General features: G+C 41.7%; 1 protein-coding gene and 1 pseudogene across 1 annotated transcript; both read right to left on the reverse strand.

Annotated features, from left to right (window-relative positions):
* Nucleotides 1–16,606: 16,606 nt before the first annotated feature.
* Nucleotides 16,607–23,162, reverse strand: LOC117503607 (annotated as a pseudogene).
* Nucleotides 23,163–38,261: 15,099 nt separating this feature from the next.
* LOC117523994 (la-related protein 6-like) lies at nt 38,262–60,689 on the reverse strand. Its single transcript, XM_034185701.1, has 3 exons — nt 59,926–60,689; nt 51,741–51,939; nt 38,262–39,846 (listed from the first exon to the last, which is right to left on the reverse strand). Exons 1-3 carry the CDS (start codon nt 60,648–60,650, stop codon nt 38,740–38,742), a joined length of 2,031 nt encoding a protein of 676 aa, XP_034041592.1. The 5' UTR covers nt 60,651–60,689; the 3' UTR covers nt 38,262–38,739.
* Nucleotides 60,690–61,668: the final 979 nt, after the last annotated feature.

Below are 61,668 nucleotides of genomic sequence, written 5' to 3' on the forward strand. Positions count from 1 at the left end.
TGTAGGAGGAAGCCGGAGCACCTGAAGGGAACCCACGCAAACAGTGGGAGAACATGCAAACTCCACACAGAAAAGCCAGTACATTGCAGTTCCCACACTGATTGCTGACTTACTCTTCGGTTGGCCATGTCTGCTTGTTTCCTGTTGATGTCTGCGTCTTCCCTGTCATGTGGTGTTTGTCACCCCATACCTTCCCATTGCTTCAATGATTGTGGTTTGCAGTTGTGGGCAGCCTTCCAGTCACCTCGTGTGGTGTGGCAAGCTCGTTTCGGAGTTCTTTGAGGAAGAGCCATTGAGCATTGGTGATATAGGCCTTCAGGGTGGCAGTGCCAAGGATGTTGTACCACAGCACCATGGGCCACCTCTGTGTTTGTGGCTTGCAGGTGTAGGTCTCAACCATCTGGTCCATGGTGTCAACACCTCCTTTGGTCTTGTTATAGAATGTAATCACTTCTATTTTTTTCTTTCCGCTGTTTTCATCCACCATCCCTGGACTTGGAAGCCTTCATCAGAGGAGGGATGCCTGGCTTGTTCTGTTGTAAAGTGAGAGCCTTTTCCAGGAGATGCTGCACAAGAGGCAGACTGGTGAAAGTTGTGTGTGGTGATGTTGTGACCTGTGTTTCTGAATCTGCTGCACAACTGCTGGACAATTCCCCCCCAAGTTCTTATGAACGTCTTCCCCTGGTTGTCTATGTAAACCATCCCTTCCATTGCATAGGGGATGTCTACATCACAAACAAATATGTTGGTAAAAAATAAAAGTATGTTGGTAAAAAATGTGCTATGTGTCGGACGCAGCCCGGAGAACCGACCAGCGTTTGAAGGACCCAGTATAAAATAAGCAGAGCACGGTACAAAGGATAACAAAATTTAATTACATAACAGTGATGTGAAAAATACAACAAATGAGTGCGCGGTCTGGCGTGGTGGAATTGCGGTGTGCTCCCAGCAGCACTAACGGTCCGGAGCCAGAAACTGTTCGGACCCAAGGACCCCGCCGACACCCCCCAGGTGGCCGCGACAAACCGAGTCTGTGAAAGAAGAAATCATCATGTGAGTCCACACTCCACACACAGAGAGACCACTCAAAGGTGTACATAAACAGCAAACACTTCCTGGCTTAATCACTAATCAGCTTCCCTCCCTGCAGGCATGGAACACCCAGTTCACATAACTCAGCTGCAGTGGAAGCTGATTAAACGACTAACATAACAGCTCAATATAATAAGGTGTGAGGGACACCACATTTGCTGACTGTAATAATGTTAGTCACAAAACCTAACGTACCTCAGGAAGTGTGCTGACGAGCGTGAGACCTCACCCCCTCCTCTTTCACAGACCATGCATCAAACCTGGACGTTCTCTGCATCCACTGATGATGAGATGGCTCTCGCGACGACGATCTCACCCGTCTGGTCACAAGGTCGAGTCTCTGGCAAATACACACTGTGTACTCCAGACTTAAATGCCACCATGCTCCAATCCGTGTAGATGCACCACAGCTGTGAGTCCTGACGAGCTGCACATGATCAGCCTCAGGTGATCAGGGTGAGGTCCTGATAACTCAGCCACACAGCCACTTAGTCCTAAACACGTGCCACCTGGAAGGAAAAACAAAAGACAGGACAGAAGACAGAAACAAAAGGCAGCCAGGCCCCCCCAGCCATACAACAAAATGTAGATAATGCATGTATGCGGTCTTGCTGTCTGAAATAATATTCTTGATCGATGATGCTTCTGACATAGTGTGTGTGTGTGTGTGTGTGTGTGTGTGTGTGTGTGTGTGTGTGTGTGTGTGTGTGTGTGTGTGTGTGTGTGTGTGTGTGTGTGTGTGTGTGTGTGTGTGTGTGGTCCACAGTAAATACAGTTGTGCTCAGTAGTTTTCATACTCTGGCTGAATTTTAGTTTTTTTTTATTTTGGCTATTTTTCAGAGAATATGAATAATCAAATTTCTTTTTTTTTTTCACTCATGGTTGGTGGTTGTCTGAAGCCATTTATTGTCAAACAACTGTGTTTACTCTTTTTAAATCATAATGGCAACAGAAACTACCCAAATGATCCTGATCAAAAGTTTAGATACCCCAGTTCTTAATACTGTGTATTGCCCCCTTTAACATAAATGACATCTTGGAGTCTTCTGTGGTAGTTGTGAATGAGGCTCTGTATTTTCTCTGATGGTAAAGCTGCCCATTCTTATTGGCAAAAAGCCTTCAGTTCCTGTAAATTCCTGGGCTGTCTTGCATGGACTGCTTGTTTGAGATCTCTCCAGAGTGGCTCAATGATATTGAGGTCAGGAGATTGAGATGGCCACTCCAGAACCTTCACTTATTTCTGCTGTAGCCAATGACAGATCGACTTGACCTTGTGTTTTCGATTGTTGTCATGTTGGAACATCCCAGTACGTCTCATGTGCAGCTTCCGAGCTGATGAGTACAAATTTTCCTCCAGTATTTTCTGATAACATGCTGCATTCATCCTGCCATCAATTTTGACCAAGTTTCCTGTGCCTTTGTATTTCACACATCCCCTAAACAGCTCCAGATCCACCTCCATGCTTCACAGTAGGAAGGGTGTACCTTTCATCATAGGCCTTGTTGATTCCTCTTCAAATGTAACGTTTATGGTTGTGGCCAAAAAGTTTAATTTTGGTCTCATCACTCCAAATTACTTACCATGCCTTCCATTTTTCTTCAAGTGCCTTCTTATTGTGCATCTTGAAACAGCCACTTTTTTTCAGAGACTGAGACTGACCCAGAGACTCGCTTATCTAGGATCCTGCAACATGAAGCATATGAGTGTCAATAATTCCCCCTGGACGGGATGCCAGTTCATTACTTCCCCAGCCAAGGGGGTACCCATTTATAGCTGGGTGAACTGAGATAATGCAGGTGAGGTGTCTTGGTCATGGACACAAATGAGTAGCATGAGTGGGAGTTGAACCCAGGTCTACATATTGGTACTCCAAGTCCTGTTCCACTGCCATGCCTGTGGTGGTGGTTAAATTCATTTTATTTGTTTTGTTGATTTTTGAGACAGTGGTAGTCTGAGATTAGTCCAGGGTGTATACAACTTTTCTCCTACTGCACACTGGGATAGGCTCTGCCCCTGTGACCCTAAATAGGATTAAGTGGCTTCAGAATGTGAGCAAAAGAATATTTTAAATGGCAATTATATTATTGATCAACAGATTTTTATTCTTCATCTGCTTAACAATTTACTATCTGCTCATCTTTGTAATTTTAACTTTTATTTTGATTTTAAAAACCACTTTGAACATTTATTATCGTTAGCACATATTGTTAGAATATGTTATCTGACTAAATCCCTGAATTCATCCAATGAATCCATTAAATTCTTTGGAATCCGGTATTTAGGTTTTGTTTTTGGGTTGTTTTTTTGTTTTTTTTCCAGAGATTGATGCCTCACATGGTCGGAGAAACATAAGTTGTAACATATAAACATAAATCTGTAATAGTACATGAACATATGCAATATGTTTCTGAAAGTGTTTGTTTTCGGAGTAGTTTTCACTCTATACTCCGAGCCTTGTGGCTTTGTGGCTCTACAGACCCACTAGTCGGGAGGGGTGTAGTCCTTTTTATTAAAGCTATTTCATAATGTTTTACTAATTATGCCTGGGAGAAATCAAGCTTTTTTTAAAATTGATATATCAATGGCAACTGGCCAAATGCATATAATTGCCCAAACTGCATTTGGTTTTTGCTATTATCCCCATTTGCTTATAATGTAAGACCTCCCTTAAGAGTACATGCACAGCATTTCATCTATTGAAGATAATGAGTTAATTTGAGGGTACTTATCCCAAACACTCATTATTCACACCCTTAGAAAAAAGTAGTCATTGGGAGTTGAGCTCAAATATTGTCCATCAAAGACTGACAGCATCATGACTTCCTGATTTTGAATTGCTAATCACAAAAAAAGAGAACAAAAGTATATTCATCCCTCTGTTACGCAATCCCACTTAATCCTACTGAGTTCTGAAATTTGTGGTACGGGTTCTGACCTCCTGCACACACTGCTGGCTAACAGTCTGCCATTGTATTATGCATACTCCTACAGGAGATTACATTTCAAATGAAAAGTAGATAAACAGAATCATGACTGAAGTGAATAAAAGTTTGGTCTTCCTTCGCTTATGTAATCACTTAGTCCCATTGCAGATATAAAATTGTAGTATTGCTTCTGAACCTCTGTGTGCAGTATTTGCTAAAAACATTTTGCCCTCTTGTGCATACTCCTACAGATTATATTTTGAACAAAAAGTGGATAAACAGAATCTTGTACCCACATGAGCTGTCAACTGTAAGCATCCCACTATGTGTGTGATTACACTTGGATGGTTGCTGAGAAGCAATCCACCTGATAACAGAAAACAAATTTCAGCACTCATTAAGCCGAGTGATACTGGAAAGCCATATGGATGGAGGCGGCCTCCAGTAACACAGATCTCCAATGGCTGGTGGACCTGAAAGCACACCACAGCAACCTCCCAGAACAATATCCAACAAGGCATCCCAAGCTTGAATAGCTGGGTACGACTGGGATCTGACATGATCGAGGCCTACCAACTGCAGAAGATAACGGCACTCCATAAGCACCTGGCAGCACCAATCAGTCTGCTGCCAACATTTGGGTGCAACTCTGTGTGGATAACAAAGAGTTGGACAATACTGATCATGAAGGATCCTCACAAGAGTACACCACCTTCAAGCTACCATTAACCTACCTTATCACTCACTGTAAGGTCCATGAGTTAATACATGAACACAACTCAGAAGGGCACCAGAGAGAAAAAAGAAAAACATTAAACTAGACAGGTCAATCTCAGCATTTCCTGGATTCGACAAGAATGTCTCTAATTTGGGGGGGGGATAGAGGTTTTAATTCTGTTACCTCCCTGCAAATGTAGAAATGACAGTTCCTGTTTGCACTCACTATATGGAAAAGAAGGCAGGGGAGGAAAAAAAAACTATGTATATGTATGATAATACATATGTATATTATACATTTTTCAATAAAAAAAAAATTGACCACAAAAAAAAAGTCTATAATTCAGTATTCTATACGTGGATACTAGAGTGCTTGGTTTCAGCTTCCTGAGGAACTCTGTGACTGTGGCCAGCACAGCAAGAGGCAAACTCCAGGCTCATCACACTTCACAAGAGACTGAGACAGCCTCATATTCCTTTTCATCACAGATTACAACAAAAATCTGCCCTATACTCATAAACCAGCCCTCATGAGATGCAAAAAAAAAAAAATAGGGCTGATAAATCATGCACTTGTCCCATCAGTTTTACTGCCCTGGAAACTGTGGCAATAACATCAGGGCGATATGAAAAAGACAGTGAAAAACCAGGCTTTGTATCGCTTTTCATCCAATCAGAAGCCCTATTTCTCAGCCCCCACCAATGATACACCCTCATTTTGTGTTACCCTGGTGACAAGTGCAGGATCCTGATACAGGATCCAGATCATTTCATTCAACCAACATGTCTAATCAAGGTGAGAGAGTTTTAGCTTCCCCAGTAGTACATGAGCCAAACATGGAAAACGAGTCTAGAATTGTTTATGGTGGCATTTTCTTATTAATGCTCAGCATCAGTGCTGGATCATTCAATCATCCTAAGACAAAGAAGATGTGGATGGATGCCAATGTCAGTTTTTACTATTAAGGTCATTTTCAATGCCTCAAAGGTCAAAAGCCCCATTTTTAAATTTTGCTAAACATTTTTGCAGGCTAAAATTGATACTTACCTTCACAAAACACTTAAAAAAAACAGATTATGAATGTTTTAAATCAAAACTGTGTTATGTTTGGAGCCTTAGACTCTATAGCAGACCTGGGCAAACTGCGGCCCGGGGGCCACATGCGGCCCTTTGCATGTCTCTGTCTGGCCCTCATGAGGTCTGTGATTATTATTACATATATTAAAAATGTCAAGCTTGTGTGTTGCAAATCATTAGAGAGGTTTATTTAGGTATATTTAAATATTTACATATTATTACAATAATAAAAATTACCTATAAAAGCTATTAAATAGGTAATTTTTTGTAAAATTTGTAATGGGAGACAGCCGAGTTATCGATGGCGTGGCCCTCGGACATAATTCAGGCCCCTTGTAAAAATTAATTGCCCACCCCTGCTCTATAGGAAGCCTATTTATGCTGCCACCTAGTCATGTGATGACATGTATGTTCTTGGTATTTCAGGTTATTTGCAGCTGCTTCTATTCAAATCAATAAAATGACAAGGGTGCCCAGATTTATGCCTAATTTTGCTAAAATAATTATTGCATACTTTCTGATCCATACAACAAATAATTTATAAAGGAAAATCATATATATGCACACACCCTCACACACACATACAACCCCAATTCCAATGAAGTTGGGATGTTGTGAAAAATGTAAATAAAAACAGAATACAATGATTTGCAAATCCTCTTCAACCTATAATCAGTTGAATACAGCACAAAGACAAGATATTTAAGGTTCAAACTGATAAACTTTATTGTTTTGTGCAAATATTTGCTCATTTTCAGGTGAAGCCATAGATTCAGAGCTTACATATGAATGACTGGCAGATGTTACACTCCAACGGATATGTTATGTCAGTGAAAAGTATGCAGTGAATGTGTGTTTCAAATTTCAGGCAAATCGGATGATCCGTGGCGGAGATACAGGCTTTTTAGATGTGTGGAAAAGTCTATTTTCCCACTTTATATTGTGACATATACAGTACAGAAATTTTAAAAGCTAAAAAAAAAAGAAGAAAAAACAGCAAATATCACTGAGAAACTAATCCTACAACATTTTCCATCAAATTGTGATTCCAAATGTTTTGCATGTCATTGTAATCCCAAAATTAACAATGTTATTCCCGCTGAAAGCCAAATTCATCAATGAAGCCAAAATATTTTTTTTTCATTTTTAATGTGAATGGCTCCCATTCTTTTAAATGGTTGCAGGTCTTTGTACAACCCCAATTCCAATGAAGTTGGGACATTGTGTAAAATGTAAATAAAAACAGAATACAATGATTTGCAAATCCTCTTCAACCTACAGTGAGGAAAATAAGTATTTGAACACCCTGCGATTTTGCAAGTTCTCCCACTTAGAAATCATGGAGGGGTCAGAAATTTTCATCTTAGGTGAATGTCCACTGTGAGAGACATAATCCGGAAATCACAATGTATGATTTTTTTAATAATTTATTTGTATGTTACTGCTGTAAATAAGTATTTGAACACCTACCAACCAGCAAGAATTCTGGCTCACACAGACCTGTTAGTTTTTCTTTAAGAAGCCCTCTTATTCTGCACTCTTTACCTGTATTAATTGCACCTGTTTGAACTTGTTACCTGTATAAAAGACACCTGTTCACACACTCAATCAATCACACTCCAACCTGTCCACCATAGCCAAGACCAAAGAGCTTTCTAAGGACACTAGGGACAAATCTGTAGACCTGCACAAGGCTGGGATGGACTACAGGACAACAGGCAAGCAGCTTGGTAGAAGACAACAACTGTTATGATTATTTATTAGAAAGTGGAAGAAACACAAGATGACTGTCAATCTCCCTCGGTCTGGGATTCCATGCAAGATCTCACTTTGTGGGGTAAGGATGATTCTGCGAAAGCTCAGAATTACACAGGAGGACCTGGTCAATGACCTGAAGAGAGCTGGGACCACAGTCACAAAGATTACATTAGTAACACATGATGCTGTCATGGTTTAAAATCCTGCAGGGCAGCAAGGTCCCCCTGCTCAAGCCAGCACATGTCCAGGCCCGTTGGAAGTTCACCAGTGACCATCTGGATGATCCAGAGGAGGCATGGGAGAAGGTCATGTGGTCAGATGAGGCCAGAATAGAGCTTTTTGGAATCAACTCCACTTACCATGTTTAGAGGATGAGAACAACCCCAAGAAAACCATCCCAACTGTGAAGCATGGGGGTGGTGGAACATCATACTCTGGGGGTGCTCTTCTGAAAAGGGGACAGAACGACTGCACCATATTGAAGGGAGGATGGATGGGGTCATGTATTGTGAGATTTTGGCAAACAACCTCCTTCCCTCAGTAAGAGAATTGAAGATGGGTCATGGCTGGGTCCAAACACACAGCCAGGGAAACTAAGGAGGGGCTCCATAAGAAGCACTTCAAGGTCCTGGAGTGGCCTGGCCAGTCTCCAGACCTGAACTCAATAGAAAATCTTTGGAGGGAGCTGAAACTCCAAACCTGAAAGATCTAGAGATCTGTATGAAGGAGTGGACCAAAATCCCTGCTGCAGTGTGTGCAAACCTGGTGAAAAACTACAGGAAACGTTTGAACTCTGTAATTGCAAACAAGGCTACTGTACCAAATATTAACATTGATTTTCATAGGTGTTCAAATACTTATTTGCAACAGTAACATACAAATAAATTATAAAAAAATCATACATTGTGATTTCCGGATATTTTTTTTAAATTATGTGTCTCACAGTGGACATGCACCTAAGAGACCCCTCCATGATTTCTAAGTTGGAGAACTTGCAAAACCGCAGGGTGTTCAAATACTTATTTTCCTCACTGTATATTCAACTGAATACACCACAAAGACAAGATATTTAATGTTCAAACTGATAAACTTTATTGTTTTGTGCAAATATTTGCTCATTTTGAAATGGATGCCTGCAACACATTTCAAAAAAGCTGGGACAGTGGTATGTTTACCACTGTTATCACCTTTCCTTCTAACAACACTCAGTGTTTGGGAACTGAGGATACTAATTGTTGAAGCTTTGAAGGTGGAATTCTTGCTTGATGTACGACTTCAGTTGTTCAACAGTCTGGGGTCTCCGTTGTCGTATTTTGCGATTCATAATGCACCACACAATGGGCGACAGGTCTGGACTGCAGGCAGACCAGTCTAGTACCTGCACTCTTTTACTACGAAGCCATGCTGTTGTAACGTGCAGAATGTGGCTTGGCATTGTCTTGCTGAAATAAGCAGGGACGTCCCTGAAAAAGACGTTGCTTGGATGGCAACATGTGTTGCTCCAAAACCTGGATGTACCTTTCAGCATCGATGGTGCCATCACAGATGTGTAAATTGCCCATGCCATGGGCACTAACACCCCCCCATACCATCACAGATGCTGGCTTTTGAATTTTGCGCTGGTAACAATTTGGATGGTCTTTTTCCTCTTTTGTCCAGAGGACACAACGTCCATGATTTCCAAAAACAATTTGAAACGTGGACTCATCAGACCACAGCACACTTTTCCACTTTATGTCTGTCCATTTCAAATGAACTCGGACCCAGAGAAGGCAACAGCGTTTCTGGATGTTGTTGATGTATAGCTTTCACTTTGCATGGAGTTTTAACTTGCACTTGTAGATGTAATGACAAACTGTGTAATTAATGCTTTTCTGAAGTGTTCCTGAGCCCATGCGGTAAGATCCTTTACACAATGATGTTGGTTTTTAATGCAGTGCTGCCTGAGGGATCGAAGGTCATGGGCATTCAATGTTGGTTTTTTGGCCTTGCCGCTTACGTGTAGAAAGTCTCCATGTTCTCTGAATCCTCTGATTATATTATGGGCTGTAGATGATGGAATCCCTAAATTCCTTGCAATTGAACATTGAGAAACATTGTTCTTAAACTGTTGGACTATTTTTTCATGCAGTTGTTCACAAAGTGGTGATCCTCACCCCATCTTTGCTTGTGAATGGCTGAGCCTTTTGGAGATGCTCATTGTATACCCAATCATGACACTCACCTGTTTACAAGTGTTCTTTGGGCATTCATCAACTTCCCAGTCTTTTGTTGCCCCGTCCCAACTTTTTTGAAATGTGTTGCAGGCATCCATTTCAAAATGAGCAAATATTTGCACAAAAACAACTACATTTATCAGTTAGAACATTAAATATCTTGTCTTTGTGCTGTACTTAATTGAATATAGGTAGAAGAGGATTTGTAAATCATTGTATTCTGTTTTTATTTACATTTTTCATTGGAATTGGGGTTGTATACACACACACACACACACACACACACACACACACACACACACACACACACACACACACACACACACACACACACACACCACACACACACACACACACACACACACACACACACACACACACGGCTGAATTCCAAACCTGCAGCATTCCCTACATCTATTTCAGTGTCATAGGACATTCCAGGTTGGCACACTGACAAATAGTCCAGTCAATTCTTTCAATTTAAGGCTCCAACCCACCACTTAAAAAAAAAAAAGTCTCATGTGGGATTCTCCTCTGATATAGCCCAAGTATAACATATTAAAAATAAAGAATAGAAGGGGTGGAAGGGCCCAAATATGCTAATTTATGTTAATTAGATAAAGGAACCAGTCAAACAACTGGAAATCTTGTATTGGACATCAAAATGAGGACTGAAATGTTATCCAAATTCACCTGGAGTGTTGTTAGAAGTACTGGAAACTGGAATTGGGTGCCCTTTTGGATATTAGGTAATTATGCTGCTCAATGATTCTGAATTCAGGAAACATGCAGAAATCTTTCTGACTGGCCCAGATACTGAATGTGATTGAATTATCGAAGCTGCGAAGAAGGCAGTGGTGTCCGTGTACGATGGAGGAAAAAAAAAAAAAGACAGCCTCAACAAAATTAGATGCCAATGATTTAAAGAAAAGATTGCCATTGTGTTCGAGAGATTCAGGTACAGGTTTGGCCACCACTTCAGGTGCACCAAAGTACCACTCACTATGTCTTCTTTCAAATATGTGAATGTAAAGGAGGAAACCTAAATGTCACTGAATATGGGTAGAAGGAAAAGAATGGCAAGTTCATCCCAGTATGAACAGAATTGCCAGCGCCTGAATACCTACTAGAAATTATTCACACTAACTGTAAAACCGGCTGCAGCTGATGATACTTTAAAATTGACTTGTTGCTGGCATGGCCTAGAGTGTACATTTGCTTGGAGACTGGAAAGGTTCTAGCTGCTCTAATGCAATGGATCCAGAAGTTGATGAATGAACAATCAGAGCTTCCAAAGTGTTTCAGTGACTTGTGCCGGGTGTTGTCTTAACTGGTATGAGGCGTACTTTTTAAGCCATATTTGCATAATTACAGCCTCTTTAGGTTTTTTACATGTGTTATTTGAACACCTATGGCACTTCTCATACGTATTTATTTGAAATTCTAAGTATTACGGTAAAATAGATGTTCTTTTCAATAATTGTGATACTTATTTAGCGCTTAATCATGATTACTTAATTACCGAATTACCCAAAAGGGCATCAGATTTCAGTTTCTAGTATTTCTAACAATACGACAGGTGAATATGGACAGCATTTCAGTCCTTTTCATGGCACACAAGATTTCCAGTTCGATTGGTTCTTTTAATGTTCCTAAATTAGCATATTTTGGGCCCTTTCGTCCCTTCTTTAGATCTTTATTTTTAATATGTTATTCCTGGGTATAGCAGAGGCGAATCCCAAATTAGGGCCCGAGTAGGCAACGTCCTACGAGGACCCTATTGTAATTGCGCTGTTTATTATTATTATTATTATTATAATTATTATTTTTTTTATTATTATTATTATTCTCACTCTTGAAATCGAAATTTCGGACTCTTCCCATGCTCAAAAACTCACCAAACTTTCCAGAGTCGTCCGGCCGGATCCGAAATTCGATATTTTAGGGGCGTCGCACATGGTCGCAGAAAAATCGCGAAATAGCGCCCCCTACAAATTTTCAAAAACCCCTCTGCATTGGGCTTTTTTCGTCGTAGCCTCATGAAATTCAGTACACATATTTACCATGCCAGGACGCACGAAAAAGTCTCTTACTGTCATGGTGAAATATGGACAGGAAGTCGGCCATTTTGATTTTAAGTTTCGATTTTGAGCAAATTTTTGCCATTTTTGGCCATTTCCACTACTTACATTTGAACGAACTCGTCCTAGGGATTTCATCCGATCGACTTCAAATTTGGTCAAAATCATCACAACACAATGGTGATCAAAAGTTATCAAAAGATTCTAATTAAGTCAAAAGGCGTGGCTGCTAGGGGTCGTCAAACTTTGCGAGCTTTTCGGAGCACGCCATTTCACTTCGAACGGCTGTCACGGCCACATACTTCATCGTAGATCCTTCAAACTTGCTGGACATGATGAGGGCTCCGCCCTGAACGTCTACATATCTTAAGTTCCCACCTGCGCCATAGCGCCCCCCGGTGGTGGCGGGAAATGTCCTATTTTTACTTTAAGAGGTCCTGATGTCAAATACTTAACCCAATCAACTTCATTCCACTTTTAAAACATGCAGAACAAATTGGTGAACATAGGCGATAAACGCTGTGAAGTTACGAGTAACGGCGTCCGTGTGGCGGCGTACCGAATATTGCCCATTCGCCATGAAATTACATTCTTCCTTTTGACGGCTTTAATTTTGGCACATCATCATGAACATTGATACACAGGCCGAGCACGACAACCTCTTACAATTCATAGGGGCGTCGCCCATGGGCGGGGCAAAATGCCTCAATAGCGCCCCCTTGAAACTTTCAAAACCCCCTCCCCATAGGGGTTTTTTTGGAGTAGGGAGATGAAATTGGTACACGTGTGACTTGCATAGACGTACAAAAAAAAGTCTCTTGCACCATGAGTCTACTCCAAACAGGAAGTCGGCCATTTTGAATTTTCTTCTCATTTTGAAATGATTTCCCCATGTTGTATTTGAAGGAAATCCTCCTAGGGATTTTGTCCAATGCACTTCAAATTTCTTTGACAGCATCCAGAGATGACACTGACCAAAAGTTATCGAAAGCTTTTCTCTATGTTGAAGGGTGTGGCCGCTATGGTGCCGCCATTTTGACCCTTCGCCATGGAACATTATACTTAAACAGGTACTGATGTCACATACTTAACACCATCAACTTCCTTCCACTTCTAAAACATGCAGAACAAGTTGGTGAACATAGGTGATGATCGCCGTGAACTTACGAGTAACAGCTTCTGTGTGGAGGCATACCGAATATCGCCCCCTTCGCCATGAAATTACGTTCTTCCTTTTGACGGCTTTAATTTTGTCATATCATCATGAAAATTGATACACAGGTCAAGCATGACAACCTCCTACAATTCATAGGGGCCTCGCCCATGGGCGGGGCAAAGTGCCTCAATAGCGCCCCCTTGAAAATTTCAAAAACCCCTCCCATAGGGTTTTTTTTTTGGAGTAGGGAGATGAAAATTGGTACACGTGTGACTTGCATAGACGTACAAAAAGTCTCTTGCACCCATGAGGCTACTCCAAACAGGAAGTCGGCCATTTGAATTTTCTTCTCATTTTGAAATGATTTCCACGTTGTATTTGAACGAAATCCTCCTAGGGATTTGTCCAATGCACTTCAAATTCTTTGACAGCATCCAGAGATGACACTGACCAAAAGTTATCGAAAGCTTTTCCTCTGTGTTGAAGGGTGTGGCCGCTATGGTGCCGCCATTTGACCCTTTGCCATGGAACATCAAGTCATGATAACTCCTCATGCTTTGCCTGATTGACTTGAAACTTCACATGTATGATGACGGTTGGCTCCTGAACACACCCAGCCCCTCTGTTTGTACACTGAGTGCCCCCTAGTGGATGAACAGTCAACATGTCATAACTCCTTGATGCATTGCATGATTTGTTTAAAATTTTAAACTGTGTGATGATGGTTGACCCTGCATGCACATGCCCACATGTGGTCACAAGGGCACCCACTGGCCTGGGTAGGCGGTTGCGCGGAACGAGGGCCCGTATATGACTGCTTGCAGTCCTAGTTAGGGCCAGAGTAGGCAACGTCCTACGAGGACCCTATTGTAATTGCGCTGTTTATTATTATTATTATTCTCACTCTTGAAATCGAAATTTCGGCCTCTTCCCATGGTCAAAAACTCACCAAACTTTCCAAAGTCGTCCGGCCGGATCCGAAATTCGATATTTTGGGGGCCTCGCACATGGTCGCAGAAAAATCGCGAAATAGCGCCCTCTAGAAATTTTCAAAAACCCCTCCGCATTGGGCTTTTTTCGTCGTAGCCTCACGAAATTCGGTACACATATTTACCATGCCAGGACGCACGAAAAAGTCTCTTACTGTCATGTTGAAATATTGACAGGAAGTCGGCCATTTTGATTTTAAGTTTCGATTTTGAGCAAATTTTTGCCATTTTTGGCCATTTCCACTACTTACATTTGAACGAACTCATCCTAGGGATTTTATCCGATCGTCTTCAAATTTGGTCAAAATCATCACAACACAATGGTGATCAAAAGTTATCAAAAGATTCTAATTAAGTCAAAAGGCGTGGCTGCTAGGGGTCGTCAAACTTTGGCGAGCTTTTTGGAGCACGCCATTTCACTTCGAACGGCTGTCACGCCCACATACTTCATTGTAGAGCCTTCAAACTTGCTGGACATGATGAGGGCTCCGCCCTGAACGTCTACATATCTTAAGTTCCCACCTGCGCCATAGCGCCCCCCGGTGGTGGCGGGAAATGTCCTATTTTTACTTTAAGAGGTCCTGATGTCACATACTTAACCCAACTTCATTCCACTTCTAAAACATGCAGAACCAAATTTGTGAAACGTAGGCGATGACGCCGTGACGTTACGAGTAACGGCGTCCATGTGGCGGCGTGCCGACTATTGCCATTCGCCATGAAATGACGTTCTTCATTTTGACGGCTTTTATTTTGTCACATCATCATGAAAATTGATACACAGGTCGAGCATGACAACCTCTTACAATTCATAGGGGCGTCGCCCATGGGCGGGGCAAAATGCCTCAATAGCGCCCCCTTGAAACTTTCAAAAACCCCTCCACATAGGGATTTTTTTTGGAGTAGGGAGATGAAAATTGGTACATGTGTGACTTTCATAGACGTACAAAAACGTCTCTTGCACCATGAGTCTACTCCAAACAGGAAGTCAGCCATTTTGAATTTTCTTCTCATTTTCGCATGATTTCCACATGTTGTATTTGAACGAACTCCTCCCAGGGATTTTGTCCAATGCACTTCAAATTTCTTTGACAGCATCCAAAGATGATACTGACAAAAGTTATCGAAAGCTTTTCTTTATGTTTGAAAGGTGTGGCCGCTATGGCGCTGCCATTTTGACCCTTCGCCATGGAACATTATACTTAAACAGGTATTGAAGTCACATAGTTAACCCCATGAACTTCCTTCCACTTCTAAAACATGCAGAACAAGTTGTTGAACGTAGGCGATGATCATCGTGAACTTACGAGTAACGGCTTCTGTGTGGCGGCGTACCAAATATCGCCCCTTCTCCGTGAAATTACGTTCTTCCTTTTGACCGCTTTAATTTTGTCATATGAAAATTGATACACAGGTCAAGCATGACAACCTCCTACAATTCTTAGGGGCCTCGGCCATTGGTGGGGCAAAGTGCCTCAATAGCGCCCCCTTGAAAATTTCAAAAACCCCTCCCCATAGGGTTTTTTTTGGAGTAGTGAGATGAAAATTGGTACACGTGTGACTTGCATAGACGTACAAAAAAGTCTCTTGCACCTTGAGTCTACTCCAAACAGGAAGTTGGCCATTTTGAATTTTCTTCTCATTTTGAAATGATTTCCACGTTGTATTTGAACGAACTCCTCCTAGGGATTTTGTCCAATGCACTTCAAATTTCTTTAACATCCAAAGATGATACTGACCAAAAGTTATCGAAAGCTTTTCTATGTTTAAGGGTGTAGCCGCTATGGTGCCGCCATTTTGACCCTTTGCCATGGAACATCAAGTCATGATAACTCCTTCATGCTTTGCCTGATTGACTTGAAACTTCACATGTATGATGACTGTTGGCCCCTGAACACACCCAGCCCCTCTGTACACTGAGCGCCCCCTAGTGGATGAACAATCAACATGTCATAACTCCTTGATGCATTGTGTGATTTGTTTAAAATTTTAACTGATGAGTGGTTGCCCCTGCATGCACATGCCCACATGTGGTGACAAGGGCACCCACTGGCCTGGGTAGGCGGTTGCGCGGAACGAGAGCCCGTATGACTGCTTGCAGTCAGTTTTTTTTCCAATTAGTGGTGGGTCAAGTCTCAGTATGACTGGACCAAGATTACAGCAGCTTTGTAAATGCAACACATCCACCACTTCCTCCCTTCCACATTACCATTTAGCTTCTTACCATTTGTCAGCCGGATATCAAAACTGAACAAGTTTTAGCAATATGCTATTGAAAGGAAGGCCCTTTGTCAAAGAACCACTTGTCAATTTTTATACAGATTGGCCTCAAGGCGTCTTTCATCCAGAGCCTTTTATTCTGATTACAGCATTAAATCAATCAGGATTCAAGCTTGGCAATCAGGATGAAAGACCAGTGATCAACATCAAAGATTAGTGAAGACATGACCCACTCATGAGAATGAAACTGACAGAAAATGTGAACTGATACAAAGGACTATTGGACCTTGCTGTGAGGATTACCTTCTAGTTGATTTGATAGATTCCACAGAAGTTACCACATTGGGGGGGTGCTAAAGAAAGGTCAGACCCAATTGCAGTTTCAGTGATTTATTTGTACAATACAGGTTGTGCTGTACAAATCCCCAGCTCCAATGCAAAGGCAAGAACATAACAGCATCAGTTTCATCTGACCCATATATTCCTCACACCTCACCAAGCGCTGACTGATAACAGATCTACGGGGGGGGGGGGCGCTATCTGCCAAAAACAAACTACAGGGATACAAGAAACCCTTTCCAACTAAATGCCAAATCAAATTTAAAAAGAAAAAAAATTCAAAGTTAACTGTCCAGCTTTTATGGCATTGGAGCAATTATGGCCTCATGGCGTTTAGCATATAAACATGGCAATAACTACCACGTCTACCTGCCTACTTAAGCCACAGTCATCTTTTACATATTTGACAGAAATGTCAAACTCCCTCATTTAAGAGTTCACACAATGATGGAGGTGAAATGATCCATTGTCATGGAATATGAAAAGTTTCCTCCTCAACCAAGAACAGTTTACATTCAGATCTCCATTAGTAAGTCACCAACAACTCAAAATGTATAAAAATATAAACGTACTGAAAACTGATTCACACAACAAAAATTATCTACAATCTCCATTGTGGGGTGGTGGCCGAGCCATACGCCAAAGAACACGTTGAACTTCTGTCACTTTACTTTGGGGGGGGAGTGTACAGACACATCACACATCATGTCTGCGTAGCAGCGGCCCGCCCCCTCTTCGCCAATAGTAACACAGTGAAACCCGCGGGTTCCATCAGGGCCCCTCGGTAGCCTCATGACTCCTGGGGGAAGGCCATCCGCGTTCTGGATCTTCCTACCCAGCATGGGACTACCAACTGACTGCTCTCTGAGATGCCACTTGCTTACGCCGCTGAACCAACCGGGCCTCCCTGAAGGGGTAAGACTGCTGTCAGAGGAGTAGTCTGCCCAGCGGCGCCCGGGCTCGGGGCCTCAGCCTGCCCTCACTGGCTAAGGGAGACTTTTGAGAGTGAGGGGATTTGCGGTGAGAGCAAGGACTGGCCGGGGACTAGACCAGGACTGTTACGTGGTGATATGCCAGGGCTCAGGTGGTTATTCTGGAAGCAGATGCCAGCAGTGGTGGGGCTGAGCTTGTTGCAGGACTGCGACTTGCGGGCCAGCCTGGGTGACGTAGGGGTGCTCTCAGTCTCAGAGGAACTGCAGGCTGAGTCCTCCCCGTGGTACTGGAGCTCTCGTACTCTGCTGTTGACGCGAGCGACTTTTGCGCATCCCGGTCTCCTCGTGAGGTTGTTCTTTGGGAACCTTCTTCTTGGGTGGCTTGGTGCCAATCAGGACTACATTCAACCCCAGTGAACTGCCTCCTCCATCCTCACTCACCCACAGCCTCGTTGGCCTTGACGGCAGCCTCCACCTCTTCAAACTCCACAATTGCACATTCCTCTGTGCCCAACTGGTTGTAGCGGCCACTTAACCTCTTCAGGTCAGTTGGCAGATCCTTTCCGGGCTTCAAGATCCGTAACGACGAAATTGCACCGTATGTTCCAAACGCTTTCTAGCAACAGCTTCATCAGTTGCTCCTGCTGAGTGGCCCCTCCCTCATTTCTCCATTATCTTGGTGCCACCATGCCAGAGCGGCCAGCTCCGGCCATCTGTGCAAGTCACTGAGTAGCAACATACGGCGCGGCAGAGATTCGCTCGCAAAAACCGGCACTGCGGGACTTGCGCCGCACTTTACGGCCTTCATCATTCAGCTCGAGTATTTTTGAGTGTCTCAGAGCATAAGCAGTTGTTCTCCCATCACGAGTCAAGTGTTTTACCTGTGAAGAGAAGTTTATAATGTGTTACATTGGCAGAATATAAACTTTTTAAAGCAGATCATCTCATAACCACAAGGTAAAGTTTCCAGCAACAGCTCTTTCTGCAAGTTCCAATATACTGAGAAGACCTTCAAACACTCATAAGGCTTGCAGTCCATGGGCCAGCAGATTCCTGTACCACACAACACTTGAAATCCAGCCTCGGTGTACCACGACCTACACATTAACATATGGTAGAGGTAGCCCCCATACTTAATGTGTAGGGAATGTGTGTTGGTACACGGAGGCTGGATTCTAAGTGTTGTTTAGTCCTCTTAAGTGGTACCGATTAGGTCAAATTGACAACTGGCTCTGGACTACTGTCAATAAATACATTATAAAAGTCCATGTGTTTATGCCTCGAGTCAACAGGTCTGCAAGTAGTTAGTGTTAAAATGCATCAAAATTTACACAAGTGGAAACTTTCTGCTTCAATTCATTTAACAATATTCCATCATTTTTTATTATACCCCTGCCACTTTCAGTGTGACGTATAAATATGTCTGAAGAAGGCAGTTCTCAAAACGAGTGGCCATGCAAGAAGGAGATTAGTTGAGGGAAGCCACCAAGACACACGACTGCTCTGAAGGAGTCAAGTGTTCTGTGAATGCAACTGAAAGAATGTGCATATTACAAGGTTTGACCTACTGAACAACCAGTTACAGCTTCACATGAAGTGGCAACAGAGAAGGACCTCATGTCCACTCCATTATAAACAATTTAACTGGTGATGCAACAGAAAGGTAGAAATGTCATTGTATCTTGGTGACTTCCCTCACTTGTGTCATCCTCCTTGCATGATCACTCAGTTTTTGAGATCAGCCTACTCTACCCAGATTTAGTCACTGAGCATCATACCAATGGTATTTAATGACCAAGGAAAGTCCAAAACATAGTAAACTGAGCTGAAACTGATAGTCCGTATAATAATCCTTAACTTGTCCATTTATGTTTGGCCCCTGAAAGTTTGTCACTTAAACAGGTTAATGCTGAATTTTGATTAAACCACTTCAATTGAAGCTGAAAGTCTAAATGCAGGCGATTCATTTAAAAGTTACAGCCACAAGTGTCACTGTCCAAATACTTATGGAATTTTATTTTTTTTAAAAACCCTACTATTAGATATCCCTTGCAGATCGTGGGGGGGGGGGGGGGCAACATTTCATCCCTTGCCTTGAATTAACCCCTTAATGCCTGAATTTATATAGCTGTATATAAAAGAAATGTGTTTTTGCCTTTAAGTAGATGGTAAATGTTGAGATTATTAATTTCACTTTTGCACAAAAAATAAATAGTAATTTGGTATTTTGGTAATTTATGTTATAATAATAATACTGGTATGTTGCAAATATGCGACAGGCAAACTGGTCAATTTGGTATGTTGCATATTTGAGTCAAATATTGTAGCATATATGCGACAATAGGCGTTAAGGGGTTAAATGCAATTTGTGCTTTATTTTTTAGTGTTTCTAAATACACAGCAGTGTAAAATCCAGCCTCATTTATTCATTCATTCACCACCAATTAATGGCGTCCAAGTCACGGCAGACTAAGCAGCTCATCCCACACTTCCCATCCTCAGCCAGAGCCTTCCAACTCCTCCGGGGGAATTCCCAAGTGTTCCCAAGCCAGCTGGGAGATTTGATCCTTCCAGCATGTCCTGGTCTTCCCACATGTTTCAATAGCACAAAGAAACACTTGGGGGGGGCCACAGACACTGATTATGTCATGACTAGTGCCTACGTCCGTTTTGCAGTCCAAATGGTACGACACGCTCATAAACTAATGACCGTCTTTGCCAATATTGTGATTTACTGGACAATTACTCAACCACTGATGTTCATTTTGCTAGACAGTCAAATGATTTTTAAATACAGGTCAGAAACATCTGAATGTGTTTCTAAATGGGAAAACTCAGAGTGCATGTTGATCATTTTTGCTCAGTATTGAAAAACCAATCTGAAAAGCTCAAAATAAAACGTTTAAGATAAATGTGTATTCTGCTAGACTTCAGACAAACTGATGGTTTGACAGTCGATGTGCTCATATTTGAAGTGTCGTGTCATTGTGGCCAAGGTTATACTTTAACCTTTGTTCTTATTAAATGTTAGGCTTGTAACTAGAAAGTCATGTGGAATTAAGGCAGCACCAGTTATTGGATTTAACTGCATCTCCATTATGCAGGTGTGTTGACTGTGGACAAAGACGATGGTGATTCATTCTTACGAGTAGTGATTTCAGCATGAGAGTTCCCTTTTTAAACACCCCCAAGACCAAGAGTGGACTATCAGGAGGTGAGGCCAAAGATGACAGCTCATCTTCAGCTGTGACACGTCAAGCCAGTTTTCACGGGAAACAGGCTACAATTAACCTCATGCCAGTTAGTCTGGAACAGAGGTGGTAAAGACACATCACACCCGCTGAGACCAGAAACAGCATGAGCCAGTACCACCTGAAGCAAGGACTCCACCGGGTTGATGTCTTACACAAATTAGTAAGATTTCACAGCTTGGCTGTTCGATGGAAAGAAACACCAATTTTAAATCTGTACAAAATATTTTAAAAGATGCTGTCATTTGTACAAAGTCAACGTTAAGATAAAGGCGGTCCGGCATGACGTTCAAAGGAGGACCACACCCATCAGAGGCATTTCATGCGACATCTCTTCTAGTTTACAAATCAGAATACTTGAAGGAAATTGTAGTGCACAGATGTGACACTGAGGTGAATCATAGGATCACATTCCACTGCAATTAACTGCAACTGAAATTAACTGATAATTAAATTCAACTGATCAGAGAATACATACAGCAGGGGTGGTGGCCAAGTGGTTAATGCGCTTGGTTTCAGTTCAGAAGGCTCCGGGTTCAAATCCCACCCCTGCCACATTTCTCCATGTAATGTGGAGTTGCGTCAGGAAGGGCATCCGGCGTAAAACCTGTGCCAATTCAACATGCAGATCCACCTTGGATTTGCTGTGGCGACCCCGAGTGTAAACAAGGGAGCAGCCGAAGGGACTTACTTTTGATCAGAGAATACATACAATAGATTGGCACCCTGTCCAGGGTGAACCCCTCCTCACACCCTATGACTGCTGGGATAGGCTCCAGACCCCCTGTGGTCCTTGATTGGAGTAAGTTGGTATAGAACATAGATGGATGATAAGCGTATTTGGATTGATAATCAAATTTGTCTAGGACTCAAAACACCAAGTCTTGGAATTCATTATCTGAATATTCATGATTAGTCAATGTGTTAGCTTTACAAAGAGACATAGTGCAGCAGATAACTGAAAATCATTCAAATGGTGATAAAAGCATCAAATTCAGCACAAATGCTTCTTAGACATTCCTCTGTTGAAAAAACTGATTGGCCACTTGAATTTTCAATAGGCAGCCATGTAGGGGTCAATTGAAGTATAACAGGGGTCAAAATTAGAAGATGCTCCAATCATATTGAATGAAACTATACCATGATATTTGCCTGATCATAAAGATTCCAAGAAGGTATAGTTTGGACTATCTGTAACTGAATTCTATGGAGTTCTGGGATAAAAACAGCAAAAAGTTAAAGTTGCTACAATTTTGGTTAAAAAATGATGTAAAATATTAGTTGAGTTAACAGGACAGCAACAGTTTGTACCATGTGTCATGCTTAGTTCATGTTACAGGGTAACATATGTCATGGCATTGACCTTGTTTGACCTTTACTTTGGAGACCAAGCATTCAACACTATCAAAACTATTCCATTTATTAATCCTATTAACCAATTTGCTTTTTTTTTTTTTTTTTTTTTACCAAAGTTGGAGCAACTTTAACTTTTGACCCCTGTACAAACTAAAACTGACCTTTGTCACCATTCTTGCAGTTTTTACCCCAAAACTCCATAACATTCAGTCAGAGAGTCCAAACTATACCTTTCTGGAATCTTTATGATTAGGAAAATAATGTAGTGTAGGTTTCAATATGATTGGAGCAACTTTTAATTTTGACCCCTGTGTAATTCTTTAATTGACCCCTACCTGGCCACCAACTGAAAATTCAAGTGACAAATGATTTTTTTTAAATGAGGAATGTTAGAGTATTTGTCAATCCAGTTTCCAATCAATCCAGTTTATTTGTAGAGCAACAAAGACAAATAATCACATGGTAAATAACAGTGGCAACAATATAAGTCTTTAAAACAGTAAAATCATCAACCCTCTAGTCAAAAGCCAAAGAAAACAAATATGTTTTAAGGCGAGATTTAAAGACTAGAGGAGAGTCTGCCTGCCTGATAAAGAGGCAGGTCATTCCACAATCTGGGACCAACAACAGAAAAAGCTCTATCACTTCTAAATTTGAGCTTGGTCTGAGAACTACAAGCAGAGCTTGATCTTGTGACCTAACAGAACGTGAAGGGAATAAGCCATGAGCAGGTCAGACAGATACCGTGGGGCAAGATCATTGAGACACTTAAAAAACATTTTTTTAAACTAATACGATAATGTCATACTTCTGGGATCCAGTTAAAAGGCAGCCTGCAGTGTTCTGAACCAGCTGCAGCTATGCAAGTAATGGCTAATACCGGCGTACAGTGCATTACAATGGTCCAGCTGAGTCATGACAAAAGCATGGATTAAAATCTCCAAGTGACGCCTTGAAAGTGAGGGCTTTATCTTAGCTAGCTTCCTCAAGTGCAAGAAACTTACCTTCACAACAGCACTGATTTGTTTATCAAGTTTAAAATCTTCATCCATTCTCACACCAAGATTACAAACAGTAGATACTGTGTCAATGGTCCAAGGTTTATTGAACCACTACCAGATTTTCTTGGCTCGACCAGAAGAACTTCAGGTTTTCTTTTCATTAAACAGTAGAAAGTTTGCAGACATCCAGTCTTTAATGTTCTCAATGCACTCTAAAAGTTGACTGGCACCAAAAGCACACTCATGCTTTAGGGGCACATAGATTTGACTGTCATCAGCATAAAGGTGAAATGACACCCCAAATCTATGAAAAACTGATCCCAACTGAAGCAAATACAATGATAAAAGAAGTGGCCCAAGAATGTACCCCTGAGGCACACCACATGACAGGGGAGCTGTGGAGGAAGCGAAATCTCCAAGTCTTACACAAGAACTCCTGTTAAGTAGGATCTGAACCATTCTAGAGCATAGCCCTGAATGCCGACCACATTCTTAAGGCGATACAGGAGGATCTCATGATCCACTGCGTCAAACGCAGCTGTCAGATCCAACAAAACCTTGTGCTGAATTTGATGCTTCTATCACCATTTGCAGACAGGATTCCACTCTAAATATTGTCTTATGTGCTGCACTATTAGAAGGAAATCTGATATTTATGAAGTTAGCAATTTTACTGTGCTGTGGACTACATCACCATACATGTGTTTACAGCCACTGTTCAACACTTCATCATTGTGATGGTTTGTACATGTCGCTGCCTGTACTATTAAAATCTGGAGTGTTTGCTTGAAATGTTTCAGTCTCTTTCACAGTGATGTTCCTGGATCACTAGTTAACATGCCAATATGATGTCTTGTAAATCACTTCAGAGGTGTTACCTGGTTACAGAAACTGCTTTTTAGACTTAGAACTGCATTTCTTGCCAACTTTCCCAAAATGAGAAAAAAAAATGCCAAACATGTTCGATTCATACAGAAATAAGCTGCTTTGGAGCACTTTCCACCATTTTTGTTTATGCTGTTCAAGCAGGCAGCTGACTTCAGGCTGCCTTTTTACAGGGATTGGCCGTCACTGTATCATGTTGCTCAGAATTTCATTAAAAAAAAGAGTGACAAATAGGACCATAGGGTCAAGGCTCTTGTGCCTGCGCTCATCCCTGGATAACCTGCATCCAAATGTCATGGCTGGGAATAAAACCTAAGTCTACGAGTAATTCCCCCTAAACAGGAAATACGTGGTGTTAAGACAGATCTCCAAGAGTTGGAGAGTTACTACAGGCAGATCCATGGTTGTGCGATGGGGTCTCCGGTATCCCCCATTGTGGCCAATCTGTACATGGAGCGAGTGGTTGACGTCGTTCACGGGCATCTCTCCCAGTCACTGGTTCAGATATGTCGATGACACATGGATTAAAATCAAGCAACAGGAGGTCGAGGACTTTACAGAACACATCAATTCGGTGGACTCCAATATCAAGTTCACACGTGAGGATGCCAGAAACAACCATTTAGCCTTCTTGGACTGTGATGTTACGATTGGAGAGAACAGGCAGCTCCAGACAGAGGTTTACAGAAAACCCACTCACACTGACCAATATCTGCTCTTTGGCTCAAACCACCCCTTGAACACAAGCTCGGGGTGATCAGGACTCTTCAACACAGAGCCCTACAGGTGCCCACAACTGCAGAGGGAAGGGCTAAAGAACAACAACTTGTACGGAAAGCCCTCACAGTATGTGGGTACCCACGATTGTCCCTGGACAAAGTGCAGAAGTCCCAGAAAACAAAGAGACCAGATTGACAGGAGACGGAGACAAGAAGAAGAGGAGTAGGGGGAAAAACTACAGAGGATCTTCAGACAGCACAAAATCCCAGTTTACTTTAAACCGGTTAACACCTTGAGACAGAAATTAGTTCACCCTAAGGACAGGATCCCTAGTTACAGAGCAATGTAGCGTATTATATCAGATGTCAGGAAAACTGTAATGAACACTACATAGGTGAGACTAAGCAACCTTTAAACAAGAGGCTATACCAGCACCACAGAGAGGTCACCAGTGGACCTCAGTCTGCAGTTCATCTCCACCTGAAAGACACTAACCACACGTTTTAGGACAAGGAAGTTAAAATCTTAGACAGAGAGAAGAAATGGTTTGAGAGAGGTGTCAAGGAAGCATTCTTTGTACAACAGCTGAAACCCAGCCTTAACTGCGGAGCGGGTCTCAGACACGCTTTGCCCCCTGTTTACAATGGGGTACTCAGGTCAAAGCAGTTTCAGTCTTTTGTTCATGATAATGAGTCATTCACGTCATCAGGAGAGTCGTCAAGGGAGCCATCAGGGGAGGCTTCCATCCCAGCATTAGGAGAGTGCTAGCTAGAGCACAATAGGTGCTAATTAGAGCTATTGTTTAGTCACTAGCCTATAGCAGTCAGCCTCTCGGTAGGAGGGGTCTGGTTAGGTTAAAAACTCCAGCTTTTGTTGGCTTCTGGTTTATTCTTCTCTACAAGAGTCAAGACAGAAGTCAGACTACCAGAGCAAGACTTTTAGCTGAGGAAGCTTCTGTGATTTGAAGCGAAACGTCCTCACGTCAAGCAACCCAGTCCAGTCGAAGATTCAAACTTCTCTACTATGGAAACCACCTGGACAACAGAGCCTACACAGAAACCCCAGAGATAAGTTATTCTATACTCTTGGAAACCCTAAAAGCTTATCTAAGGGGACAAAATCTCTTTTGTTGCAGGGGAGAATAAAAAAAAAAAGAAATAAACGAGCCTCAGAATGAATTGATTGCATTAAAGAAATCGATCAACTACACTCGATATTACCTTCTGATGATCTTTATGAAAAGAGATCTCTACTCCAGAGTGAACCTGAGGTCACCAACGTTAAGGCTATTGAGCTTCATCTCAGGTCCCGTGCAACATATGAACATGGAGACTGAGCCAGCAAGCTTCTGTCACACCAATTAAAAACAGCTGGCTTTATAACTGCAATTAAAGATGAACATGGACATGTACATACTGACCAGAAGAAATTAATTTAAATCATACTATGATAAATTATACACCTCTGAAACCAATGATATAACACAGATACAGAATTTTTCAATGAACTATCATTGCCCACTGTAGAAGATTCAGACAGACATAGGCTAGAGCAGAAGGGCACCACAGAGAGAAAAAAGAAAAACATTAAACTAGACAGGTCAATCTCAGCATTTCCTGGATTCGACAAGAATGTCTCTAATTTGGGGGGGGGATAGAGGTTTTAATTCTGTTACCTCCCTGCAAATGTAGAAATGACAGTTCCTGTTTGCACTCACTATATGGAAAAGAAGGCAGGGGAGGAAAAAAAAAACTATGTATATGTATGATAATACATATGTATATTATACATTTTTCAATAAAAAAAAAATTGACCACAAAAAAAAAGTCTATAATTCAGTATTCTATACGTGGATACTAGAGTGCTTGGTTTCAGCTTCCTGAGGAACTCTGTGACTGTGGCCAGCACAGCAAGAGGCAAACTCCAGGCTCATCACACTTCACAAGAGACTGAGACAGCCTCATATTCCTTTTCATCACAGATTACAACAAAAATCTGCCCTATACTCATAAACCAGCCCTCATGAGATGCAAAAAAAAAAAATAGGGCTGATAAATCATGCACTTGTCCCATCAGTTTTACTGCCCTGGAAACTGTGGCAATAACATCAGGGCGATATGAAAAAGACAGTGAAAAACCAGGCTTTGTATCGCTTTTCATCCAATCAGAAGCCCTATTTCTCAGCCCCCACCAATGATACACCCTCATTTTGTGTTACCCTGGTGACAAGTGCAGGATCCTGATACAGGATCCAGATCATTTCATTCAACCAACATGTCTAATCAAGGTGAGAGAGTTTTAGCTTCCCCAGTAGTACATGAGCCAAACATGGAAAACGAGTCTAGAATTGTTTATGGTGGCATTTTCTTATTAATGCTCAGCATCAGTGCTGGATCATTCAATCATCCTAAGACAAAGAAGATGTGGATGGATGCCAATGTCAGTTTTTACTATTAAGGTCATTTTCAATGCCTCAAAGGTCAAAAGCCCCATTTTTAAATTTTGCTAAACATTTTTGCAGGCTAAAATTGATACTTACCTTCACAAAACACTTAAAAAAAACAGATTATGAATGTTTTAAATCAAAACTGTGTTATGTTTGGAGCCTTAGACTCTATAGCAGACCTGGGCAAACTGCGGCCCGGGGGCCACATGCGGCCCTTTGCATGTCTCTGTCTGGCCCTCATGAGGTCTGTGATTATTTTACATATATTAAAAATGTCAAGCTTGTGTGTTGCAAATCATTAGAGAGGTTTATTTAGGTATATTTAAATATTTACATATTATTACAATAATAAAATTACCTAAAAGCTATTAAATAGGTAATTTTTTGTAAAATTTGTAATGGGAGACAGCCGAGTTATCGATGGCGTGGCCCTCGGACATAATTCAGGTTCCCTATGTGGCCCCTTGTAAAAATTAATTGCCCACCCCTGCTCTATAGGAAGCCTATTTATGCTGCCACCTAGTCATGTGATGACATGTATGTTCTTGGTATTTCAGGTTATTTGCAGCTGCTTCTATTCAAATCAATAAAATGACAAGGGTGCCCAGATTTATGCCTAATTTTGCTAAAATAATTATTGCATACTTTCTGATCCATACAACAAATAATTTATAAAGGAAAATCATATATATGCACACACCCTCACACACACATACAACCCCAATTCCAATGAAGTTGGGATGTTGTGAAAAATGTAAATAAAAACAGAATACAATGATTTGCAAATCCTCTTCAACCTATAATCAGTTGAATACAGCACAAAGACAAGATATTTAAGGTTCAAACTGATAAACTTTATTGTTTTGTGCAAATATTTGCTCATTTTCAGGTGAAGCCATAGATTCAGAGCTTACATATGAATGACTGGCAGATGTTACACTCCAACGGATATGTTATGTCAGTGAAAAGTATGCAGTGAATGTGTGTTTCAAATTTCAGGCAAATCGGATGATCCGTGGCGGAGATACAGGCTTTTTAGATGTGTGGAAAAGTCTATTTTCCCACTTTATATTGTGACATATACAGTACAGAAATTTTAAAAGCTAAAAAAAAAAGAAGAAAAAACAGCAAATATCACTGAGAAACTAATCCTACAACATTTTCCATCAAATTGTGATTCCAAATGTTTTGCATGTCATTGTAATCCCAAAATTAACAATGTTATTCCCGCTGAAAGCCAAATTCATCAATGAAGCCAAAATATTTTTTTTTCATTTTTAATGTGAATGGCTCCCATTCTTTTAAATGGTTGCAGGTCTTTGTACAACCCCAATTCCAATGAAGTTGGGACATTGTGTAAAATGTAAATAAAAACAGAATACAATGATTTGCAAAATCTTCAACCTACAGTGAGGAAAATAAGTATTTGAACACCCTGCGATTTTGCAAGTTCTCCCACTTAGAAATCATGGAGGGGTCAGAAATTTTCATCTTAGGTGAATGTCCACTGTGAGAGACATAATCCGGAAATCACAATGTATGATTTTTTTAATAATTTATTTGTATGTTACTGCTGTAAATAAGTATTTGAACACCTACCAACCAGCAAGAATTCTGGCTCACACAGACCTGTTAGTTTTTCTTTAAGAAGCCCTCTTATTCTGCACTCTTTACCTGTATTAATTGCACCTGTTTGAACTTGTTACCTGTATAAAAGACACCTGTTCACACACTCAATCAATCACACTCCAACCTGTCCACCATAGCCAAGACCAAAGAGCTTTCTAAGGACACTAGGGACAAATCTGTAGACCTGCACAAGGCTGGGATGGACTACAGGACAACAGGCAAGCAGCTTGGTAGAAGACAACAACTGTTATGATTATTATTAGAAAGTGGAAGAAACACAAGATGACTGTCAATCTCCCTCGGTCTGGGATTCCATGCAAGATCTCACTTTGTGGGGTAAGGATGATTCTGCGAAAGCTCAGAACTACACAGGAGGACCTGGTCAATGACCTGAAGAGAGCTGGGACCACAGTCACAAAGATTACATTAGTAACACATGATGCTGTCATGGTTTAAAATCCTGCAGGGCAGCAAGGTCCCCCTGCTCAAGCCAGCACATGTCCAGGCCCGTTGGAAGTTCACCAGTGACCATCTGGATGATCCAGAGGAGGCATGGGAGAAGGTCATGTGGTCAGATGAGGCCAGAATAGAGCTTTTTGGAATCAACTCCACTTACCATGTTTAGAGGATGAGAACAACCCCAAGAAAACCATCCCAACTGTGAAGCATGGGGGTGGTGGAACATCATACTCTGGGGGTGCTCTTCTGAAAAGGGGACAGAACGACTGCACCATATTGAAGGGAGGATGGATGGGGTCATGTATTGTGAGATTTTGGCAAACAACCTCCTTCCCTCAGTAAGAATTGAAGATGGGTCATGGCTGGGTCCAAACACACAGCCAGGGAAACTAAGGAGGGGCTCCATAAGAAGCACTTCAAGGTCCTGGAGTGGCCTGGCCAGTCTCCAGACCTGAACTCAATAGAAAATCTTTGGAGGGAGCTGAAACTCCAAACCTGAAAGATCTAGAGATCTGTATGAAGGAGTGGACCAAAATCCCTGCTGCAGTGTGTGCAAACCTGGTGAAAAACTACAGGAAACGTTTGAACTCTGTAATTGCAAACAAAGGCTACTGTACCAAATATTAACATTGATTTTCATAGGTGTTCAAATACTTATTTGCAACAGTAACATACAAATAAATTATAAAAAAATCATACATTGTGATTTCCGGATATTTTTTTTAAATTATGTGTCTCACAGTGGACATGCACCTAAGAGACCCCTCCATGATTTCTAAGTTGGAGAACTTGCAAAACCGCAGGGTGTTCAAATACTTATTTTCCTCACTGTATATTCAACTGAATACACCACAAAGACAAGATATTTAATGTTCAAACTGATAAACTTTATTGTTTTGTGCAAATATTTGCTCATTTTGAAATGGATGCCTGCAACACATTTCAAAAAAGCTGGGACAGTGGTATGTTTACCACTGTTATCACCTTTCCTTCTAACAACACTCAGTGTTTGGGAACTGAGGATACTAATTGTTGAAGCTTTGAAGGTGGAATTCTTGCTTGATGTACGACTTCAGTTGTTCAACAGTCTGGGGTCTCCGTTGTCGTATTTTGCGATTCATAATGCACCACACAATGGGCGACAGGTCTGGACTGCAGGCAGACCAGTCTAGTACCTGCACTCTTTTACTACGAAGCCATGCTGTTGTAACGTGCAGAATGTGGCTTGGCATTGTCTTGCTGAAATAAGCAGGGACGTCCCTGAAAAAGACGTTGCTTGGATGGCAACATGTGTTGCTCCAAAACCTGGATGTACCTTTCAGCATCGATGGTGCCATCACAGATGTGTAAATTGCCCATGCCATGGGCACTAACACCCCCCCATACCATCACAGATGCTGGCTTTTGAATTTTGCGCTGGTAACAATTTGGATGGTCTTTTTCCTCTTTTGTCCAGAGGACACAACGTCCATGATTTCCAAAAACAATTTGAAACGTGGACTCATCAGACCACAGCACACTTTTCCACTTTATGTCTGTCCATTTCAAATGAACTCGGACCCAGAGAAGGCAACAGCGTTTCTGGATGTTGTTGATGTATAGCTTTCACTTTGCATGGAGTTTTAACTTGCACTTGTAGATGTAATGACAAACTGTGTAATTAATGCTTTTCTGAAGTGTTCCTGAGCCCATGCGGTAAGATCCTTTACACAATGATGTTGGTTTTTAATGCAGTGCTGCCTGAGGGATCGAAGGTCATGGGCATTCAATGTTGGTTTTTGGCCTTGCCGCTTACGTGTAGAAAGTTCTCCATGTTCTCTGAATCCTCTGATTATATTATGGGCTGTAGATGATGGAATCCCTAAATTCCTTGCAATTGAACATTGAGAAACATTGTTCTTAAACTGTTGGACTATTTTTTCATGCAGTTGTTCACAAAGTGGTGATCCTCACCCCATCTTTGCTTGTGAATGGCTGAGCCTTTTGGAGATGCTCATTGTATACCCAATCATGACACTCACCTGTTTACAAGTGTTCTTTGGGCATTCATCAACTTTCCCAGTCTTTTGTTGCCCCGTCCCAACTTTTTTGAAATGTGTTGCAGGCATCCATTTCAAAATGAGCAAATATTTGCACAAAAACAACTACATTTATCAGTTAGAACATTAAATATCTTGTCTTTGTGCTGTACTTAATTGAATATAGGTAGAAGAGGATTTGTAAATCATTGTATTCTGTTTTTATTTACATTTTTCATTGGAATTGGGGTTGTATACACACACACACACACACACACACACACACACACACACACACACACACACACACACACACACACACACACACACACACACACACACACACACACACACACACACACACGGCTGAATTCCAAACCTGCAGCATTCCCTACATCTATTTCAGTGTCATAGGACATTCCAGGTTGGCACACTGACAAATAGTCCAGTCAATTTTCAATTTAAGGCTCCAACCCACCACTTAAAAAAAAAAAAGTCTCATGTGGGATTCTCCTCTGATATAGCCCAAGTATAACATATTAAAAATAAAGAATAGAAGGGGTGGAAGGGCCCAAAATATGCTAATTTATGTTAATTAGATAAAGGAACCAGTCAAACAACTGGAAATCTTGTATTGGACATCAAAATGAGGACTGAAATGTTATCCAAATTCACCTGGAGTGTTGTTAGAAGTACTGGAAACTGGAATTGGGTGCCCTTTTGGATAATTAGGTAATTATGCTGCTCAATGATTCTGAATTCAGGAAACATGCAGAAATCTTTCTGACTGGCCCAGATACTGAATGTGATTGAATTATCGAAGCTGCGAAGAAGGCAGTGGTGTCCGTGTACGATGGAGGAAAAAAAAAAAAGACAGCCTCAACAAAATTAGATGCCAATGATTTAAAGAAAAGATTGCCATGTGTTCGAGAGATTCAGGTACAGGTTTGGCCACCAACTTCAGGTGCACCAAAGTACCACTCACTATGTCTTCTTTCAAATATGTGAATGTAAAGGAGGAAACCTAAATGTCACTGAATATGGGTAGAAGGAAAAGAATGGCAAGTTCATCCCAGTATGAACAGAATTGCCAGCGCCTGAATACCTACTAGAAATTATTCACACTAACTGTAAAACCGGCTGCAGCTGATGATACTTTAAAATTGACTTGTTGCTGGCATGGCCTAGAGTGTACATTTGCTTGGAGACTGGAAAGGTTCTAGCTGCTCTAATGCAATGGATCCAGAAGTTGATGAATGAACAATCAGAGCTTCCAAAGTGTTTCAGTGACTTGTGCCGGGTGTTGTCTTAACTGGTATGAGGCGTACTTTTTAAGCCATATTTGCATAATTACAGCCTCTTTAGGTTTTTTACATGTGTTATTTGAACACCTATGGCACTTCTCATACGTATTTATTTGAAATTCTAAGTATTACGGTAAAATAGATGTTCTTTTCAATAATTGTGATACTTATTTAGCGCTTAATCATGATTACTTAATTACCGAATTACCCAAAAGGGCATCAGATTTCAGTTTCTAGTATTTCTAACAATACGACAGGTGAATATGGACAGCATTTCAGTCCTTTTCATGGCACACAAGATTTCCAGTTCGATTGGTTCTTTTAATGTTCCTAAATTAGCATATTTTGGGCCCTTTCGTCCCTTCTTTAGATCTTTATTTTTAATATGTTATTCCTGGGTATAGCAGAGGCGAATCCCAAATTAGGGCCCGAGTAGGCAACGTCCTACGAGGACCCTATTGTAATTGCGCTGTTTATTATTATTATTATTATTATAATTATTATTTTTTTTATTATTATTATTATTCTCACTCTTGAAATCGAAATTTCGGACTCTTCCCATGCTCAAAAACTCACCAAACTTTCCAGAGTCGTCCGGCCGGATCCGAAATTCGATATTTTGGGGGCGTCGCACATGGTCGCAGAAAAATCGCGAAATAGCGCCCCCTACAAATTTTCAAAAACCCCTCTGCATTGGGCTTTTTTCGTCGTAGCCTCATGAAATTCAGTACACATATTTACCATGCCAGGACGCACGAAAAAGTCTCTTACTGTCATGGTGAATATGGACAGGAAGTCGGCCATTTTGATTTTAAGTTTCGATTTTGAGCAAATTTTTGCCATTTTTGGCCATTTCCACTACTTACATTTGAACGAACTCGTCCTAGGGATTTCATCCGATCGACTTCAAATTTGGTCAAAATCATCACAACACAATGGTGATCAAAAGTTATCAAAAGATTCTAATTAAGTCAAAAGGCGTGGCTGCTAGGGGTCGTCAAACTTTGCGAGCTTTTCGGAGCACGCCATTTCACTTCGAACGGCTGTCACGGCCACATACTTCATCGTAGATCCTTCAAACTTGCTGGACATGATGAGGGCTCCGCCCTGAACGTCTACATATCTTAAGTTCCCACCTGCGCCATAGCGCCCCCCGGTGGTGGCGGGAAATGTCCTATTTTTACTTTAAGAGGTCCTGATGTCAAATACTTAACCCAATCAACTTCATTCCACTTTTAAAACATGCAGAACAAATTGGTGAACATAGGCGATAAACGCTGTGAAGTTACGAGTAACGGCGTCCGTGTGGCGGCGTACCGAATATTGCCCATTCGCCATGAAATTACATTCTTCCTTTTGACGGCTTTAATTTTGGCACATCATCATGAACATTGATACACAGGCCGAGCACGACAACCTCTTACAATTCATAGGGGCGTCGCCCATGGGCGGGGCAAAATGCCTCAATAGCGCCCCCTTGAAACTTTCAAAACCCCCTCCCCATAGGGGTTTTTTTGGAGTAGGGAGATGAAAATTGGTACACGTGTGACTTGCATAGACGTACAAAAAAAAGTCTCTTGCACCATGAGTCTACTCCAAACAGGAAGTCGGCCATTTTGAATTTTCTTCTCATTTTGAAATGATTTCCCCATGTTGTATTTGAAGGAAATCCTCCTAGGGATTTTGTCCAATGCACTTCAAATTTCTTTGACAGCATCCAGAGATGACACTGACCAAAAGTTATCGAAAGCTTTTCTCTATGTTGAAGGGTGTGGCCGCTATGGTGCCGCCATTTTGACCCTTCGCCATGGAACATTATACTTAAACAGGTACTGATGTCACATACTTAACACCATCAACTTCCTTCCACTTCTAAAACATGCAGAACAAGTTGGTGAACATAGGTGATGATCGCCGTGAACTTACGAGTAACAGCTTCTGTGTGGAGGCATACCGAATATCGCCCCTTCGCCATGAAATTACGTTCTTCCTTTTGACGGCTTTAATTTTGTCATATCATCATGAAAATTGATACACAGGTCAAGCATGACAACCTCCTACAATTCATAGGGGCCTCGCCCATGGGCGGGGCAAAGTGCCTCAATAGCGCCCCCTTGAAAATTTCAAAAACCCCTCCCCATAGGGTTTTTTTTTGGAGTAGGGAGATGAAAATTGGTACACGTGTGACTTGCATAGACGTACAAAAAAGTCTCTTGCACCATGAGGCTACTCCAAACAGGAAGTCGGCCATTTTGAATTTTCTTCTCATTTTGAAATGATTTCCACGTTGTATTTGAACGAAATCCTCCTAGGGATTTTGTCCAATGCACTTCAAATTTCTTTGACAGCATCCAGAGATGACACTGACCAAAAGTTATCGAAAGCTTTTCTCTGTGTTGAAGGGTGTGGCCGCTATGGTGCCGCCATTTTGACCCTTTGCCATGGAACATCAAGTCATGATAACTCCTTCATGCTTTGCCTGATTGACTTGAAACTTCACATGTATGATGACGGTTGGCTCCTGAACACACCCAGCCCCTCTGTTTGTACACTGAGTGCCCCCTAGTGGATGAACAGTCAACATGTCATAACTCCTTGATGCATTGCATGATTTGTTTAAAATTTTAACTGTGTGATGAGTGGTTGACCCTGCATGCACATGCCCACATGTGGTCACAAGGGCACCCACTGGCCTGGGTAGGCGGTTGCGCGGAACGAGGGCCCGTATATGACTGCTTGCAGTCCTAGTTAGGGCCAGAGTAGGCAACGTCCTACGAGGACCCTATTGTAATTGCGCTGTTTATTATTATTATTATTCTCACTCTTGAAATCGAAATTTCGGCCTCTTCCCATGGTCAAAAACTCACCAAACTTTCCAAAGTCGTCCGGCCGGATCCGAAATTCGATATTTTGGGGGCCTCGCACATGGGCAGAAAAATCGCGAAATAGCGCCCTCTAGAAATTTTCAAAAACCCCTCCGCATTGGGTTTTTTCGTCGTAGCCTCACGAAATTCGGTACACATATTACCATGCCAGGACGCACGAAAAAGTCTCTTACTGTCATGTTGAAATATTGACAGGAAGTCGGCCATTTTGATTTTTAAGTTTCGATTTTGAGCAAATTTTTGCCATTTTTGGCCATTTCCACTACTTACATTTGAACGAACTCATCCTAGGGATTTTATCCGATCGTCTTCAAATTTGGTCAAAATCATCACAACACAATGGTGATCAAAAGTTATCAAAAGATTCTAATTAAGTCAAAAGGCGTGGCTGCTAGGGGTCGTCAAACTTTGGCGAGCTTTTTGGAGCACGCCATTTCACTTCGAACGGCTGTCACGCCCACATACTTCATTGTAGAGCCTTCAAACTTGCTGGGACATGATGAGGGCTCCGCCCTGAACGTCACATATCTTAAGTTCCCACCTGCGCCATAGCGCCCCCCGGTGGTGGCGGGAAATGTCCTATTTTTACTTTAAGAGGTCCTGATGTCACATACTTAACCCAACTTCATTCCACTTCTAAAACATGCAGAACAAATTTGTGAACGTAGGCGATGAACGCCGTGACGTTACGAGTAACGGCGTCCATGTGGCGGCGTGCCGAATATTGCCCATTCGCCATGAAATTACGTTCTTCATTTTGACGGCTTTTATTTTGTCACATCATCATGAAAATTGATACACAGGTCGAGCATGACAACCTCTTACAATTCATAGGGGCGTCGCCCATGGGCGGGGCAAAATGCCTCAATAGCGCCCCCTTGAAACTTTCAAAACCCCTCCACATAGGGATTTTTTTTGGAGTAGGGAGATGAAAATTGGTACATGTGTGACTTTCATAGACGTACAAAAACGTCTCTTGCACCATGAGTCTACTCCAAACAGGAAGTCAGCCATTTTGAATTTTCTTCTCATTTTCGCATGATTTCCACATGTTGTATTTGAACGAACTCCTCCCAGGGATTTTGTCCAATGCACTTCAAATTTCTTTGACAGCATCCAAAGATGATACTGAACAAAAGTTATCGAAAGCTTTTCTTTATGTTGAAAGGTGTGGCCGCTATGGCGCTGCCATTTTGACCCTTCGCCATGGAACATTATACTTAAACAGGTATTGAAGTCACATAGTTAACCCCATGAACTTCCTTCCACTTCTAAAACATGCAGAACAAGTTGTTTGAACGTAGGCGATGATCATCGTGAACTTACGAGTAACGGCTTCTGTGTGGCGGCGTACCAAATATCGCCCCTTCTCCGTGAAATTACGTTCTTCCTTTTGACCGCTTTAATTTTGTCATATGAAAATTGATACACAGGTCAAGCATGACAACCTCCTACAATTCTTAGGGGCCTCGGCCATTGGTGGGGCAAAGTGCCTCAATAGCGCCCCCTTGAAAATTTCAAAAACCCCTCCCCATAGGGTTTTTTTTGGAGTAGTGAGATGAAAATTGGTACACGTGTGACTTGCATAGACGTACAAAAAAGTCTCTTGCACCTTGAGTCTACTCCAAACAGGAAGTTGGCCATTTTGAATTTTCTTCTCATTTTGAAATGATTTCCACGTTGTATTTGAACGAACTCCTCCTAGGGATTTTGTCCAATGCACTTCAAATTTCTTTAACATCCAAAGATGATACTGACCAAAAGTTATCGAAAGCTTTTCTATGTTTAAGGGTGTAGCCGCTATGGTGCCGCCATTTTGACCCTTTGCCATGGAACATCAAGTCATGATAACTCCTTCATGCTTTGCCTGATTGACTTGAAACTTCACATGTATGATGACTGTTGGCCCCTGAACACACCCAGCCCCTCTGTACACTGAGCGCCCCCTAGTGGATGAACAATCAACATGTCATAACTCCTTGATGCATTGTGTGATTTGTTTAAAATTTTAACTGATGAGTGGTTGCCCCTGCATGCACATGCCCACATGTGGTGACAAGGGCACCCACTGGCCTGGGTAGGCGGTTGCGCGGAACGAGAGCCCGTATGACTGCTTGCAGTCAGTTTTTTTCCAATTAGTGGTGGGTCAAGTCTCAGTATGACTGGACCAAGATTACAGCAGCTTTGTAAATGCAACACATCCACCACTTCCTCCCTTCCACATTACCATTTAGCTTCTTACCATTTGTCAGCCGGATATCAAAACTGAACAAGTTTTAGCAATATGCTATTGAAAGGAAGGCCCTTTGTCAAAGAACCACTTGTCAATTTTTATACAGATTGGCCTCAAGGCGTCTTTCATCCAGAGCCTTTTATTCTGATTACAGCATTAAATCAATCAGGATTCAAGCTTGGCAATCAGGATGAAAGACCAGTGATCAACATCAAAGATTAGTGAAGACATGACCCACTCATGAGAATGAAACTGACAGAAAATGTGAACTGATACAAAGGACTATTGGACCTTGCTGTGAGGATTACCTTCTAGTTGATTTGATAGATTCCACAGAAGTTACCACATTGGGGGGGGTGCTAAAGAAAGGTCAGACCCAATTGCAGTTTCAGTGATTTATTTGTACAATACAGGTTGTGCTGTACAAATCCCCAGCTCCAATGCAAAGGCAAGAACATAACAGCATCAGTTTCATCTGACCCATATATTCCTCACACCTCACCAAGCGCTGACTGATAACAGATCTACGGGGGGGGGGGGGGCGCTATCTGCCAAAACAAACTACAGGGATACAAGAAACCCTTTCCAACTAAATGCCAAATCAAATTTAAAAAGAAAAAAAATTCAAAGTTAACTGTCCAGCTTTTATGGCATTGGAGCAATTATGGCCTCATGGCGTTTAGCATATAAACATGGCAATAACTACCACGTCTACCTGCCTACTTAAGCCACAGTCATCTTTTACATATTTGACAGAAATGTCAAACTCCCTCATTTAAGAGTTCACACAATGATGGAGGTGAAATGATCCATTGTCATGGAATATGAAAAGTTTCCTCCTCAACCAAGAACAGTTTACATTCAGATCTCCATTAGTAAGTCACCAACAACTCAAAATGTATAAAAATATAAACGTACTGAAAACTGATTCACACAACAAAAATTATCTACAATCTCCATTGTGGGGTGGTGGCCGAGCCATACGCCAAAGAACACGTTGAACTTCTGTCACTTTACTTTGGGGGGGGAGTGTACAGACACATCACACATCATGTCTGCGTAGCAGCGGCCCGCCCCCTCTCGCCAATAGTAACACAGTGAAACCCGCGGGTTCCATCAGGGCCCCTCGGTAGCCTCATGACTCCTGGGGGAAGGCCATCCGCGTTCTGGATCTTCCTACCCAGCATGGGACTACCAACTGGACTGCTCTCCTGAGATGCCACTTGCTTACGCCGCTGAACCCACGGGCTCCCTGAAGGGGTCAGACTGCTGTCAGAGGAGTAGTCTGCCCAGCGGCGCCCGGGCTCGGGGCTCAGCCTGCCCTCACTGGCTAAGGGAGACTTTTGAGAGTGAGGGGATTTGCGGTGAGAGCAAGGACTGGCCCGGGGACTAGACCAGGGACTGTTACGTGGTGATATGCCAGGGCTCAGGTGGTTATTCTGGAAGCAGATGCCAGCAGTGGTGGGGCTGAGCTTGTTGCAGGACTGCGACTTGCGGGCCAGCCTGGGTGACGTAGGGGTGCTCTCAGTCTCAGAGGAACTGCAGGCTGAGTCCTCCCCGTGGTACTGGAGCTCTCGTACTCTGCTGTTGAGCGAGCGACTTTTGCGCATCCCGGTCTCCTCGTGAGGTTGTTCTTTGGGAACCTTCTTCTTGGGTGGCTTGGTGCCAATCAGGACTACCTTCAACCCCAGTGAACTGCCTCCTCCATCCTCACTCACCACAGCCTCGTTGGCCTTGACGGCAGCCTCCACCTCTTCAAACTCCACAATTGCACATTCCTCTGTGCCCAACTGGTTGTAGCGGCCACTTAACCTCTTCAGGTCAGTTGGCAGATCCTTTCCGGGCTTCAAGATCCGAACAGACGAAATTGCACCGTATGTTCCAAACGCTTTCAGCAACAGCTTCATCAGTTGCTCCTGCTGAGTGGCCCCTCCCTCATTTCCTCCATTATCCTTGGTGCCACCTGCCAGAGCGGCCAGCTCCGGCCATCTGTGCAAGTCACTGAGTAGCAACATACGGCTCGGCAGAGATTCGCTCGCAAAAACCGGCACTGCGGACTTGCGCCGCACTTTACGGCCTTCATCATTCAGCTCGAGTATTTTTGAGTGTCTCAGAGCATAAGCAGTTGTTCTCCAGTCACGAGTCAAGTGTTTTACCTGTGAAGAGAAGTTTATAATGTGTTACATTGGCAGAATATAAACTTTTAAAGCAGATCATCTCATAACCACAAGGTAAAGTTCCAGCAACAGCTTCTTTCTGCAAGTTCCAAATATACTGAGAAGACCTTCAAACACTCATAAGGCTTGCAGTCCATGGGCCAAGCAGATTTCCTGTACCACACAACACTTGAAATCCAGCCTCGGTGTACCACGACCTACACATTAACATATGGTAGATGTAGCCCCCATACATTAATGTGTAGGGAATGTGTGTTGGTACACTGAGGCTGGATTCTAAGTGTTGTTTAGTCCTCTTAAGTGGTACCGATTAGGTCAAAATTGACAACTGGCTCGTGGACTACTGTCAATAAATACATTTATAAAAGTCCATGTGTTTTATGCCTCGAGTCAACAGGTCTGCAAGTAGTTAGTGTTAAAATGCATCAAAATTTACACAAGTGGAAACTTTCTGCTTCAATTCATTTAACAAATATTCCATCATTTTTATTATACCCCTGCCACTTTCAGTGTGACGTATAAATATGTCTGAAGAAGGCAGTTCTCAAAACGAGTGGCCATGCAAGAAGGAGATTAGTGAGGGAAGCCACCAAGACACACGACTGCTCTGAAGGAGTCAAGTGTTCTGTGAATGCAACTGAAAGAACTGTGCATATTACAAGGTTTGACCTACTGAACAACCAGTTACAGCTTCCCAATGAAGTGGCACAGAGAAGGACCTCATGTTCCACTCCATTATAAACAATTTAACTGGTGATGCAACAGAAAGGTAGAAATGTCATTGTATCTTGGTGACTTCCCTCACTTGTGTCATCCTCCTTGCATGATCACTCAGTTTGAGATCAGCCTACTCTACCCAGATTTAGTCACTGAGCATCATACCAATGGTATTTAATGACCAAGGAAAGTCCAAAACATATTAAACTGAGCTGAAACTGATAGTCCGTATAATAATCCTTTAACTTGTCCATTTATGTTTGGCCCCTGAAAGTTGTCACTTAAACAGGTTAATGCTGAATTTTGATTAAACCACTTCAATTGAAGCTGAAAGTCTAAATGCAGGCGATTCATTTAAAAAGTTACAGCCACAAGTGTCACTGTCCAAATACTTATGGAATTTTATTTTTTTTAAACCACTACTATTTAGATATCCCTTGCAGATAGTGGGGGGGGGGGGGGGGGCAACATTTCATCCCTTGCCTTGAATTAACCCCTTAATGCCTGAATTTATATAGCTGTATATAAAAGAAATGTGTTTTTGCCTTTAAGTAGATGGTAAATGTTGAGATTATTAATTTCACTTTTGCACAAAAAATAAATAGTAATTTGGTATTTTGGTAATTTATGTTATAATAATAATACTGGTATGTTGCAAATATGCGACAGGCAAACTGGTCAATTTGGTATGTTGCATATTTGAGTCAAATATTGTAGCATATATGCGACAATAGGCGTTAAGGGGTTAAATGCAATTTGTGCTTTATTTTTTAGTGTTTCTAAATACACAGCAGTGTAAAAATCCAGCCTCATTTATTCATTCATTCACCACCAATTAATGGCGTCCAAGTCACGGCAGACTAAGCAGCTCATCCCACACTTCCCATCCTCAGCCAGAGCCTTCCAACTCCTCCGGGGGAATTCCTAAGTGTTCCCAAGCCAGCTGGGAGATTTGATCCTTCCAGCATGTCCTGGTCTTCCCACATGTTTCAATAGCACAAAGAAACACTTGGGGGGGGCCACAGACACTGATTATGTCATGACTAGTGCCTACGTCCGTTTTGCAGTCCAAATGGTACGACACGCTCAAACTAATGACCGTCTTTGCCAATATTGTGATTTACTGGACAATTACTCAACCACTGATGTTCATTTTGCTAGACAGTCAAATGATTTTTAAATACAGGTCAGAAACATCTGAATGTGTTTCTAAATGGGAAAACTCAGAGTGCATGTTGATCATTTTTGCTCAGTATTGAAAAACCAATCTGAAAAGCTCAAAATAAAACGTTTAAGATAAATGTGTATTCTGCTAGACTTCAGACAAACTGATGGTTTGACAGTCGATGTGCTCATATTTGAAGTGTCGTGTCATTGTGGCCAAGGTTATACTTTAACCTTTGTTCTTATTAAATGTTAGGCTTGTAACTAGAAAGTCATGTGGAATTAAGGCAGCACCAGTTATTGGATTTAACTGCATCTCCATTATGCAGGTGTGTTGACTGTGGACAAAGACGATGGTGATTCATTCTTACGAGTAGTGATTTCAGCATGAGAGTTCCCTTTTTAAACACCCCCAAGACCAAGAGTGGACTATCAGGAGGTGAGGCCAAAGATGACAGCTCATCTTCAGCTGTGACACGTCAAGCCAGTTTTCACGGGAAACAGGCTACAATTAACCTCATGCCAGTTAGTCTGGAACAGAGGTGGTAAAGACACATCACACCCGCTGAGACCAGAAACAGCATGAGCCAGTACCACCTGAAGCAAGGACTCCACCGGGTTGATGTCTTACACAAATTAGTAAGATTTCACAGCTTGGCTGTTCGATGGAAAGAAACACCAATTTTAAATCTGTACAAAATATTTTAAAAGATGCTGTCATTTGTACAAAGTCAACGTTAAGATAAAGGCGGTCCGGCATGACATTCAAAGGAGGACCACACCCATCAGAGGCATTTCATGCGTCATCTCTTCTAGTTTACAAATCAGAATACTTGAAGGAAATTGTAGTGCACAGATGTGACACTGAGGTGAATCATAGGATCACATTCCACTGCAATTAACTGCAACTGAAATTAACTGATAATTAAATTCAACTGATCAGAGAATACATACAGCAGGGGTGGTGGCCAAGTGGTTAATGCGCTTGGTTTCAGTTCAGAAGGCTCCGGGTTCAAATCCCACCCCTGCCACATTTCTCCATGTAATGTGGAGTTGCGTCAGGAAGGGCATCCGGCGTAAAACCTGTGCCAATTCAACATGCAGATCCACCTTGGATTTGCTGTGGCGACCCCGAGTGTAAACAAGGGAGCAGCCGAAGGGACTTACTTTTGATCAGAGAATACATACAATAGATTGGCACCCTGTCCAGGGTGAACCCCTCCTCACACCCTATGACTGCTGGGATAGGCTCCAGACCCCCTGTGGTCCTTGATTGGAGTAAGTTGGTATAGAACATAGATGGATGATAAGCGTATTTGGATTGATAATCAAATTTGTCTAGGACTCAAAACACCAAGTCTTGGAATTCATTATCTGAATATTCATGATTAGTCAATGTGTTAGCTTTACAAAGAGACATAGTGCAGCAGATAACTGAAAATCATTCAAATGGTGATAAAAGCATCAAATTCAGCACAAATGCTTCTTAGACATTCCTCTGTTGAAAAAACTGATTGGCCACTTGAATTTTCAATAGGCAGCCATGTAGGGGTCAATTGAAGTATAACAGGGGTCAAAATTAGAAGATGCTCCAATCATATTGAATGAAAACTATACCATGATATTTGCCTGATCATAAAGATTCCAAGAAGGTATAGTTTGGACTATCTGTAACTGAATTCTATGGAGTTCTGGGATAAAAACAGCAAAAAGTTAAAGTTGCTACAATTTTGGTTAAAAAATGATGTAAAATATTAGTTGAGTTAACAGGACAGCAACAGTTTGTACCATGTGTCATGCTTAGTTCATGTTACAGGGTAACATATGTCATGGCATTGACCTTGTTTGACCTTTACTTTGGAGACCAAGCATTCAACACTATCAAAACTATTCCATTTATTAATCCTATTAACCAATTTGCTTTTTTTTTTTTTTTTTTACCAAAGTTGGAGCAACTTTAACTTTTGACCCCTGTACAAACTAAAACTGACCTTTGTCACCATTCTTGCAGTTTTTACCCCAAAACTCCATAACATTCAGTCAGAGAGTCCAAACTATACCTTTCTGGAATCTTTATGATTAGGAAAATAATGTAGTGTAGGTTTCAATATGATTGGAGCAACTTTTAATTTTGACCCCTGTGTAATTCTTTAATTGACCCCTACCTGGCCACCAACTGAAAATTCAAGTGACAAATGATTTTTTTTAAATGAGGAATGTTAAAGGAGTATTTGTCAATCCAGTTTCCAATCAATCCAGTTTATTTGTAGAGCAACAAAGACAAATAATCACATGGTAAATAACAGTGGCAACAATATAAGTCTTTAAAACAGTAAAATCATCAACCCTCTAGTCAAAAGCCAAAGAAAACAAATATGTTTTAAGGCGAGATTTAAAGACTAGAGGAGAGTCTGCCTGCCTGATAAAGAGGCAGGTCATTCCACAATCTGGGACCAACAACAGAAAAAGCTCTATCACTTCTAAATTTGAGCTTGGTCTGAGAACTACAAGCAGAGCTTGATCTTGTGACCTAACAGAACGTGAAGGGGAATAAGCCATGAGCAGGTCAGACAGATACCGTGGGGCAAGATCATTGAGACACTTAAAAAACATTTTTTTAAACTAATACGATAATGTCATACTTCTGGGATCCAGTTAAAAGGCAGCCTGCAGTGTTCTGAACCAGCTGCAGCTATGCAAGTAAAGCCTGGCTAATACCGGCGTACAGTGCATTACAATGGTCCAGCTGAGTCATGACAAAAGCATGGATTAAAATCTCCAAGTGACGCCTTGAAAGTGAGGGCTTTATCTTAGCTAGCTTCCTCAAGTGCAAGAAACTTACCTTCACAACAGCACTGATTTGTTTATCAAGTTTAAAATCTTCATCCATTCTCACACCAAGATTACAAACAGTAGATACTGTGTCAATGGTCCAAGGTTTATTGAACCACAACTACCAGATTTTCTTGGCTCGACCAGAAGAACTTCAGGTTTTCTTTTCATTAAACAGTAGAAAGTTTGCAGACATCCAGTCTTTAATGTTCTCAATGCACTCTAAAAGTTGACTGGCACCAAAAGCACACTCATGCTTTAGGGGCACATAGATTTGACTGTCATCAGCATAAAGGTGAAATGACACCCCAAATCTATGAAAAACTGATCCCAACTGAAGCAAATACAATGATAAAAGAAGTGGCCCAAGAATGTACCCCTGAGGCACACCACATGACAGGGGAGCTGTGGAGGAAACGAAATCTCCAAGTCTTACACAAGAACTCCTGTTAAGTAGGATCTGAACCATTCTAGAGCATAGCCCTGAATGCCGACCACATTCTTAAGGCGATACAGGAGGATCTCATGATCCACTGCGTCAAACGCAGCTGTCAGATCCAACAAAACCTTGTGCTGAATTTGATGCTTCTATCACCATTTGCAGACAGGATTCCACTCTAAATATTGTCTTATGTGCTGCACTATTAGAAGGAAATCTGATATTTATGAAGTTAACAATTTTACTGTGCTGTGGACTACATCACCATACATGTGTTTACAGCCACTGTTCAACACTTCATCATTGTGATGGTTTGTACATGTCGCTGCCTGTACTATTAAAATCTGGAGTGTTTGCTTGAAATGTTTCAGTCTCTTTCACAGTGATGTTCCTGGATCACTAGTTAACATGCCAATATGATGTCTTGTAAATCACTTCAGAGGTGTTACCTGGTTACAGAAACTGCTTTTTAGACTTAGAACTGCATTTCTTGCCAACTTTCCCAAAATGAGAAAAAAAAAATGCCAAACATGTTCGATTCATACAGAAATAAGCTGCTTTGGAGCACTTTCCACCATTTTTGTTTATGCTGTTCAAGCAGGCAGCTGACTTCAGGCTGCCTTTTTACAGGGATTGGCCGTCACTGTATCATGTTGCTCAGAATTTCATTAAAAAAAAGAGTGACAAATAGGACCATAGGGTCAAGGCTCTTGTGCCTGCGCTCATCCCTGGATAACCTGCATCCAAATGTCATGGCTGGGAATAAAACCTAAGTCTACGAGTAATTCCCCAAAAACAGGAAATACGTGGTGTTAAGACAGATCTCCAAGAGTTGGAGAGTTACTACAGGCAGATCCATGGTTGTGCGATGGGGTCTCCGGTATCCCCCATTGTGGCCAATCTGTACATGGAGCGAGTGGTTGACGTCGTTCACGGGCATCTCTCCCAGTCACTGGTTCAGATATGTCGATGACACATGGATTAAAATCAAGCAACAGGAGGTCGAGGACTTTACAGAACACATCAATTCGGTGGACTCCAATATCAAGTTCACACGTGAGGATGCCAGAAACAACCATTTAGCCTTCTTGGACTGTGATGTTACGATTGGAGAGAACAGGCAGCTCCAGACAGAGGTTTACAGAAAACCCACTCACACTGACCAATATCTGCTCTTTGGCTCAAACCACCCCTTGAACACAAGCTCGGGGTGATCAGGACTCTTCAACACAGAGCCCTACAGGTGCCCACAACTGCAGAGGGAAGGGCTAAAGAACAACAACTTGTACGGAAAGCCCTCACAGTATGTGGGTACCCACGATTGTCCCTGGACAAAGTGCAGAAGTCCCAGAAAACAAAGAGACCAGATTGACAGGAGACGGAGACAAGAAGAAGAGGAGTAGGGGGAAAAACTACAGAGGATCTTCAGACAGCACAAAATCCCAGTTTACTTTAAACCGGTTAACACCTTGAGACAGAAATTAGTTCACCCTAAGGACAGGATCCCTAGTTACAGAGCAATGTAGCGTATTATATCAGATGTCAGGAAAACTGTAATGAACACTACATAGGTGAGACTAAGCAACCTTTAAACAAGAGGCTATACCAGCACCACAGAGAGGTCACCAGTGGACCTCAGTCTGCAGTTCATCTCCACCTGAAAGACACTAACCACACGTTTTAGGACAAGGAAGTTAAAATCTTAGACAGAGAGAAGAAATGGTTTGAGAGAGGTGTCAAGGAAGCATTCTTTGTACAACAGCTGAAACCCAGCCTTAACTGCGGAGCGGGTCTCAGACACGCTTTGCCCCCTGTTTACAATGGGGTACTCAGGTCAAAGCAGTTTCAGTCTTTTGTTCATGATAATGAGTCATTCACGTCATCAGGAGAGTCGTCAAGGGAGCCATCAGGGGAGGCTTCCATCCCAGCATTAGGAGAGTGCTAGCTAGAGCACAATAGGTGCTAATTAGAGCTATTGTTTAGTCACTAGCCTATAGCAGTCAGCCTCTCGGTAGGAGGGGTCTGGTTAGGTTAAAAACTCCAGCTTTTGTTGGCTTCTGGTTTATTCTTCTCTACAAGAGTCAAGACAGAAGTCAGACTACCAGAGCAAGACTTTTAGCTGAGGAAGCTTCTGTGATTTGAAGCGAAACGTCCTCACGTCAAGCAACCCAGTCCAGTCGAAGATTCAAACTTCTCTACTATGGAAACCACCTGGACAACAGAGCCTACACAGAAACCCCAGAGATAAGTTATTCTATACTCTTGGAAACCCTAAAAGCTTATCTAAGGGGACAAAATCTCTTTTGTTGCAGGGGAGAATAAAAAAAAAAAAGAAATAAACGAGCCTCAGAATGAATTGATTGCATTAAAGAAATCGATCAACTACACTCGATATTACCTTCTGATGATCTTTATGAAAAGAGATCTCTACTCCAGAGTGAACCTGAGGTCACCAACGTTAAGGCTATTGAGCTTCATCTCAGGTCCCGTGCAACATATGAACATGGAGACTGAGCCAGCAAGCTTCTGTCACACCAATTAAAAACAGCTGGCTTTATAACTGCAATTAAAGATGAACATGGACATGTACATACTGACCAGAAAGAAATTAATTTAAATCATACTATGATAAACTATACACCTCTGAAACCAATGATATAACACAGATACAGAATTTTTTCAATGAACTATCATTGCCCACTGTAGAAGATTCAGACAGACATAGGCTAGAGTCAGACATATCACTATTAGAAATAAGCAATGCCATCAAAAAGATGAGGTCCCAAAAAAGTCCTGGCCCAGATGGTTACCCAATAGAATTTTTTTAAAACATTTGCCCTCAAATTAGTCCCTCTGATGTTAAAAGTTTTCAGAGAAATACTGGTCAAACAAGCTCTTCCCACAACAATGACAAGCTTCAATTTCCCTATTATTGAAAAAAAATCTAAAGATCCACTGCTTTGCGAATCATACCGTCCCATTAGTCTTCTCAACTGTGACTATAAAATATTAGCAAAGGTGTTGGCAAGAAGACTTGAGACTGTTTTTCCAAAATTGGTACACCCAGATCAAACTGGGTTTGTGGTGGGAAGGCAAATATCAAGTAATCTCTGATGGGTATTCAATGTTAACGCAATGAAGCAGTTCCAGAAATAGTGATCTCCCTAGATGCACAAAAAGCGTTTGATAGGGTTGAATACAATTTTTTATTTACTACACTAAAAAAAGATGGGATTTGGTCCTAATTTTTGTTCTTGGATCAATATCTTATATTCAACACCTCAGGCATCTATTAGAACAAACAAAATTGTGTCTGACTTCTTTCCCCTCACTCGTGGGACAAGACAGGGTTGCCCATTGAGCCCAATTTTGTTTGATATTTCTATTGAACCTCTGGCAATTATGATTAGGGAGTCTGTGCAGTTGGCTGGGACTTAGAGAGGAGGACAAATTCATAAATTAGCCCTATATGCTGATCATCTCTTTTTGTCTGACCCACACGCTGCTATTCCTGTTGCTCTTGAACTTATAAACAGATTTGGGCAAGTATTGGGGTATAAATTAAACATGACTAAAAGTATACTTTTCCCAATAAATAAAAAAGCTCAATTAAATTTCCAGGGCTTCCCCTTTACAATTAACAAGGATGACTTTAGTTACCTAGGTGTATCTGTTACCTACAATTATCATTTATTATATGAAGCAAATTTCACAAAAGCTCTGGAAAAAGCCAGGCAAGACATGGATAAATGGTCAAAATTTCCACTGTCACTGGCAGGAAGAATCAATTCTGTTAAAATGATAGTCATGCCTAGACTTCTATATCTATTTCAAATGATACCAGTATTCATTCCTAAAGCCTTCTTTAAAGAACTAAATAAGCATGTGTCCATGTTCATCTGGAATAAAGACATTCCCTGAATCAGAAAGGAATTTCTAGAAAGATTGAAGGAGGATGGTGGGCTATCTCTACCTAATTTTCTATATTACTACTGGGCAACTAATATCCACAAACTTCTGTTTTGGGCCGCAGATGGATTGGGTGCTGAATCTCCATCATGGGTGCACCTAGAGCAACACTCTTGTAACCCAGTCTCACTCTCGTCCCTCTTATGTAATCCACTTCCATTGAGTCAGTGCATGCTGACTAACAATGTTATTGTCCAGAGTACTTTAAAAATATGGTCTCAATTTAGAACCCATTTTAAATTCAGACAGTCCCTAATCTCAGCCCCTATTGAGCAAAATATCAACTTCACACCTCCCTTAATTGACCCATCTTATCAACAATGGCATAGAAGAGGATTAAGATGCGTCAAAGATTTTTTTTCCAAAATAATATATTTATCTTAATATAACAACATTTATATCATCCCACAAACAGACTTTTTCAAATACCTTCAATGACATAGTTTTGTTAAGTTCTTTTCATTAACCATGCCTTCAAAATCATGGCTTGATGAGTGCTTTGACCTGGTTCCATTTGAGAAAGGTCTGATGTCAGTCATTTATAATAAAATACAATGTGAAGCTTCCCCATCCCTTGTCCACCTAAAAACTCAATGGGAAGAAGAACTTGGTGAACACTTAACTGAAAATACCTGGCAAAAAGCCATTTCAAAAATTCATTCTACATCTATTTGTGTTAGGCATGGTTTACTACAGTTTAAGGTACTGCACAGGTTACATATGTCACCAAGTAAGATAGCCAGACTTTACCCTGAAGCTGATCCTTCCTGCAGGCATAATTCAGCCAATCTTAGTCATATGTTTTGGCTCTGTCCCCAGTTAAGCGAATATTGGGAGAAAATATTTAAGGTAATTTCACATACGAGGTCTGTCAGAAAAGTATCCTACCTTTTTATTTAAAAAAAAAACTATATGGATTTGAATGACATGCGATTACACCAATCATGCTTGAACCCTCGTGCGCATGCGTGAGTTTTTTCACGCGTGTCGGTGACGTCATTTCCCTGTGGGCAGGCCTTGACTGAGATGTGGTCCCGCCCTCTCGGCTGAATTCCTTTGTTTCACACGCTGCTCGAGACGGCGCACGTTGCTTTATCAAAATTTTTTCTGGACCTGTGAGGAATATCCGAGTGGACACTATTCGAGAAATTAAGCTGGTTTTCGGTGAAAAGTTTAACGGCTGATGAGAGATTATGGGGTGTTTCTGTTGGTGTAAGGACTTCCCACGGAGCGGGACGTCGCGCAGCGCTTCCAGGCGCCGTCATCGGCTGTTTCGACCTGAAACATCCTAATTTAAGGCTTAATTCACCCAGGACGTCGTGAGAGAACAGAGAAGATTCAGAAGAGGCCGGCAAGAGGACTTTATGCGGACATTCCACTGTTTAAGGACATTTTGTAATGAAAGATGTGCGCGCAAATTCGCCGAGTCGTTTCCGTGACGACTCGGTGAATCTGTGTGCGCCGCGACAGGAAAAACACCCCCGTGTTGAAAACCATTTGTAAAATTCAGGCGGCTTTTGATGGCTTTCAACAAGTGAGTAACTGAGAAATTGTTTAACACCTTGGGCATGTTCCAACTTGCCCGTTAAGGTTTCCAACGGAGGTGTTTTTCCTGTCGTGACCCCCCGCGGTCGGGTCCGGCCCGACATGCGACTCTGCCCGCACGTTCTTTCATTACAAAATGTCCGTTAACAATGGAATGTCCGAATAAACTCCTCATGCAGACTTCTTCTGAAACTTCTCTGTTCTCTGACGACTTACTGGGTCAACAGAGCCTGAAATGTGGAAGTTTTCAACTTGAAACGGCGAGACGCTGCCGCCTCGAAGCGCAGATCGCCGTCAGGCACCGTGGGCCGTCCTTAAAGCGATACTTACACATCAAAATCTCTCAACCGTTAAACTTTTTACCGAAAACCAGCTGAATTTATCGAATGGTGTCCACTCAGTTGTGCCTTACAGTTTTGAAAAAATTTTGATCAAACAAAGCAGCAGTCTGAGCCATTCCTTAAAAAAAAAAAAAAAAGAGGGTGGGCGACTCCTCACTCAAACACTGCTCACAGGCGAATGACGTAACCAACAGGCGTGAAAAAACTCTCGCATGCCCACGAGGGTTCAAGCATGTCTGATGTAATCACATGTGATTCAAATCCATATGGTTTTTGAAAAAAAATGAGGTTGGGTACTTTTCTAATAGACCTCGTATGTGTAAAAGAAATATTTTGCCAAACTCAGCTGTTTTGTTTGGGATTGCTGCTCCAAATGTGTCAATGACCCCCCATCAAGCAGATGCAATAGCCTTCATAACATTGCTTGCAAGACGCATAATATTGTTTGGTTGGAAAAATGCAACTGCACCATCTTTTAAACGTTGGGTTGAAGATATGTCTGATTTGAAACTTGAACACTTTAGGTATACTGTGAATGGATCAGAGCAAAAGTACTACAACATTTGGCAGCCATTTCTTCTTTATTTCAAATCTGATCTGTAGTTTCTTTTAATTTTTTTCCCATTCCAACAAGCAGCCAGTATTGATATACTAAAATGCATCTTTTTATGGGTCTGACAACTAATATTTAACTTTTTTTTCCATTTGAACCACTTCAGAAACATTTGTATTTTTTGTGCCTGTATTGCATTTGTTTTGTGCTTGTATATGTTTTGAAAAACCTTTTGAAAATTCAATAAAAAGAATTTAATAATAAAACAGATTCACACTTATGGCAAGTATTTTACCTGCATGGTTACGGTTACCTTTTTGAAAGAGGTCAGTAACTTGACGCTGACAAACCCTAGTTTGTTGCGTCTCACGTGTTTGAGTAGGAAGGCATCGTGCTCCAGGTTCTCGTCCGACAGGTAATACTCGATCTGAGCCACCAACCTCTGCATGAGCTCTGGGTCGGGGGGCTGCCAGCTCTCCTCTTCCAGCTCCCCTCCACTTGTCCCGGCACCGCTGCGGGGGGAAGAAAACAGTTTTGGATCATTTAGAGACTGAAACAGTACCTTGTTTCATTTCCCAAACTGCCAACATAAACTGGTATCAGTCGCACGCAGCAGCCAACCACTTCTTGTTGGCAGGAATAAATCCTCATTCTGCCACGTGCATCTGCAATTTGAAGAACGGACCCATTTGTATTTATTCTTTCAGGCTCCGCTTGCAGCAGCAACAGGCCGTCTCTCCGTGCCTCAGAGACAGACCTTGACACCAGGGTGCTGATCCTCAAAGTGTCAAGTCCTCTCCATCTGAGGACTGCAGAGTCAGTCGCCCTCCCACACAGAATATGGTGGCTCACCAAAACCAACCCTTCTCTCAACTGCCACCAAGATTTTGAAGCCAGCTGAACACCTGGCTGAAGCAGCAACAGTTTGGACTCCTTGCACATTAGAGTGGGGTGATTCTTAGACTACGGGCACTTTTATGTCCCTTGATCATATTTTATGAAAAAAAGAAAAAAGGGGAAATTTCACACTTTTATAGTTATCTTTACAATGAAAGTGTTTGAAGAAATTTGTTCTAGTAGTCTATGATGACTTTTTCACCTTTTTTCAGCATCATTATATGCAAATATTGCCGTTGTGCTTGTCCCACACCCAGACTTATGATCTTCAATGATAAAAATGAATAGTAAACAAACGTTTTTTCTAATGTTTTAAAATATCTCTGAATAAAATATCAGTAAAATAATCAAAACATAACTGGGGTATTCAATGTCATACAACTGTTGTGATTTTTTTTTTAAACAAAATGTAGTTGTCCCACACTATTGCCGTAATTTCCACCACAACAATAATGTCCCTTTAAAAAGTTTGTATGAAAGACTGTAGTTTCTATGGAGATAAACAGTAACATCAGAGCACATGTATATAGCGCCAAATCACAACAAACAGTTGCCCCAAGGCACTTTATATTGTAAGGCAATGGTGTGGTGGAAATTACATTTACAAGGCCAATAGTGCCCGTAGTTAAAGAATCACCCAGTGAGGGTCTGAATGAAATTTTGCCGATGAGTCATCACCTCCTTCAGCCTCCTCCCTCCCTCCCACACACCCTCAGTCACCAGCTTTCCAGGCGGCTGGCTGCACAGCTGGCACAGGCTGCACTTCCAAGAATTTAAATGCAGACTAATGAAACTACAACGCTACAGACATAAGAGGAATATTAAAAATGGGGAAGCCAGGGGACAATTGGAACAGTGCATCTCTGAGTCTGTAAATCAGTTCATGTTAACGCTCCAGTTTGAATCACAAAACATTCCCATTTGTCTACTTCAATATGAATAGAAGTCAGGTCAAGGAACTGGGGCTTGTATGTCAGCCACTCCACAGGATCTCCTTGGATCCTGGATGGCAACCACCCAGGTAAACAACCGGTTCATCTTCTGCAGCCTTGTGAAATGTGGGCATCCCTTTGACCTCAACGCCGAGTGCCCCAACACGCCAGATGGCCAAAATGTTGTAGCAGATATTCCCTCACAATGCAAGTGATGCTCATCTTAGTCCAACTGTTCATTTGTGACAATATCACTGCAGTGGTAGCCAATGATCCTCCAAAGACACCTAGTCTTTGTGAGATAATGTCCAATTCTTGGCATTCTGTTTTATTTTTTTAAATAAACATTACCATCTTGCATTGGATTGGTAGGGCTGCAAGCACTGATACCTTCCTTCTTTTGCATCATCCCACCCACTACTACATGGGATTGTGATACTCCGCTTGTTGAAGCTGGATGGTCTTCCTGATGATAGCCCACATACCCCAGTCAGTGCTCAATAGTGTGACTTTATATTCATGGTAACAGCTCCACTTTATCAGCAACTGGTGAACAGGTGCAGACAGATGTCCCCGTCTCCCCTACGTAGTGTATAATGTTGTCTTAAGTCAACTCCAAGCATGTTTGTTAAATCCACTACAGGCTATACCACTTAGAAGTAAAGCTGTAGGATAACTGAGATCAGGTTGGTAGTCACCCCATCTGACCACATGGATGATTAACCCAAAACGCAGCTCACCTTGGACATTAAACACTGACATAAGGAGCACAGTCTACAATGGCGGGTAAAGTGTTGAAATGGAGAGCCAGTTATTGACGAGGGCCAATTTCATGTTGCCTACTTGAACTTTTCATCAATTAAGTTAGAATTAAAAATAATTCAATTAATGTGAAAATATTTGTATCCATCCAATAAGTGTTATACCATTGCTTAGCATTACACATCCGCAGAAGTGCCGCTTTGCCTCTAGCTTATGAAACAAGCCATACATTATTTGTGTATTAACCCCTTAACGCATGAATTTATATAGCTGTATATAAAAAAAAAAATGTGTGTTTTTGCCTTTAAGTAGATGGTAAATAATGTTGAGATTATTAATTTCACTTTTGCACAAAAAATAAATAGTAATTTTGGTAATGAATTTATGTTATGTTATAATAATAATGGTATGTTGCAAAACAGGCACACTGGTCAACTTGGTATGTTGCATATTTGAGTCAAATATTGTAGCATATATGCGACAATAGGCGTTAAGGGGTTAAATAATGTATGGTCATCAAATGTTTGTGCTTTGCTGGTTCTGCTCATTTTGCTGTTGTGAGAAGTAAAATTTACTGAGGTAAAAGGGGGGAGGTGTATATAAGCTTTTGCTTCGACCTACACCCTTTCGGTTGCTTAGGTTAACTTAAAAAAAAAAATCTTTTTTGTTTTACTGAAAAGTTTCTCTTTTCTTTCTACTGAAATAAACAAACTCATTCATTTGACCTATAGACACCAGTCTAATGAGACTCAAGTAGCAACACTGAAGTTCAGTTTGGTGGCTCATTGAGTCAAAGCAGTGTTATTTCATATTTGGAAATACTAAATATTCCTCCCAAAATTCCATCTTTCTAGAGATGTGATTAATAAATGAAATAGTTTTCACTGTGTTGAATGCTTGGTCTCCAAAGTAAAGGAGAAATAATGTTGATGTCCATTGAATTCTATGACATGTGAAATATATGTTACCCTGTAATGTGATAACTAAGCACAACACATGATGCAAACTATTCCTTTTTAAAACCCTGTTAACTCAACTAATAATTTGCATCACTTTTTCCAAAATTGGAGCAATTTTAACTTTTGACCCCTGTACAAACTGACCTTTGTCACTATTCTTGCTGTTTTTACCCCATAACTCCATAATATTCAGTTACAGATTGTCCAGATTATACCTTTTCGGAATCTTTATGATCAGGCAAATAATGTGGTGTAGCTTTCAATATGATTGGAGCATCTTTTCATTTTGACCCCTGTGTAATTATTCAATTAACCCCTACCTGTGGCCAATAGGTTTTTCAGAACAGTAATGTCTAAGGAGTATTTGTGCCGAATTTGATGCTTGTATCACCATTTGAAGGATTCCTCTGTAAATCTTCTCTTATCTGCTGCACTATTTAGATCATTTGTGAAGACACTTTGATCTGCACTATCCAAATCGGAAATAAGTCCTCTGTCACCCATAAAGTGACTCATAAGTATACAACTCCCCCAAGTGGGATGCTGTTCCTCCCCCAGCCAAGGCCTGTACCCATCTACAGCTGGGTGGACTGACGCAATCCAGATTAAGTGACACAGACCAGAGGTTTCAATAGCTACGACTGGATGTTACAAGTGTCAGGCTACTTTACAAAATACAACTTACTTTTAGCGGCATTGCAGATTCCTCCCCCCCACACACACACACCTTTCAACACTCATGTGAACTACATGCATGGGTGTGAAATGGGAATTGTTTTTAAATTAATAACTGTAAATCTCAATGCAGTGTGAGAGTACACGTCACATTAATGGAACACAGCCGCTGCTGTTTTCTGCTCCACTTGAAGCAGCCTGGGGCCATCTGTTGTAATATTCACTCAAATATCAGGATCTGAGAATGAAATGCGTGTACTGATAATGCTCTTAAGTGAATGTGCACTGTGTCTTCATGCTGACCCATGCTGAGGTCTGGAAGTCCACTAGCAGGCGTCACAATGATTTTAGGGCAAAGGCCACCTTTAAAAGTTAAATAAACCACTTATTAATGATAATGAATTATCCAAAACCTAGTTTATGAAGGCCCAGAGTCACTAGACTGACCATTTTTGATGTGTCCAAACCGAAAAATGGGCCCTGTTAAGCATGATTATTTCAGATGTTTTCCCACAATTCATGAATAAAGTTTTCAAATGTAAACCACTGAATGAATTTCAGATTCAGTCAGTCAAATACTGATCTAGTGTGCTGAGGTGAGGAAAACTGTTAAAGTATCTTCTACATTTTAGACCCAGGTGTGGAACTAAAAACATAATTGTGACGAGTACATAAAAAAACATGCACATAAAACTAAAAATTACAGCCCTGGGTTTTAACAGTAAATTATTATTGTGACATTCTTTGCTCTGAAAAGGCACCAGAAGCCATTTACAGACATGAAAACTTAAAATTTTCCTCAGACCCCCTGCACTTTCCTCCAAACACTTGCCGATCACTATGGCTGCAAGAAAAGTCTGCACCCGCCATTTTCCATTTAAGATAGTGTCTCGTGGAGCGGCAAATGCTGATTAACACAGCAAATTATGGGCTTCGTCAAAGTTCATAAAAGACTAACCCTGATTTTCACCAACATTCCACAGAAAACTTTGTGAATCCAAAAATTGCAACGTTTGTCAGCATTGTTCACTCAAATGCTAACTTTAAGGAAAGCCTTGCTGATAGGTAGGATGAGTGGGAATCAAACTCAGGTCTACATATTTGTAACCCAGCTCCCAGTCTGCCCACAATTAAATGGTCACCAGTTTACGCTGAGAATGAACCCACATGGTTCACAACCCATCTGGAGAAAGTCATGGATTCATCCACTTTAACCTATGCTCTCCAGGAAGGGGCGTCACTGCACACACAGGGCTGACTCCAGATTTTGATTTAAAACATAACTTCATAGCCTTGTCCCAGGGATCTCAATCATAACCTCGTACCTCAAACTCTTGACTTATCTCCCATCATGACCTCAAGTTAAACATGATCTCAATCATGACTTGAAATTTTCCTTCAACCCCCCCTTGCTGTGCTAAAACAATTCCTAACAGAGTAAAGCAAGGTGGGGCTTTTTTGCTGGAATGACTTCTTTGCATAAATGCTGGTGTTGATTTCCCCTTTGGCCTTTCAATCCCTGACTCATTCTTTGCACACGCAACTCGAATAGGGAACTTGTAGTCCGGAGCTAAAAATAGCTGGCCATGACGCAGGAGAATTAGATTAACGTGAAGGTGTCATCCTTTATCTGTGGCAGCTGTCTGCTTTTGCAGTCCCTGTGCCGTCTACAGGTGGCAAACATTCCATGTGTCTGCTGGTCACACAGTCGTGTTGTGTACAGACTTGAACGGTGTGATTGTAGTCGTGTTTGATCAGAGTCTGGCATTCTTTCAGTAACGTGAAAGTAGACTAGCAGCACCGCTGTGGGCCTGGCTGTTTACCGGTTTTGGATAAATAACCCAAAGAAACGCAATGTTTCAATAACCTTCACAGCAAACTTTTCTTTTTTTCAATAGTCACTTGTGAGTTAGGATGAAAAATATGGCGGCTCCAGAGGATTTTTTTTAAGGAATGGGCAAGACCCAACACCAACAGGAGAACATTTCACCACATTTCTTTAACCTTAGAATGATCGATACAAGACGGCCGCTATTAAATGATGGTGATTTAGACTGAGGTTTAACACAGTACCCTTGATGCTGCCCTCCCTAAGTGAAAGCTAGGCTAAGGCATGATTTTGTTGAAGCTACACATTTAAATACATTTCCAGATAAAAACCAATGTTTTGAAATAAATCTGATGGAAGAAGTCATCCACTCTGAGCAGAGTACAGGTACTACCATATACAGCATGATACAAGCTGACAGCGCCAAGTTAACAGTCACAGGTGCACTGCCCCATTTCACTCGCAGAGTGACTATTACTTTAAACCTACGGCTTTTATCATCTGCTGTGAGAGTATAGAAAAACTCATAATACTCATGACTGCTTACAGCTGGCGTTTACATCATGAGGTACATGGTCCAGCCCACGTAGCAGAGCTATTACTACTCTGCTTGACACAGTTAACAGGTCCCAACAAATTCATATGAATACACACACACACGCACGCACGTGTGCGTGGTGGTGGGGGTGTTGGCAAAAATCACCTTTGTAAAATTTGCTACATACAACATTGGGGGGGCAGAAAGGTAAGCTGAGCTAACAATACCACAGATTGACCAAAATCTGCACCTCCATTCCAGAATTTATCAATACTTTAATGAATTATGCTAATGAAAACATACAGTGTGGCAGCACGGTGGCTTAGTGGTTAGCACTGTTGCCCCAAAGCAAAAAGGTCATGGGATAGGTTTCCATCTGGGGTCTTTCTGTGTGAAGTTCACGTTCTCCCCATGCTCGAGTGGGTCCTGTCCGCCTCGAGTGCGGGCTCCTCCCACATCCAAAGACATGCATGTTAGGGGAACTGGAAACTTTAAATTGACCTTAGAATGCATATGTGGCCCTGCAATAGACTGGCATCCTGCCTAGGGAGTACCCAGCCTCACACCCCTCCCTCCACCCTTTGGGTCAAAGGTATTCATGTTGCACAGATAACACGATCAGGATGGAGGCTGCTTTCCTTCACTTTCAGTTTTTTGGACTGTCGTCCTCCCAGTTTTACAATGTGACCCCATTCTGCTGCCTAAGAGTATCACTTGATAAAGAAATGATCCTGTTTTGATTATCCATGGTTTTCATGTATCCCATAATCCCTTGTGCACCAGAGAGTCACTGCAGTTAAAACAGAGAATCCACATGACAATTGTAAATGAATATACTACAAAACTGTATTTTTTCTGCTTTTCATCACGTTAATAACAGACTGCTTGCTGCATGATACCCTGAAAACTTCCTAAAACAATAATCCGTGTCTGCTACGTTTAATCTGCGTGGAATTTAATAAGTGCAAACCAAATTTCAGACATATATATATATTAGTCTGGAACAGGGTTAGAGGACAAACAGTGTTGTAAAGAACAATAATCAAGACGTTAAAGAGCAAACTTCACTTTCCCCCAGAACGACATGATCAGGAAGCGAGCGTAGCTCACAGCAGCTCCCATTGAAAATAACAGAGAGACAGCCTGTGATTCTCACGTTTACATAAACACAATAACAACATCTATAAACCCAGAGAATATATTTGTGAGAGTTTTAGGCACAATATAAAAATAGTTTTGTGTTGTGATGTTAACGCTGTTGTCCGTGTGCAGTGGTTAAAGAGCAGCGTGATCAGAGAGTCTCAATGCAGTTCTCAATGTTACTGAGATCTCACAGCGCAGCGAACTCTCCGAGGTTTTGCAGGATTTGAAAACTGAAAAGGGCAGATGCAAAAATACTACTAACCAAGTGGAATAATTTGGCGGGGGGGGGGGGGGGGGGTCACATTTTGCATTTTATGTAATCAGCACTACATAGTTGATGCATAAACAGTATGTTGTGTTGTAACTTGAGCTCCTGTTGGATGAGATCAGGCAGAGAATGTGAGAAACTTGGGCTGAACAAGATTTCTAAGGGCATGTTTCACGTTTTAGGGGGGTGGAGTAGGTGAGGTTCCTGAAATTCTTGGGGGGAGTTACAGCCCCAACAAACCCAAATCTGGAGCCACCCATGGGGGAAAAAAAAAAAAAAAGCCTTGTTGAACCCACTTAGCTTCCTATGAACAAAATATGCTGGGCCACAATGGAAACAAGCGTTTTATGCTTTTGTGTTACCCTGTATATGTTTATTTAATACATTTTTATACTGTATACGTTTACATTTTATACGAATAACAGTCTGTGCTTAAAGATCATTCACAGAAGTGATTTCAGGTTCCGATAAAGTTTTAATTGAGGAAAAGCCAAACCTCGACTTGTCGTGTCTTCCGATCTCGTCCTCACTACAGCTGCCTCCGAGGACGTCGATATTATTCGGAGGCGCTTCCTCCGGTTCCTCGTCCTCCGCCGCCTGGATGGCCACAGTGATCGTCACCGTGCCCATCTCCTGCGCGCGCTGATCCACGGTGATTACCTCGCCCACGCGCCGCTCCGCGTCCGACACGCATTCCGCCGGCTTCGGGATGCCCACGGACCCGCTCATGTCGCTCCCACCCGTCTCCGCGCCCTCCTCTGGAGCTGCTGCGCCTCCCTGGAAGCTCCGAGCGTCGCTCGGCTCGAAGGCACGCACAGGATACGCGGCGCGTAAAGCCGCTCGACGCTTCTCGGCGCACAGGTGATGTCGGAGGAAGACCCAGGGGGCTCCGAAGACGCGCTCCACGGCTCGCCAGAGACCCCCGATCCAGATCCGACCCGACGGAGGGCCCTGAGGAGCAGAGGGGCTTGTAGCAGCCAGCGAGACGCGGTCCGGACCTGGTGAGAGCGCGAAGCAGGAGCCTCCTTGTGCTTCGGGTTCTGACTCTGCTACTTCCTCATATGTAAGAGGCTTTGCGTCTTTGAAACGAGCTCTGGGATTGGACCGCGGCAGCGTGTCCTCGCGCTCACTCCCAACCCACAAGCAAAAGCTGACACAAAGCCAAGAGGGAGGCAGAAGAAACGACACGCAGCGCAGGAAGGCGCCCACCAAAGCGTGCATATCTGCGCGCGCCTAAGATCACACGATTTTACTTCAGTTTTTTTTCCCTCCTTAAACAAACAATGTTGTCTTTTCCACGACACGAGCGGCCCCCTCCACGTGTGTCTAAATAGAGGCGACAAATTCACGTGTTCGCCTCTAATTGGGAAACGGCCGCGCCAAGCGCGATAATTGGATAATCAGGTGTCAGCGTCTGAAAGCGCGCAGTGCGCCCAAGAACAGGCTCAAAAAAAGATGACAGTTCAAAAATCAAGTTAGATTTATTTGAAAAATTCAATATCCATGTAGTTCATATGAGTAAATAAAAATCCAATTTCAAAAAACGGATTGTAAAAATTCAAATTAACATCCAGGCCATCACCAAGACTAATTAATCAAATGTGGGAGAGCAGGAGTAGATTTAGTGTAAGCTTGATTTTTTTTAAATTAGAAAATTAGGGAGGGGGGTACAGCCTCAACAAACCAAAACCCCACCATGTTTTTGCCTTTTAAAAACAATAATAATTCAACGAGTTAAACTTAAAGAACTTGAATATTGCATTTTATTTTGAAAATCTACAACTTGGATTTTCTATTCATAATTTGTGATTTTAAATTCATGTTTGTTTTAAGCTATTTACATTGTGCTATCATGCATAATTACTTGATTTTTTTGCATCTTTTTTTTCAAACTGACATTTATCATTTGTCATTTTTGCTGTGATTAAAATTATAGTAAGTTTAATGATTCAAATTTGAGCAATCTGAATATTGCATTTTATTTTGGAAATCTACAGCTTGGACTTTCAAATCCAAATTTGTGATTCTGAATTCATGTTTGTTTGAAGCTATTTTATTTACATATTGAGACTCCTGCGCCACTATCCAAGGTGTTTACTTGAATTTTTCAATTACATTTTTTGTGTGTTTGATTTTTTTTCTTACATCCTTTAACTGCATTTTATGGTCCACGTTTTTAAAAGTAATTTGTCCTTTTTTCCAAACTGACTGTTATTATTTGAGGGCAGCATGGTGGCTT

The sequence above is a fragment of the Thalassophryne amazonica genome, chromosome 2, assembly GCF_902500255.1.
Source record: "Thalassophryne amazonica chromosome 2, fThaAma1.1, whole genome shotgun sequence".
In the NCBI taxonomy this organism is placed as follows: domain Eukaryota; kingdom Metazoa; phylum Chordata; class Actinopteri; order Batrachoidiformes; family Batrachoididae; genus Thalassophryne; species Thalassophryne amazonica.

Bases quoted from the DNA above. Each gene is read 5' to 3' on its own strand.
- LOC117523994 (XM_034185701.1), bottom strand. From the start codon at position 60,650: ATGCACGCTTTGGTGGGCGCCTTCCTGCGCTGCGTGTCGTTTCTTCTG. The intron at 51,940-59,925 runs GTTTGGCTTTTC...TTCCCCCCGCAG, and splicing joins GGAAGACACGACAAGTCGAG to CGGTGCCGGGACAAGTGGAG. The intron at 39,847-51,740 runs GTAACCGTAACC...TTCTCTTCACAG, and splicing joins TACTGACCTCTTTCAAAAAG to GTAAAACACTTGACTCGTGA.